Here is a 59414-nt window from a genome sequence, read left to right as displayed (position 1 = left end):
ATTTCGTGAGTGGATTCTGTTCTTTGAGGTGAAGCCACCGCATTGTTCGTGGAGCGACCATTTTCGGCTTTATCTAGTTTATTTCTAGTTATTTCTTTTATTTTGGGTTTACATGCCCGACACTCAAACTCATAACTCGTTAGGATGCTCCATGGTCTTAGCGTGGGATGTGGGCTAGATTCTTTTTATCTTAACGTTGATTGGTTTTCATAAATCGATTATGGATTTGGTTGGCGACTATTTCGCATTTTTATCATTAATAACGTTGTTGGACCTGAACTTATTTTCTTTTTGTGCTTTTATAAATGATTAAGAGTATGATATATGGTTCGGCTGGAGGGTAGTGTTCTTGGGTGCCAATCACGTCTAGCGGATATTTTGGGACGTGACATATATGCATGTATGTAATGATACCAAATTATGATAGAGCCGTGATATGATTATAAGGCAGTTGAAAATTCAAATCTATGATATGTATGTTAATGCTAGCCTACAATGTACCTATAAAATGTATGATGTTAAGTATATGGTATGTATATATGTATATATGCTTTGATGACGTTAAGTTAAGATAAGCCACGATATGTCTATGAAAAGTATGATAACGATAAACATATGTTATGTATGATGACGAATGCATGGTATGTATAATGATGAGTTTATGACATGAATGATGATGAATGTGTGATATGTGTGATGATATGATTCCACCGCACCGAGAAAAGGGCTAACATGACCACCACAGGTGGTGCGTGCGACTATACCGTGCCGAGAAAAGGGCGGACATGACCACCACGGTGGCGCATACGACGGGTACCCGGACGTGAACTAACGATGATGGTGTATGCATGATATGACAATGTGTGTATGGTATAATAATGCATGTATGAGATGATGATGTATGTATGATATGATAAGGTATGTATGATAAGACGAGGTACACGCCATGGTAACTTATATGAGATGTTATGTGTAATATATGTATAAAATGTATCCAAATAAGGTTATGTCCTCGTCTGCCACTATGATCTCCCTATTATATTCATTTCATTCATGCCTTACATACTCGGATACAATGTTCGTGACCGACGTCCCTCTTTCTTGGACGCCGTGTTCACCCACAGTAGACGAGAGGCGGTGCGATTCATAGGAGCTCTTAGCAGATTCCGTGAGCCCTTCCTTATTTCGGAGGTGCTATTTTGAGACATTATTTTGTGTATATATATTTTGGGCATGGGGGGTCTGTCCGTCCATATGTCTAGTATTTCAAGTATAGGCTCGTAGATACGTATGTGTGGGTAGTATGGTCATAAAGCTTATGTATATGTATGTATGTATGTGTAAGTATATGTATTGTTTTGATGACCTAAAGGTCTATGTTTATAAAAGTAAGCATGTTTCCGATGATGGTATATTTCCATGAATTTGAGCATATACTATGAATGAAAGGCTATGGGTAATGAAATGAGTGGTGTTCGGTGGTTAGCCCCGGATACCCGTCATGGCCCGTAGTTCGGGTCGTGACACCGACCTTAACGATCCTTCCACCCCTCGGTTCCTGATAATGCCGGAGTTCCTTTCATCACATGGTTTGACTTATTTCCCTTTCTACTAGTTGAAGCCTTGTATCAGATCAAAATGCTTATACATATCAAATCCAATGCGGTGCCCCCTTTATCGTCTTTTCACTTCTATCTTTCATGACTAATAATTCCCTGGCTAATGAATTAAGGGGGACAGCGGAACTCATTAAAACTCTTCATGGAATATCCGATTATACCTCGCTTCTTTAACCCTAGCCTCCCTTCTCTTCTTCTTCTTCACGACTATCTCTTTAACACCCTTAAAATTCTTCTTGCTCTGGGTTCCCCATTCTGATTTACGCTTATATTATACCGTTAAAAGTTAACATTCCACACCTTTCATTTCCACGACTCGTTGTTACACCCCTCGTGTTCGTAGTAGTAGAACCTATGGTTTCCTAGTCGGGTATGCCCTTGGAATAGAGACCCGAGCCCGAATTTGGAGGAAGAAAGTGTCTTACCCCGTGTACGAGGGTACCAGTAGATATTCCTGTCAATTACGGAGTTAGAAGTTGAACGAATTGAATCGACGCGATCTGAATTGAATTAGAAAATCTGCAGGACACCAGTCATCGTCGACGGGTCGTCGACATGTTCTACGGACCGTCGACATGCGGCGTTGACAGGGTCCCGCAGCCTTGCATCTGCAGGCGCAGGTCGACAGACCGTCGACACGTCGACGGGTCGTCGACCCGCTCGTCGAACCGGACAGCTGCAGCCTTTTTGGCTTCCAAGTATAAATAGGTGGTTCACGACCTTATTTCATATTTTACTCCTTTCCAAATCAGAAAAACCCTAAGATATTCTCTCCCAATAATTTTTATCATATTAGTGAAGATTGGACGAGACCCGGACCCCGTAAACCCGAGATGGTGAAGAAGAAGATTGCTTGTAGGGTTTCTTTAAGTTGTGGATTTTAGGGAGTTGAAGTTGAAGTGATTCTTGGGATTCTTGACCCCTCAAGGTACGTAAATGATTTCTACCCTTATATTTAAGTTGAGTATCAAGAGTTTTCGTGATTCTAAGTAAAGAGGGGATAGTTGTGGAGGTGATAAGTTGATGAAAGACAAGATAGTGAATTAGGGTTATTTTAAGAGATGATTGGAAATGGGTTTATGTATATTTTTATCTATATATATATATATATGTGTGTTGTCAATGTTGATGTGAGTATTGTAGTTGATGTGGGATCGAATGAGAAGTTGGAGAGTTGTAAGCTTACAAAGGAAATTATTGCCTATAGTTCGTTGAGCTTTATACGTATTTGAGGATGGTTATTAAGCAAAGTAAATAGCCTAATTAAGCCCTGTGTTATCTTAATTGTAGACTGCAAGTTCGAGAGGTAGAAGTTGGGCGATTGAGTATACTCCAAGGTAGGTTAAGGTCATTCCTTTCTTCTTTTGGCATGTTCCTATGATATGATCCAACAAGCAAGTAAGCGAGTTTCCATATTACTCTACTCTTAGAAGTATTAGGAGTACTTCAGTCTTCGATGTTCATTTACTCCATTTATGAGTAATCCTTCTGTTCATGGGTCCAGTCTTATGTAGCCAGTTCTGTTCATACAATTTATTCATGCATTTACATTCATTTTATATTATGTATATTGACCCATGCCTAGAAGGCGTTATATACGCACTCATATCAGGCGTTATGTACACGAATATTAGATATATGTAAAGTATGAGAAGAGATATAGGCGTTATATACGCATTACTACTATGATGATGATATTGATTATGGCCACAGAGGAGCCAATGTGATATGACGAGATGCCATAGAGGCTTACAGGCGTTATATACGCACATTCATCAAGCGTTATATACGCACTCATATAGATGCACGACCATCATTGATACTTATGAGCATGCATATTATGTGCCCACAGAGGCATTGTCAGTTACGCAAATTTATGCAGATTTAGGCAGATACTAGTTCATACAAGTACATACAGTCAGTCATTTCAGTTTATGAGTTCAGATCTTATGCATGATTCATATGTATATATATATGTGTGTTATTCTTAAGCCTTACATACTCGGTACAATATCCGTACTGACTCCCCATTGCTCGGGGGCTGCGTTCGTGCCCGCAGGTATAGGTAGACGACGAGTGGTCCGGCTCGGTAGGACCTCAGATCTAGCGCGGGTCAATACGCTCCATTTGATCCGAGCTCTGATCGGTTTTGGTATGCCCTTTTTGGATGTCTATACATATGAGTATGACGGGGCCCTGTCCGGTCCTTTCTATAGCTTTGTTCGAGAGGTACGTACTTGATTGTATGTAGTAGTCGAGATGATGTAGCCTTGTCGGCTTGTATTCTTTTGTGTACAGTATATGTAGCAGCCTAGCGGGCTTGCACTATTCTTCCGCATGTCGTGTATATATATGCAGATTGTACAGAGTTCTGGTCTCTCTCTTATGAGATCAGTTTATTCCATTTATGGGCTTTTGATGTTCAGTATGTTCTAGATACGTGTTTAGGGGTGTTTGGTCGCTAGAGGTCAGACTCCAGTCACGGCTCATCGGTTTGGGTTGTGACAGTAGTGAGTATAGAGGGGGTCAGCGGCAACAGTATTCTACATATTCGGGTCAGTTCGCGACGAGTGCACCTCCTCAGTTTGCGGGCAGGAGATTTGATCGCCCTATTCATTTTGGTCCGGGTCAGAGTTCAAGGGTCTCAGGTCCTCAGTTTGGAGGTGATCCTAGCCAGCGGAGACCACCGGTGCCGCGATGTAGCCAGTGCGGCAGATTACATTACGGTCAGTGTCGCCGAGGTTCAGATGCTTGTTATGCTTATGGTCAGGTTGGGCATATGATGCGAGATTGTCCATCGATGGGTGGTAGAATTGGGGCTCGGCCACGAATCCGCCAGCCCCGGTTCTTCGTCTGTGCACCGGTAGGCGGACCCGCATTTCGGCGAGCCGCGGTAGGGGCAGAGGGGGAGCATCCAGTTCAGGTGGTACCCAGCCCCGTATTTGTGCTTTAGCCAGACGTCAGGATTTTGAGTCCTCCCTGGATGTGGTTATAGGTGTACTATCTATATTCTCTCATGACGTTTATGCATTAATAGATTCGGGTTCTACATTGTTTTATATTACTCCTTATATTGTTGGTCGCATTGGGGTGAAACCCGAACCAATTAAACCTTTTGAGGTATTTACTCCGGTTGGTGATCCCGTAATAGCTAGACAAGTATACAAGGATTGCGTGGTGGTGGTATGTAATCGTCAGACTACTGCTGATTTAATTGAGCTGGAAAAGTTGGATTTTGATGTGATTATGGGCATGGATTGGTTAGCCTCTTGTTATGCCAATGTTGATTGCAGAATGAAAATAGTTCGATTCCAATTCCAGGGAGAACCCATGCTTGAATGGAAAGGTAATACAGCGTCTCCAAGAGGTAGGTTTATTTCCTACCTCAAGGCGAGGAAGATGATCTCCAAAGGCTATATTTATCATCTAGTCCGAGTTCATGACACCGGCGCAAGGCTGCCGACTTTTCAATCCGTCCCGGTAGTAAACGAATTTCCGAATGTATTTTCAGATGAACTTCGAGGCCTTCCTCCGGAAAGAGAGATTGATTTCGCTTTGATGTGTTACCGGTTACTAAACCAATCTCTATTCCTCCTTACCGAATGGCTCCCGCAGAGTTGAAAGAGCTAAAGGCACAACTGAAAAATTTGCTCAAGAAAGGATACATTAGGCCCAGTTCGTCACCGTGGGGAGCACCTGTCCTATTTGTGAGAAAGAAAGATGGTTCCCTACAGATGTGCATTGAATATAGGCAACTGAATAAGGTGACAATAAATAATAAATATCCGCTTCCAAGAATCGATGATTTGTTTGACCAATTACAGGGTGCCAAATGGTTTTCCAAAATTGATCTAAGATCGGGGTATCACCAAGTGAGAGATAGAGAAGAAGATATTCCCAAAACAGCTTTCAGAACGAGATATAGCCACTATGAATTTCGGGTGATGTCATTCGGGTTGACTAATGCTTCGGCGGTGTTTATGAATCTGATGAATAATGTATTCCGGCCCTTTCTAGACCTATTTGTGATCGTGTTCATCGATGACATCTTAGTATATTCTCCGTAAAAAACGGAGCATGCAGACCATTCGCGTATTGTCCTTGGAATTCTTCGGACTCGAGAATTATACGCAAAATTTTCAAAATGCGAGTTTTGGCTAAATTCTGTGACTTTTCTGGGCGATATTATCTCGAATAATGGCATTCGAGTAAATGTTCAAAAGATTGAGGCTGTGAAGACTTGGCCAAGGCCTACAACGCCTACAGAAGTCCATAGCTTTTTGGGATTGGCAGGTTACTATAGAAGATTTGTGGAAGGATTTTCAACCATTTCAGCACCATTATCGAAGCTAACACAGAAATCGGTAAAATTCCAGTTGACCGATGCTTGTGAACGCAATTTCTAGGAATTGAAGGATAAACTAACTTCAGCCCCAGTCCTGACACTTCCAGAAGGGCCAGATGGTTATGTTGTGTATTATGATGCCTCTGGTGTTGGGTTAGGCTGTGTGTTGATGCAACACGGTAAAGTCAGTCATTGCCTATGCTTCCCGGCAGTTGCGGAAACATGAGAAGAACTATCCGACCCATGATCTTAAATTGGCCGCGGTGATTCATGCGCTAAAAATGTGGAGACATTACTTGTACGGTGTACATGTTGATATTTATACAGACCACAAGAGTCTCCAATATATTTCCAAGCGGAAGGAATTACATCTACAATAGAGGCGATGGTTAGAATTATTAAAGGATTATGATGTGAGTATTTTATATCATCTTGGGAAGGCGAATGTAGTAGCTGATGCACTTAGCCGCAAATCAATGGGTAGTGTATGTGAGGTCCCTCCGGAGAAGAAGGAATTAATCCGTGAGCTTCACCAGCTAGCCAGTCTCGGAGTTCGTCTAATTGATTCAGGCAATGCAGGAATTGGTATTCACAACCCATCTATTGTCTTTAGATATAGAGGTGAGAGAGTGTCAATATGAAGATCCCCAGTTGAATCACTATAGGGATACATTTCCTGAGAAAGAGAAGTCGCCATTTGAAGTTTCTACAGATGGAGTTCTTAGGTACCGAGATAGGCTGTGTGTTCCAAATGTTACAGGGCTACGTCGTCGGATTCTAGAAGAAGCTCATTACTCTCGGTATTCCATTCACCTAGGAGCGACAAAAATGTATCACGATCTCAAGTTAATGTATTGGTGGGATGGAATGAAGAAAGACAAAGCAGAATTTGTATCTCAATGTCTAAATTGCCAACAAGTGAAAATTGAGCATCAAAAGCCAGGAGGATTGTTACAAGCCATGGAAATTCTAGCTTGGAAATGGGAAGTGATCAACATGGATTTCATTGTAGGTTTGCCTCGCTCCCGACGCAGGTATGACTCCATATGGGTGATCGTGGACAGACTCACAAAATCAGCTCATTTTCTTCCAGTCAGAACCACATATTCAGCAGAGGATTATGCAAGGTTATATCTTAGGGAAATAGTACGATTTCATGGTGTCCCGATATCTATTATCACAGATAGAAGAGCACAATTTACAGCTAAATTCTGGAGATCCTTTCAAGAAGGTTTGGGGACTCAAGTGAGACTCAGCACAGCATTCCATCCACAAACTGATGGACAAGCTGAACGCACTATTCAGACCTTGGAAGATATGTTACGGGCATGTGTGCTAGATTTCGGAGGTAGTTGGGATGATCACTTGCCTCTCATTGAGTTCGCATACAATAACAGCTATCATTCCAGTATTCAGATGGCCCCATATGAAGCTCTATATGGAAGAAAGTGTAGATCCCCAATTGGGTGGTTTGAAGTAGGAGAGATGAAGCTAATAGGCCCGGAGTTGATTCAACAAGCGGTGGAAAAGATCAAGGTTATCCGGGATAGATTGTTGACAGCCCAAAGTCGCCAGAAATCTTATGCGGACAACCGTCGGTAAGACTTAGAATTCCAAGTTGATGATTGGGTATTCCTGAAGGTATCACCGATGAAAGGCGTGATGAGATTTGGCAAAAAAGGAAAATTAAGTCCTCGATACATTGGACCATATAAGATTGTCCACAGGATAGGCCAAGTAGCTTATGAAGTGGACTTACCCCCAGAACTTGAATCAGTCCATCCAGTTTTCCATGTATCAATGCTCCACAAATGTGTTAGAGATCCAACTAAAATTGTGCCGATAGATGATGTCCAAGTTACGGAAAAGTTGGCTTATGAGGAGGTACCCATTGCCATACTAGATAGGAAAATACAGAAACTTAGAAATAAAGAGGTAGCCAACAGTTAAGGTCTTATGGCAAAACAATAATCGAGAGGAAATGACTTGGGAAGCGGAAGAAATCATGAAGTCCAAATATCCGCAATTGTTTCCACCCCCGGGAGAGATTCAAGATGAAACACCATTGTCATAAGGTATGTAATGCTTTCTTTTTAATGCTTTTGGTCGTGTGTGGCCATATTTTCTTGCCATTGTATTGTAACCCTGTGAGGCGTTGTTATTGTGACAAGATGGTAGCGCTATGTTACAGGGGAAATTCTGGCGAAATTTTTGTAAAATTCCCAAGAACTTAACATTCGAGGACGAATGTTTTTAAAGGGGGGAAGAGTGTTACACCTAAAAAAAATTTCATGTCATTGCACGGTAAATAGACTAATGCAGGGTAAGATGTATATGATGTCCCTACAAGTAAGAAGGGGCACTTAACGATTCTAATAAAGATTCCAAAGACATTTGAGACAAGAGAAGAAAGTTCGTTGAAGAATGTAAAGTATAAGTCGTGTTTTGAAAAGAGTTTGCAAAGTACCGAGCTAATGTTGATTTAATAATGTCTTGAGGAAAAGTTATAAAGCTCCTTAGGTTGTTAATAAGGTATTGAACAAGTGCTAAGAAGGTTCCATAAGGATTGGAGATCAAACGAAACGACGAGATTAACATCAGAAAAATGGAGTTATACGACCACTTACACGATCTGTATAACTTTATACGGTCCGTATAAGGGGTCCGTATAACCTTACAGAAAAGCAGATTTCCCTGATGGTGAAATACAGTCACTTATACGGACCGTATAAGGGTCCGTATAAGTCCCGTCGGGTTGAGTATTTTCCAAGTATAAAAACATGTTCCCACTTCTAATTTTTCATTCCTCCAACTTCTCCACTTCTCTCCAGATCTCTAGAAGGTTCCACACATCTCATTAACATAAATCCAAGGCAAATCAAAGATCAACATCATCAATCCAAGGAAATCAAGTGCAAGGAAGCTCTCTAGGGTTGCTAGAAGTCAAGAAATCTCTTTGGAATTGAAGTTAGGATTTTCTCCAAGTGAGGCAATTCCATCCAAAACCCATTCCTACACAATCAAAGGTGAGTTTTATGATTATTTCATGTTACTAAGAATATTGAATGGTTGAAAGACTTAGATTATGGAAGAAGGTAGAATATGGAGCTCAATTGTGAAATAATGGTATTCTTGAATAGTAGTTTGACATGAATCACAATTCTTGAGATGTTATGAGTATAATCTTGTTATAAATGATATTAAGAATATTGGAGAAGCATTATATGAGGATGAATGTGGTGTTGTATTATGGCCATGGTTATGGAGACCTTGAGAGGAAATTTTGAGAATTGAATAATGACTAATTTGACAAAGTTTATCGATTATGATATTGTGGGTGTTTTGTTGACGTTTGAGAGTTGTTATATGATATGGAGAAAGTTGTAGAAACAAAGGAAGTGTTGCCCAATTTCTATTTGCTTTTAGTCACTTTAGCTTAAGCTTAAGTATGTTACCGATTATCTAATCTTAGCACGAATTCCCTTGAATGTAGAATTACGAACTTGGAAAGAAATGTTTAGTCGGCAAGTTAGGAAGGCGAAAAGGTATGTAAGGCTAGTCCCTTCTTCTCTAAGGCATTATTCCTACAACGTGACTTGCTTTAATTTTCCATGATTTTTCTTATATTCCGGAAACTATGAGTCTATAATTATTAAGAGCTTCTCATGAAATAAGGATAAGAGATGCATTGTGAATATGACAATGATGATGATGAGTCTAAGTCTAGAGATTCCAAAGCTTATAATATGACATTCGTATGAAGCTAATGATTCCTTGAAGTTATTCATTATTGCTAGACTCACCTTAAAATGATAGTCCCTTCAAGGTGAGGCATGATGATCATGGCTACTCCATAATGGAATCGGGGGTTCTCGACCTTACGTCACCCCGATAGAGTTACAGCTTGTCCTTGAGTTCTTATGCAGTATTTGTGATAAGTATATGATAATGAGATTACACCGTGCCTATATGGCCGGGCACACACCACTAAGGCGGGCGACATATACACCATGTCTAGATGGCATGAGCAGACACCACTAGTGGGCGGCATGAGATGGTTACCTCGGACGCGGGAGGCCTGGACGCGGGCTAATGATGATCACACCGTACCTATATGGTCGGGCAGCTTATATATGTACATACTTGATATGATGTTATTTATGATGTAAGTTAGCATGCATTTTTCCGTCTTAAGTGACATTCAGTTACAGGTTGTTTCCTTACTTGATGTTCCCTTATCTCTTGGATATGTTATTATTGTTCATGCCTTACATACTCAGTACAATATTCGTACTGACGTCCTTTCTTTTTGGACGCTGTATTCATGCCCACAACATGGAGGTGGCCCAGATTCCTAGGAGCTACTCAGCAGATTTACAGGAGCACTCCACTATTCCGGAGGTGCCATTTTGGATACATTATTTTGTGTATATATTTGGGCACGACGGGGTCCTGTCCCGTCCTTATGTCTTAGTACTCTAGTAGAGGCTCGTAGATACGTACGCGTGGGTAGTAGTTGTCTCATGAATATATCAGTGTATATTTTTGTATATCATTTTTGCAGCCGTGAGAGCTTACATATATATGTATGTGTTGCCTTAGAGATTGTGTATGTTCAGGTTGGGTAAGATGATTAGCATAATGAGTGGTGCTCGGTAGTCAGCTCCGAGTACCCTTCATGGCCTCCTAGTCGGGTCGTGACATTGGTATTATGGATGTTGTTATGGTTGGTTGAGAAATTTAGAAAACATCGTGTGGGATGTTTTATGGAGCCTATTGGTATTGATAATATTGTGGTTGATGTTGGTATTGTTGTTATTGTTGTTGGTTGTTGGATTATGATTTCGGGCTAGGCATATAAATAGGGGAGATGCTGCCCGATTTTCGACAGGATATAGAATAGCCTAATTTGAAACCTTAGGGCAAGTATACTAGAATGAGTCTAACAATAGTGTGCATCCTCTTAAATGTAGACTTACGAGCTCAGACGAATAAGCACTGTAGTTGGAGGCCGGACAGGTATGTTAAGGCTAGTCCCTTTTCTTTCTAAAGGCATGATTCATTTGTTATGATTCCATAAATGTTTCCATAACCTCCTTTTTTTCAAAAGCTAGAAGTTTATGATTCTTAAAGCTTCTCATGATGTTAAAGATGAGAATGTTTCTATGATGATTACAATGATAATGATGATTTTATGTTTAAAGGTTCCAAGTTTATGATTTCAATGTTATTATGAGAATGTTGAGTTATTTCATGATTTTCTCGATTTTATTCATTATTGTTGATCTCACCTCTGAATAATTGTTCCTTCAAGGTGATATATAGCGATGATAATTATTCCATAATATAATCGGAGGTTATCGACCTTACGTCACTCCGATAAAGTAACAACCTTTAATTGGGCTCTCATGCATGCTATTTATATTATATATGCTTATATGTATCTATATGATTTTATGGGGAAAGGAAAAAGGGCGAGGCATTATATACGCATAGCCACCTGATCAGTTGGTATATTATGATATCGTCCCGGACGCGGGGTATATGGTTAAATGGATCGGGCCGTTCGTTCCTCGGCACTATTACATATTTATGGATCAGGCTGCACGTTCCGCAGTACTACTATGATGCATATCTATGAGAAAGATTTTATGAAAAGCTAAGTATGCATGGTATCTGCCCTAAGAGGCACTCAGATGTACAGGTTACCCTTTTATCTCATGATATGCACCATGTGTCTTATTATATTATTGTTCATGCCTTACATACTCAGTACTCTGTTCGTACTGACGTCCCTTATTGTGGACGTTGCGTTCATGCTCACAGGTAAACAGGTAGACGCGTCTGATTCTTATGAGCTCCGTCAGCGACACCTTGGAAGAGCTCCGGTTGTTTTCGGAATTTGTAATTATTGGTACTACTCTTTATATATATACACTTGGGTATGGCAGAGTCCTGCCCCATCTTATGGGTTTATGTAATCTACTTAGAGGCTCGTAGACAGACGTATGTAATTAGATATTCTCTAACTTTACCATCTCTCAGTGTTGTATAATATTTTGGTAAGTCTTGTTGGCATTTGGTTGTGGGCATTGTCAATGATGACCGTACTAAGCATGATATCTGCAAATTATCCATATGGCCCACTTAGTAATCAGAATGGAATGTCAGATTAGAGGTGCTCGGTAGGCTAGTACGGGGTACCTGTCATGGCTCTCTAGTTGGGTCGTGACAATTCTTTTGTATAAAATCTGTGCTATCCCCTTTAATATACTCATCTACAATTATCTCTTTTGCTTGAATATCAACTATCTGAGCATTTGTATCATTATTGTCCCTCTGAATCTCCCTCCCTCTGAATCTGCCTTGTATTATCCTCCTTACTTTGATCACTACCACTCGACTCAGCTATCTCATTATTATTATCACCAGTATCTGACTTAGCAATCCCAACAGATTTACCAAATCCCTCAACTGATCCTAGAGATAAAACATTATCCAAGCCAGCTTCATCAAGCATAATTCAGTATTGACCTTTGATGGATCAAGAATAGCAAATTTAGCTGTATTACAAAACTTCTGTTCCTTCTCAATATTCACATCCACTTCTTTGTCTTGAGAAATCTTGCCTGCAATATCCACACTGCTAATCCTCTCCACCCTTGCTTCCATAGTGCTACTTGTTGAAGGTTCAACAGTACCAACATTAGCTGCATTATGCCCTTCCAACATAATGATTTCTGATGGAACAATCAGATCAACAGCTGCATTACAACTTTTTTCTTCATATACATTGATCAAAGCTATTTCCTTGTCTTCCCTTTCCACATTGTTGACATTGTTTACCACCACCTCTGAATCATGCAATGTATTCTCAATAATTTCCACATTGTTGACCTTAGCAGAATCATCCATGGGAGCTGTTATAGACATCTGCTCCCTATTAACCACAGTAGTGTCCACATCTGATGTAAATCCAATCTTATCTTCCTCTTCTTTGGTCAAATCTGCTTCCTTAGCTTCTAAACCATTGCCAGTACCCTCCTCATTGTTGGAATTGTTCTCCATCCCCTTTGCTTCTTGCCCTGAATTGGACTTATGCACAACATTAAAATTGCTTTCCACCCAGTCCTTTGTAGTTTGCAGAGATTGATCAGGAACCTTATCATCTTGACAAATCTCTCCTTCTTCCATCAACGTTGATAATACATCAAACTTGTTTTGATTAGTAACTCCTTCATCTATCTTATTGTTGAGTTTCTCCATTGAATTAACCTTATTCTGCTCCTCAACATTTGAAACTCCCTTGTGTCTATCCATCCTACTTTGTCTCTTTGCATCCTTCTTGATAGCTTCCCCTGGATAGGTAACCACAGTTCCACTAGACAACACTCTTGGAATTTATTTTTATTATATATTATAATTCTTTTACCTTTACTTATAAAAAGAGATGTTTCACCGCGCATATAGTGATAATATAATGTCAAAACAGGCAGAACTCGGACAATAATTAATTATTATCCTACTATTCATCACTATTTCAAATTTCTAACCAATTTGATCTTCTCTGTTAACTTGCAACTTGCCAGGGAGTAATAAATTAATAAAATGGAAAAGAACTTGTACAGAGTGAGAGAAAACAAATTTGATAACTTGCCAGGGAGTAATTAATTAATGGAATGGAAAAGAAATTGTACAGAGTGAGAGAAAACAAAATTAACACTGTGTAAGATGAAGCCACTTCAAGCCTCACTACAAAATTATGGAATATCAGATAAGGGGTACAGTTAGGCCTGTGCACGAATCGGTTCGGTTCGTTCGGTTCGGTTTTGGCCATCATCGAGTTGAAATTTCGAATTTCGACTTTCTAAAATTCTCAACCAAACTCGATCCATTTTAGGTTCAATTCGATTCGTTTTTTATTATTTCGGTTCAGTTACACAAATTGGTTTGTTCGGTTTATTCAAAATTTAAACAAGTAACTATTTTCATTTTAGTTTTAGAGTAAACACCACAAAAAATAATGAGATCCTAAATTTGCAGCCTTATAACCAAGACATTAACCAAGAAAAAAATCATAAACTTGCAAGTATAATAACATATAAATAGCAAAACAAGAGCTTGAAAACTTGTGCAGGTATACAAATCCGCCAACACCACATTACATATACCAAATTAATAATCCAGCATCTTGTAACCTGCAAGCAGACAAGCATAATAACTCAGTTTGCATCCTCAAAAAAACCAAAAAAGAAAAAAACTCTAATTTGTACAGTCGAAGATCAAAGAACAAAAAAAAAAACATGGGTGAAGGTAATGGCTAAAAGGAAAAGATGGCTCGTGAGAAGAACGCTGAAAAGATGAAAGACCAAAAGGGAAGTCAGCTTGAGGCCAACGAAGAAGGCCATGAATATCCAGTGCAAGGTGTGCATGCAGACATTCATTTGCACCACTTCTGAAGTTAAATAAATATTACTTCACTATTAAGTATTAAGCGTATATATAGTTAGACTATTAGAGTATTAGTCATATTAGTCATTAGTGACATATAAATTCGGTTTGTTCGGGTCGATTCGGTTGATAATTAAAGCCAACTGTATTCGAACGGGTAAACCGTAATATTTTACAATTGCATTTGTAAATCGAAATCAAATTGTATTATCCGAATTGTTTCGAATCGGTTCGAAAATTCGGGTTGAACCGATTTGTGCGCAGGCCTAGGTACAATTAATAAAATTAGGGGATATAAAGAACTAAAAGCTAAAACAAATTGTCTATGGCTACCAAGCTTGTTAAAGAGGAGGACATACAATATCACCCTATAATTGGCTGCCAAAATTGTCTAACTACTGCTTGAACTTGATTTAAGATATAGTATTTAAATTTTAGAATATGTGATTAAAAAATATGTTGATTTCGAATCTATTCCTTTATTATTATTTTTTTCACTTTATGAAATCCCGTTAATCATATAGTCGAATCTATTCCTTTACTTATTCTTTTCATTTTATGAAATCCCGTTAATCATATAGTATAATATTTCATTCGTTAAAAAAAATTAAAGTTATGAGAATCAAACAATCTAATTTTGTCTCAATTCGAATATTGATATCTAATTTATTGAACTGCAAATGCAACCCCAGCCTAGAATTATCTTTTAAAATAGAACGAAGAAAATTCCAACATAAAATAACCAAAAAAGGAAAAAAAAAGAAAAAGATAAAGAATAGCAAAAAATCAACTAGTATAAACAAAAATATAATAATTCAAATTGGAAACCACAATCTCATTAAGGAAAGCCATGAGATATGGCAAAATACATCAAATGCACCCTCAACTTGTCTCGAAATGTCGAATTCACACCCCAACTTATCAGACGACCTATTACCTCCCTACACATGTAAAAAGTGAATTTATTTCCTCCCTAAAACGTGATATGGCAAAGAAAGTGTATTCACTTTCCTAAAGGTGCGTGAGAAGGATTCCTTTAATTTAAAATGACAGAATTATACACGTGTCACTATTTTATTGGCCATTATATAACTAAAGTATTCTTCAACTTCTTCTTAATACATTAACTGTTTCTCATACAATTAATTATTTTAGGTTCCTCTTTTTATTTATTTATTTATTTATTTATTTATTTATTTATTTATTTGTGGGTCCCACTTCTTCTTTCCTCCTTGTATCTTCTTCAGCACCACTTCGTCTTCTTCACCTTCGAGACATCTTCGACAAAGCGACAATCTCGCAAACTTTGAAAGAGAATTTTTAAGGAGGAAAGTTAAAGGTAATGGAGAAGACTACGACTTCCATCGAAAAATTAATGATTCCTCTCCATAAATCTCCATAAAATCTATGTTTTCTGCCCAAACTCATCGAAGAACCCACCGGAGAAAACCATTGGGAAGACGACGACTCTTTCTGGAAACCCCGTCCAATCTCTCCATAAAACTCATGATTTATTTTGCCTAAACCCATCGAAAACTCATAAGAGAAGACTCCCATTCTTACACTGAATTAGCCACCGCCTCGCCGGAAAACTCACATCCTTACGAAAGGACTTCAATGGAGGTAAAACGAACATAATCCAGCCAACAAGAAAAAAAAGAGACCCACTCCTTAGAAGAACAAAATGAGTGAAAACAAAAGAACCCAGAAAAATGAATCTTCTCGGAATTAGACTTTTCCGACCAAATCGCACTTGGGATTTCTTTCACATCATGCCTAATTAAAATAAAAAACCAAAAAAATACATAGCAAAATTATAAGCCACTCCATTGTAAATCTTACGATTAAAAGTCGCAGGCAGAGGGGAACGTGAGTGGGTTAGATTCTGGTGATGAAAAAGATCACAATTATTTAGGAATTTTAGTAGTTAATTAGTGTTAACTAATGTAAAAATTGTGAAAGCAAAGAAAGAGTAAAGAATTAAAAAATACAATAGACTTATAACATGGCACTGATGCGGTGTTGACGTGGCGACGCGTGCAAAACACTGCCTATCACAACATTTGGTTTTGATGTTTCAGGGAGGTAATAAATTCACTTTTTATATATGTAGGGGGTAATAGGTCGTTCGATTAGTTGGAGTGTGAATTCGACATTTCGAGACAAGTTGAGGGTGCATTTGATGTATTTTGCCCATGAGATATACACTAGTAAGAACATGATAAAATCATAATGTCAAAACAGGTACAACTCGGACACTACTATTCATCACAACAATTTCTAATTTCTAGCCAATTAGAGATCTTCTCCGTTAAAACTTGCAACGAGCAGTAATTAATTAATAAAATAAATGAGAAAAGAGACTTGTAAATAGAGTGAGAGAGAAAACAAAAGGCTGTTGTTGGGATCCCATCTTCCTGAACTTCCAACAATCCCAATTTCCCTTTTCTTCCTCCACACCACCACGACCGTTGACGATCCAAATACACCAATTAATTATGTCTATCAACATGAAAAGTCTAACACAAGCCTTTGCCAAAGCCTCAGCTAAAGCCTCAGCGGTGATCGAGAAAACGGTTCAAACAACCGTACAAGAAGTTACAGGTTTACCCAGAGCTTTACAAGACTACCATCTCTTAGATCAGATCGGTTCAGCCGGGCCGGGCTTAGCTTGGAAGTTGTACTCAGCCAAAGCCCGTGATGGCCACGCTGTGTACCCCAACGTCTGTGTTTGGCTTCTCGATAAGCGGGCCCTGTCCGAGGCCCGACAGCGGGCCGGGCTGTCGAAGACTGCTGAGGACTCGTTTTTCGATGTAATTCGGGCTGATGCGGGGAGGTTGGTGAGGTTGAGACATCCAGGGGTTGTACATGTAGTGCAAGCACTTGATGAGAGTAAGAATGCTATGGCTATGGTTACTGAACCTTTGTTTGCTTCTGCTGCTAATGCTTTGGGCAATTTGGAGAATATTGACAAAGTACCTAAGGAGCTTAAAGGAATGGTAATTATGTCTGTCTTTCCCATACTTGTGTAATTAACTGCTCCTCCCTCTGTCCATTTTTACCTGTCCAGTATACTAAAAATACATGTCCAGTTCGAAAAAATCAAGAGGTAATCTACCATTTCATACCTATTTTATACTTATTATTAATTATTGGGTTGGAAACTTCAAGGAGTTGTTAGTGGTTGCACAATTTTTAAAGTATGTTTGATTGGTTTCAATTATTTAGATGATTTATACTCAATAATTAGGGTGATATAGTAAAATTGTCATTTTATTTATTGTTTCTTAAGGGGTGTGCCAAGTCAATACAGGACAAGTAAAAATGGACGGAGGGAGGAATCTCTTTGATTTTTTGTGGGACGTTTGGATTTTAATAGTGTTTATGATGATTTTGAGGCGGTTCAAGTGTGTGATTTTAGTTTTGAGCTAGTTACATTGTGGTTTTATGATTATCATGGAAAGGAAGGAAAAAACCGAACAGAGAAATTAGGTAATTAGCATATTGTCGAGTTGTGACAAGGTGACCTGGTTAGTGTTTTGTGTCATTTCCTTAGTGGATAGTTCACTTTTACTTATTTGGACGGTCTACTTTGGGTTTATGGGTGCCATTTACTAACTTGTGTAGTAGAAGTAAGGTTGACTCCGACAGCTATTGCCTAGTAGGGATGGTTTGTATTAGACTAAAATGTTCAGATTTACTATCTTAGATAGTTAGATGTAAGATTTACTGCCAAAGCTATTGGGGCGCATTGTATTAGACCAAAAGGTTTTCCTTGCTCTTTTAAGGTCCATATATTTTGGTTTTGGCTATCGGATCTATCGTGGCAAGGTTGAAGTTTTTTAGAGTTTATTTGATCTTTAGGTGTTTTTTTGAGTGACATTGTGGATTTATCACGGAAAGAAAGAAAAAAGTGAAGAGAACAAGTGGGTTATTAGTATAGATTTTCGAGTTATGATAATGTGATGATAAGTTGATAACAACTATCTCTCAGCTAGTTTGAGGTTGATGTGTAGTTAATTGAGCGGCTGAACATGATGGCAACTCTGTGTCATTTCCTTAGTAACTGATTAGAAAAAAAGCTGGATTATTTGAGTGACTAGACTGATACTCTAAACGGGACCAATACTATCAAAAAGAAAGTAGCAAAAATCATAAGAGAAACAAAGTTCACAGAAGGTTGGGAAATAGTATGTCTGCTTCACCAGGTTCTACCACCACAGGGCCCAATCATGTTTAAAAGAAGAGTGTGATCTGGCTTAGAAGGAACTCTAGCTATACGTCTTATTTCTATAGTACACATTTTACATCCTTTTAGGTTTATATGTTCAATTTACCGACTTAAAGTTAGATGTAGATCGACTGCGGCGATACGGGATGGTTATCATAGGACAAAATGTTTAGATTTACTAATTCAAGTAGTTAGATGTCAGATTGACTCTGAAAGCTAGAGGTGGTTTGTATAAGACCAATAGGGATGCGTAAGTAGTCAGTTGTAAGATCTACTTTCAGAGCTGCGAGAAGAAAAAGCTACTACGAATGGGTGTGTCGGACAAAAGAATTTCCTTGGTTGTATGTCGTCATTAAATTTTTAATTTTGGCTTTTGGCACATATGTTCTGTCTAGCTGGGTAATAGCTTTTGCATCACAGCTTCTCTTTTGAAAGAATCTCACTGTATAAAGCTAGAAGCTGGTCGTAGGTTGTAATTGCCTGGAGAGATTTGGGGGAGAGAACTTTAGCGAATTCACTTCAAGGCATTTATCTTAGTGGTGCTAGAAACGGTGTCCTTCTTGGCAGTATCTAATTATTTATAAAGAACACGTATTGGCAAGAGCACTTAATATGCATCTTCATCCTGTTCATATGGTTATCACAGTAGTATGTGATAAATTCAGATTCTGGATTCAACGTCGATGTGGAGATTCCTCTTCAATATTCTTCTTCACCTATCACCACACGACAAAGAAGCACTCGTTGGTGGCAGAATGGGAAAGATACAGTTTTAGTAGTTTTTGAATTTTGTGGGAGACTTATATCTCACTGTAGTTATAAGCACGTGATTTTGACAACACCTAATTTTCCTTAAAAGACAAGTTACTAGTATTGGAATGGATTTGCCTGAATTGAGCATAAGAATATTGAGAGATTCATATAACTGGCCTCTATGAGTTTGGGCTGAGCGTAGTTGATGTGTAATCTGGAAGAGTGCGACAAGATCGGGAGAGGGATAGGATAAAGAATATGATGACTTTGTTATATACCTTGGATTTGGATTACATTGTAAAATACTCAACAAAGAAGAAAATATGCAATCATGATATAGTTGTTCTTTTTTAATGTAAAAGAGGTATCGTATTGACACGGGGAACCAAGTTGGTGCCAGCTCCGTAGAATAAAAAAAAATGTAATCTAATGTTACACCTGCTTGGCATCAGCTATGCCTGGAGTGTAGAACTGCTCGTGTGGAACTGGAAATGCAGAGCTGGACTGGCTGCGGAGCATAGAGCATGGGAATGTCCCCCAGTTGTCATGTGAACCTGATAGAAGGAAAGGAACTTCAGAGCTTTTGAAGGCCCAAAAATAAAAAAAGAAAAAGAAAACTCAATGTTCGACCCTGCTTTTTCCTTTTCCGTATATTTCTGAATTACACGTCACTCCTGCTTGTATTGAAGGTAGGATGGCTTTTCTAGAGAATTATAGATTGTAGAGCTTTCCTTGTCAATCTTTGATATACTGGCATCAACCTGTTGCTAATAAAATTTCATGTACTTATCAAAAGAAAAAAAGTATAGTTAAGGGGGTTTGTCAACTCTCTGTGATAGGGACAAAAATAATTGTTAGAAGTTTCAAATCTGAAGTTCTCTAACATTCTGGTATTATACAAAATATTAAACCATTTTTGAGGCTCTCAATAACTCCGCTATATATAAAGCCCAATATTTCTAAAGTATCTGGAAAGGGAGATAAAACAAGTAATTAGTGATTGAGTAGATGGTATCTTGCAGCAACTCCCTTATGTTTAGAAGCCTAAGCTTCTGATAGGTAGTCGTATTAATCATCTCATCTTTTTCCAAATTCATGCACTCTGTGAGGAATGTTTATCTATGATATTGCTGAGTGTACATACTGCAATTTTATTTGCAAATTTAGATTTTTAAGGAACACTAAATTTGGTACGTTGGTGCAACAATCCAAACTATTACCTTGTGTCTCTTTTGATTTAGCAGTAGATTACCACTTGGTCATACTGGGTACTTTCCTGATGACATCTTTCTTCATGCAGGAAATGGGATTGCTTGAGGTTAAACATGGTTTGCTCCAAATTGCAGAAACCCTGGATTTCCTCCACAGCAATGCTCGTCTAATTCATCGGTCTATATCACCTGAGGTATTTATTTTTTGTTTTTCCGTTTTTCTAACTATTCATGTCACGACCTCTGTGTGGGCTGTGCATTGCGATCATGCATATTATTAATATCAATATGATTCCTTCCATTTCTCAGCTGAAGTTTGCTCTTGCTTTGGCATATATAGATTTTCAGTGCAAATATAGAGATGACTGAGGTAGTGAGATAGAGACGAATCTAGGATTTCTAGAACATGGGTGCACCACTAAAAAAAGAAGGAAAAAATGTGTTAAGTAGGAATTGATCCTAGTCCTCTAGGTAAATAACTAAACCTTCAACCAAGTGCGCCATTTAGCCTTCTTGTAGCATGGGTGCCAACAAATAATATTAAATCAATTTAAAAAAATATATACATAAAATAACTAGTTTTACGGAGAGGCCATGGTTTCACGTGCCCCGAATTTGACATATAAATTCGCCCGAGCGAGATACTGTTGCCAAATCGATCCTATATCTCTTATTCTTTCTGAACCCCATAGCTGGAAAGATAAGCGAAAATTATTTTATGGAGAATCGTAGGTAAAGTGTTTTTTTTGGTGGAGGTGGCTTCTTGCACATGTAACTGCAAGTTTGTCAATCAGAGGAGTATAATAGTCTAATTCTCTTATTAAATCATTCCTGCTGGTGGAGAGTGGCTTCTTGCATATGTAACTGCAAGTTTGTTAACTGAAAGGATCTTTTTTTTTCTTTTCTTGGTTGTTGTGAGAAATCTTGCTTTGTTTAAAGGATGAGGATGTCTCCTGCATATGCTGGTCAAAATGTGCTAAGTTTGCCCAATCATGTGAGATATAGGCTATGGCTGTATTTGCTGGAGAGAAATTCCAACGGTTACTGTATAAATCCCAAAGAAAAGAGAAGTATGTAGGATAATTGAAGGTCCTTGATAGGTAGTGTCCTTAATATGCTTCGTCATCTTCCAATAGCAAGAGCTGGTAGCTTCTCGGCACAGATTTTTGGTTGGTATCATTTAGATGTCATGGTTATATCTGTCTACACCTGGAAAATGATAGGTCATTACTCCTTGTGTTATACAGATTTGTATCTCTTAAGGAACACGGGTTGGAGTATATACCTTGTGTGGGGATGTGAAATTGAAAATTGATTTTCCTTGGCTAATTACTTCTGCAGACTATTCTCATCACTTCAAATGGAGCTTGGAAACTTGGCGGTTTTGGTTTTACCATATCAGTGGATCAAGCAGCTGATTTATCCAACATGCAGGCTTTCCATTATGCTGTGAGTAAATACTTCTAGGAGCTTTTAATGTTGCCATTCTAAAAAATAATTCTAGGAGCTTGGAACTCATGTTTTATTTGACATGAATTTACCATGCTTCTGGAGAACGTGTTTTTCTTAGTTCACTTGTTAAAATCCTCTGTATTGCAAAACTTACCATCGATGCAGCTGACATGGAAATGACACTGTCTATACTGTTGACTGTTTGTAAGAGGTTGCTTATGGAATTCTCTATGAACTGACTATATGATGCTCTTGGGGTTCAGAAAAAAAATTGCCGGGGATTTTTGAAGTTAAATGTGAAGGGGGTGGGGTGGGGCTTAGAACGTTGTTCATTTTCTTGCCAGTTGTGTTTGTCATGTGCTGATGTGTTTTTCTCAATGTACATTTTTATCATGTCTCCCGTCATAGTACTTAGGGTCGTTGAGTTAGAGGATATGACTTATAAGCTTAATGCTGTGATAAAGGAAACAGATATGGTTTGGAATGTAGTAACTTAAAGCTTAATGCTGGTGCAGGTCTTTTTCAAAATAATATGTGCTTATGGTACAACTGTAATGGATGGTCCATGTTTTTTCTTTTTGATAATGGTAGAAGAATGGTGGTAATCAAATCCATCATATTCCGATGACATTTAAATCTCATATGGCTCTAATTTGGAGATGGTTATAGTCATGTGGAAACACCGTTTCTTCCAAAAATGAACAATGTGTTTGCTTCAACTAATCAGCGCAAGCCCTATTGCACGCGTGCTTTACAAAAAAGCTCCTTCTATGGATCAGCGTGCTGAAATTTATAGCAGAATCAACTTGTTCTATTGAAAAGGGATAAGGTTACTCGATTGCGTGCTGCCAGCCCTTTATGAAAAGCTCCTTATTGGCAGCAGGTGCTGGATTCTACAGCAGATTCAACTTTTTCTATTGAAAAGGGAATAGGTTATGACTAGATGTAGGGTCTAGGGAAGGGTCATGCCTAGATTGAGAGGGAGGCAGAGGTGCTGGTAGTTGGACAGGGGAAAAGGGGAAGTGTTTGACAACTGGGCTGTCTAGGAGGAATCAGTTGGTCGAACAAGGATAGTTAAGGTTGGGAAGGGGTAAGGGTTTACAATAATCTGGCTTGGGAAGAAGAGGTTTGTGATTTGGGTTTTTTTTTTTGGGGGGGGGGGGTGCGGGGTGGGGGGTGGGGTTTGGGTTCATTGCAAAGTTTAGGAAGTAAAAGGTTTTTGTACCGTGGCTATTGATGAAGAAGGTTACAAGGAGAAGGGGTTGGGAACGAGGAGGTTGTTTTGTGAGAGGCATGGGCCATAGACCTGGGAATAACAGATGCTCATGGGTGGTGGCTGTGGATGGAGTACTGCCCCCTTTTCTTTCAGAGCTTCTATTTTTACCTTCTCTTTACACTTTTTCTATCTTTTTTTTGGTAAATTACATGATACATCTCCTTCTAAGTCCTTTTTTATCTTATTGCCTTCTCTCTGACTTTTGCATTTCTATTTTGTTTACTCTTGCTGTTAATACCTTCTTTTTCCCATTCTGTAATAAATTTTCGGCCAAAACTTTCATCCATTTTTCCTTCTTGACACAACCTAAATACTTTACTGGCTTAGCCTGTTTTCTTGTATTAAGCTTCTGTATATCAGCAGTCTTTGTGATGCTTTATATTAATAAATTCATCTTATCCGAAAATGAAGGTTTGATTGGGCACAGAAATCTCAGAGAACCATTTAAATAAATTTCATGCGCTGAGGGCAAAAGTGGCTCAATCAGAAACAGTGGAATGGAAATTGCAGCTAGGCCAAATGTCGTGGGTCATAAAAGAAATTTACTTGCTATTATTTATGTAGTATGAGAATGCTTAAATGGACAGATAAGTTAAACTTTACAAGTCATTCCAATATGGCTTCACTTGTTAACTGTATATGAGCCAAAGGGATGCCTTTGACATGGCATTCTGTTATTTGGCTTTTCCCCTAAGTAGGACAAACATTTTTTGGACTCTGGAAATACATGAATGGAGTTAACCCAAAGTACAATATGAAAAGATTCTTTCCACATATTCTGAAGTTCTGAACTGAGGTCTCTATGTGTCTCTTTTCTCGTGTGACTTGTTTTCACTTCGCGTGTTGGTGTTCTTTGTTCCTTTTGGTTATTACTGTTAATAAAAAGAACATCTATGGTTTTGATAAATCAAGCATTTCATTGATATCACACCACAATGGTGTCAAAGCTATTTATGAAATGATTGAGTGGCTCAACCGCCATATTCTATCAAAATATCCCCATCATATGTGCACACTGGTATTCCTTATTCACACCAAAAGAATATATTACAAAATATAATTTTTTTTAGGGAAAAGGGTCAAAAATACCCCTCTACTTTGGAAAAATGGCTAAAAATATCCTCCGCACTTATTTTGGGTCAAAAATACCCCTCTTATCCTTAAAGTTTTCAAATATACCCCTGTCTTGACGGAAATTATCCCCTAAAATAATCCGAAATCATTATTTAAACCCGTTCCATCATTTAAACCCGACCCTACTAAATAATAACCCATAAGATCCCTTTATTCCCCCAATTTCCTCAAACTTCAAACCTACGTATTGGGAGAATAAGGGGATTTTATGAGTTATTATTTAGTTGGGTCGGGTTTAAATGATGGAGCGGGTTTCAAAAATGATTTCGGGTTATTTTGGGGGATAATTTCGTCAAGACAGGGGTATATTTGAAAACTTTAAGGATGGGAGGGTATTTTTGACCCAAAATAAGTTCGGAGGATATTTTTAGCCATTTTTCCAAAGTAGAGGGGTATTTTTGACCCTTTTCCCTTTTTTTTAATACATTATGTCCACGACATAATCTTCTCTTGTTCCAAATAATCCAAAGTATATATAATGGCATGGTGTTCCATGCTGCCTTGTTCTTCTTGTCCATCCATTTCATACTCCAACAGGTGATTGTCTTTGCCGCTGTCCACGTCTTAACCTAGGAGAATTCAAATCTTTACTTTGTATCTTTCAATCGGATACCAATTACTTGGATGTGTCTGAAAGCCTCGAGATAAATTGTAGAATAAATTATCTATTACAATTGGTAGAAACTCAAGATGTTCTGAAGACAAGCAAAGCTCCATACAGAGGATCAAAGTGAATTCTCTCTCTCTTTTTTTTTTTTACCTAAAAAAAAGAAGATCAAAATGAATTTTTGTTGTTATCATTTTAGTGTAGAAGAATATGTAAGTGATGATGAAAGGGACAGATTTCATAGATTCCCTACAGGAATAGTATTGGGACAAACACTGTGTTGCTCTTTGGGCTTCTGATAGACATACTTCCGTAGGAGTTAGTGCTAGTTTCATACAAATATTACCTTCTGAAAAAAGGCTATTACAACTGTGTTGTGAATCTGCAATGCAATAAGATATGATCAGTAACCTTCTGCCACCTCCCTTACACAAGCAACACTAACTCTTACCAACCTTCTCTTCTTTCTCAAATTTATCTTCTGTTAATAGTGTCTGGCACCACACACCATGTAAAGAAAGCAACCTTTTAAGGTGCTCTTATTATCCCAAAATTTCCTTTACACCTTCCTCCTTTCCCCACTTAGGTCTTACTATGACGTGATTAAAGAATATGCGTATCTAGCTGATTATGACTTGTATTATTCATTACATGTAAAACTTCTGTATTGAACAAGTTTATCTATCAGTTGTTTTTGTCTGGAGGTTAGAGTTACTAAAAATAGCTTTATTATCTGATGGATTGTCAGGAATATGATATTGAAGATTCTATTATACCACTTCAGCCATCACTCGATTACACTGCACCAGAGCTGGTCCGAAGTAAGACATCTTCTGTTGGGTGCTCCTCTGATATTTTCAGTTTTGGATGCCTTGCCTACCACTTGATTGCCCGGAAGCCCTTGTTGGACTGCCACAACAATGTGAAAATGGTACTTGCAAATGTAGTTGTTTTCTGTAATTTATTGACTGGTAACTCTGTGTAGCATCCTGATAGTATTGCTAGGTTGCTCGCAGTAGATTTCTACACACTATATCTGTCTTTTTTCTGATAAGGTAAATAACATTATTGATGTTGGGAGAAAACGCCCATATACAAGCAATATATCCCAAAAGGAAAAGAATAAATAGAGAACCTACCTCAAAATATGGTTCTCTACAAAAGCCACCAATCATCTATACAAGTAGGGACCTTGTGGATGCACCTACTCATTATATCTATCTCAAGAGAACTTTCTGCATGTGCAAGTTTTAAAGGTCTTGATTTGATCCATGCTATTTTTCTGCCCAAAGGCTATCCTCTCGGATACGGGTGTGGGCACCCCACATAGGTGCGGGTAGGGGTGGCAAATGGGCCATTTGGGCTTAAGTTGGGCGGGTCAAGATGGGCTGAGCCTATAGATGGGTCAAAGCCCAACCCTGCCCAAAGCTTGTTTGGGCTAAGATGGGCTGGGTTAAGATGCGCTAAATGAAGGGTCATAACCCAACTAGCCCAACTTAACCCACCTTTTCAAAATTTTGAGAAACTAAAATTATTAGTATTCTTTGGTTGCAAATATTTTCTAGCTCATGCTTTTCTAAATAAACGGTGTTTTGTAAATCAAATTTAAATACTTTTTTTATATAAAAAAACTCAAACCTATGCTTTTACTCAAAATAATAAAGATATTCACCATAAATATTTTCTCACAAGTTATTCGGTGCATAAATTATATTCGAAGTTATTCCGAAAAGTAAATCAAAAGAAAATTAAATGTTAATTGATGTAATGAATAGTGATTTTGTCAGATTCCTCTCTTTTACCCCTTTTTCTTATTTATATATTTTTATGGTTGTCTTGTACACAACTTTATTTATATATTTTTATGGTTGTCTTGTACACAACTAAGAGTGGCAAACATGTGTCGAACATGGGTGGGTCAAAATTAAGTTAAACAAAATAGATAAGTAGACCCTCAGGAAAAAGTAATTTAAAACTTAAAACACTATCAGTAAAAAAAATTAAAATAAGGAAAAAAAATTAAATGAAAAATAACATAAAAATATTTTTTTCTTAAAAAAGTTGAAAATAAACATTTTAAAAAATAAAAATAATTACAAAAATAAATTTAGATTATAATTAAAAAAGAAGTTAATCATGTTTGGAAGCTTTTATACTTATGAATGGATGACAATTGATGGGTCAGTTTGGGCTCATTTGATGGGCCAGTTTGGGCTGATGATTTGTGATGGGTCAACTTGGGCTAGCCCAAATCAGCCCATCTTCAAAATCACTCTAGCCCAAACCCATTAAAGCTTGGGCGGGTTGGGCGGGTCAAATGGGTTTGGGCTAGTTTTGCCACTCCTAGGTGCGGGTCTAGAATTCGAATTTGTCATTACCTAAATCTTAGGATTCGGGGTACTAATAGGAGTATGGATACAGGTGTTAAGGTACAACCAGTACTATGACATGTATAAGTGTATATTTTAACAGTTAGTTGAAATTGTTAAATTAAAGCTAGGATAAGTAAATTCTTTGTAAGCACTTAATATTTTATTCATAATTTATCTCGTATAATAGCAAAGTGTTCTAGTATGTGAATACACACACACACACACACACACATTCCCTCCGTTCCTATTTATGTGATGGTGTTTGACTGAGCATGGCGTTCAAGAAAGAAAGAGAGACTTTTGAAACTTGTGGTCTAAGGTAATCTCATTAGGGGTAGAATGTGCATTTAGATTGTTACGAAATATAGAAAGGTGTCACTCTTTTTGGGAGTGACAAAAAGGAAAGAGTGTGACAAATCAATTCAAATATCAAATCAACCTATAGTTCATGGCCATATGTGTAGTCAAAGCACCCAAGTTAGGATGACCAAATCTAGTGCGGATTCCACACCCACACCCAAATGGAAGCTACTTAAAAGTTCAGATATCACTCTTCTCGCATTCTAAAACTTTATATTTAGCCGCCAGGTATATGTTTGAAATTACCCTGCAATTTTCTTTCACAAAAAAATGTGTGATAGTTGAGGATAAATTGACTTAGTGATCTAGGCTGAAGGAAGTAGGGGTGTTCTTATGTATGTCTTAAGCTGCTGATAAACTTATATGTCCTTGTTGGGGAGAAAATGTGGTGTAGTCATTTGTGTTGGGTTACTAAACCTAAGTTTCTGTGATCAAATGGCCAAAACTAGCAAAACTTGTAACTCGACCGAAACAATTTTCCAGAGAGACATCTTTTCTACCAAAAATCGAAGATTTTGACAGTCATGAAAGTTAAATATAGTACCTCGTTGCATATCTAAAGTATTCTCTTTGAGATGTAATCTTACTTGATTTAGATGAATAGTTAATGAAATATGAATTTGGAATTGTTGTTAGTCTTATTTGATGGTTTCTTTTGATAATAGTGGTCCTTGTACAACTTTCTTGCAGTACATGAATAATTTGAATTACTTATCCAGCGAGGCTTTCTCTTCTATTCCACAAGAACTAGTTCCAGACTTGCAGAAAATGCTTTCTGCAAATGAGGCTTTGAGACCAATTGCCATGGGTTTTACAAGTAAGATTGTCATTGTTTTTATTTCTCGTGAGCTGTATGCATTTATATCAAGCCATTTCCTTATCTTTCTGGTGTTTCCGGAACTCCACATCACAGAACTGAAAGTAGTTTTATTTGTTGTGTTGGTGTTGTTTTTCTATTACGTTCCTTTTGACTTCGCACAATTTTGGAAGCATGTCATGAAGTGCAATATCTTCATGGTTAGTCTTCATCAATTTCACATCTACGTACTATTTATCATATTGGAATATTGTGAAAAAACTTGCATCCTGTAAAGGTTTATCTCTAAACTTTTAATGATCAATTTGAATTATGTGGCAATTCATTATTACTAGGGGTGGGCGTTCGGTACTTCGGTGTGGTTCTTTAGATCTTCGGTTTGGTACTTTGGTCTTCGGTTTTCAATGGCATATACCGAGTACCGAACCGAAATTAGTTCGGTTCGGTTGTTTGTTATGGGCCTTGTATATTGGGATATTTTCATCTTGTAAAATGGGCTATTTTCTGAAAATAACTTCATAGTAAAAACCAGATGCGATGCATTTGTTTCATATGATATAAAGATATCTAAAACTGGGGAGAAGCTTCTAATTGCAATGAGGTGATGGTCATGTTTTGCATGTTATTATATATTTGTTGGCAGCATAAGACACTGTATTTAGGAAAGACTTCACTGTCTGGTTATACTAATAATAAAGAATCAGAAGGATTAAAGATACCTACAATGGTGCATCTACTGAAAGCAACCTCTGTTATTATATTAGCGGTGAGACAAATACTGTTTTATAATAAAATAGGGTACATTACTATAAAATTCATTGCAGAGCTGTATGATATGGCGAACAAATTGTAAACATTAAGAATTCAAACCAGGAGCATTATCCCCTTGTCCTACCTTGATTCTCAAGAACAAAAATTGAATGTTAGTTCAAATGGGTAAGTACAACAACTATGTTTTCTTCTGCTGTCTGCAAGTTCTTTCACATAAAGACTGGCATCATTTCATTTCTCTCTTTTAAACAAATTAACTCCACATCCAGTAATCAAGGAAAACACATGATTCCACAAACAAAACTCGATAACTTGAAGATTTACAGTTATAAAGAAGGTAACTTACTGAAGTAAAAGGTCTGCACTTATAAAAATGACAGCTTAATAACAGACCAAAGAAATAGCTATACACTGTGCTCCAGATATTTCTCATTGTAGTGCTTTATATAGAAAATTCTGAGAGCTTCACTGACTGTCGAAGTGATCAAAGAAGCAGAGGGAAAATAGTTCGCTGAGAGTTTAAACCAGTATACTGAGGTTTTAAAAAATTAAACCGAAACCGGGCCAGAAAACCAAAGAACTGAATTAATTGGGTTTGCTTCGGTTTAACGGTTTTTATGCCCACCCCTAATTAATGCCGTGGAATTAGGGGGTTTTTAAGTCTTAAAATATATAGCGGCATATTCTTTTGGTTCAGCATAATAATCTATTCTTTTTACCAAGTTGCGTTGGTATAGATTGAAGATAAAGAATAATTAAGTGTTAGAATAATCAAAAAGATTAATTAAGGGTCAGGATAGGATCCTACAAGTGAGAATATGAATTTTACTTAATTGTTATTTTTGGGTTAAGTAATAAGCTTAATTTTTGGCCATTGTTTGGTTCTGTGTTCAGTTGAGGTAGATATTGTGGAATCACGTTCATTCTTGTTTAACTGAGACTGAGTTCTACTTTGTCCCCACATAATGACAAGAATAATATCATCCTTTTTTTTAAATGGATGACAAGAATAATTGATCTTATGAGGCAAATGTGATTGAAAACTGTAGTTTACACATTCCTGTTTTTATTATAGATATTCATGTACTTATTTGAAAACTTGAGCCTGTATCGGAAACAACCTCTCTACCTTCACAAGGTAGCCCAGACCCCACTTGTGGGATTACACTGGGAATGTTGTTGCATCTACTTGTTTGAAATCAAGCATATGTGTCAAGAATTTAAATTTCATCTAAATATTGCCTCTTTTCCTTACAGGTTCATCTTTTTTCCGCGATGACACTAGGCTGCGTGCTCTTCGCTTCCTGGATCATATGCTTGTATGGTTTCATCATATTTTAGCTTAACCAGCTTGCGGGGATATATGCTATGATTTTGGCAGCAGTACAATGTTGCAAAATGTTTAAAGCTTTAGAGTATTGAGCAAAACTTTTCATTTTGTAGGAGAGAGATAACATGCAGAAGTCTGAGTTTTTAAAGGCATTGTCTGACATGTGGAAAGACTTTGACTCCCGTGTACTGCGTTATAAGGTTGGAAGGTTATCCCAGTTTATAAGTCATTTTTGATTTGATAAATCAATAATGTGGTCTTCTGTTGCTCAAATACTCCTGTTAATTGCTTTTGAAATTTTAAATGAGTGGAGAACTTTTACATTTGTATGATGCAGGTTCTTCCTCCACTTTGTGCGGAGCTCCGGAATGTGGTGATGCAACCCATGATTCTTCCCATGGTTCTGACAATTGCAGAATCTCAGGTATTGTCTGGTCACCATGTTAATCTGATGTATTATAGCTGTTACTCTTTACTAGTTTTTTAATCCAAAGCCAAATTCCACCAATTATCGTTACGTTTTGAGTGTATGGTTAAATATGTTGCATAACCTCCATTCGTTCAATCTTGTATCTTGCAAGCTGTATGAGATTTAGAGTCATTTAATAAAGAGGTGCTGTAGTCTCACTCCTGACGTAAACATTGCTATGGATTCTCACCAGTTAATAACTGGACCTATTTAGTGACTTAGAATGGCTATTTAGGCCGTGAAGCAGAAAATTATAACAAGAAACTGTTTCGGAAAGAAGCATGTTATGTATGTTATCAATGACTAGAGTAATTTATCATGGATTGTTGATTGAGGAACATCGTGTATAATTTTTAACAATTGAAACACACCCAATAATCGAAATGTAGATGAATTCGAGGGGAAATCTTGAGAGAATTGAAACTATAACTTATTCTTGAGAAAGGCAACAATATTATATATCTTTAGCACAAAGAATTCAAATTAACTTTTCCTGCCTAAATTCTGGAAAATGAAGAACGTGTGAACTGAGCTAACTAACTAACTAACTGATTGAGCTATATATAAAAAATAACCTTATAAAAAAAGAAGCTATATACACAAAATAATCTTAACTCACCCACCCAGTGAGCTGATCTAATCTACGTGACTTCCATTCACATAGCATCACAGCTCCTAGATATTTTCTGTACACGTTAGTTTACTAATTAACTCAGTGACTAACTGGTATGATGCACTACATAACAACTTTGTTTCGTTCCCAGCTCATTGCACTGCACTATCCAGCTTGGCTTGACGTCTTCAAAATAATTTTAAGGAACCTTGTAATTATTCCTAGTGAAACATTGTAGCTATGTGAACATCTTTGCTTATATGTGTGCATTGTTCAATCGTGTGTTATACATCTGAATCTAATCTCCTAATGTTTGATTTAGCCTGCACTGTGTTTATTCCCTGTAATAATGTACCCCAGAAAATATTTCACATTATGCATGTTCCATTGCTTATTCATGTCTGCTAGCTCAATGTTTATACATCTGACTCGAATATCTAATGTTTGATTTAGCTTGCACTGTGTTTCCAACTTGTAATAATGTTGTACTCCAGAAAATGTTTCACATTATAAATGTACTAATGCATATTCATGTCATTTTGTGTGTCTCGTATTGTTGACCTTTCTGTTTGTTGAATCTGTAAAATTGACTTGTATATCAGCACAAGGATTATTCTAAATTTTTGAGTGAATTACAATGACTAATCTCTATAGGCTGTGGCCTTATGAATTATGATTAACTGATCCACTCCTTCTGTACATCTAGTATCAATTAATTTTGTGTAGTATGACTAATTGAGTGGTCCACTGCAGGATAAAAGTGATTTTGAGATGTCAACCCTGCCAGCTCTTTTTCCCGTCCTAAACAGCGCAGCAGGTGAAACATTATTGCTGCTTGTTAAGCATGCAGAGCTTATTATCAACAAGGTAAGACAAAGTTTGCTGCTGACATTTTGGTTGTTTGTCTAATTGTTTTTAACCTGGTCATTTTTAACGCTGCAGTACAAGATTCAACAATTAAACCTGGTCAATTTTAACGATTCAAATTTGTAATTGAAATGCCTCTTAAACACCTAACAAGAGGAAGGGAAAAAAAGTGACGACGGAGAAAGAAAAAGAAAACCAAGCTTTCCTATGAAGAAGCCAAATACTATAGATTTTCAGTTTTCACTGCTGACAGTGCCAAAAACTTCACTTAGGTCTTGTTTGAGGCGAGGCAGTAGAAGGCATTTCTAGTTTCTCATTCCTACTTGTGTCTTTTTTGAATCCTGAGCTACATGGTGCTTGTTTATTTATTTATTTATTTATTTTTGATTAAAGATAAAATTTTATTAAATCAAATAGTACCAAGACTGTACTGATCAGTACAAAGACGTCTGATCCTCTACTCCTTCTGAGCCTGTAAGGAATCCAGAAGAAACAAAATCTCTGCAAACTCAGTTGTTACATTTCTTTTACTCCAGCAGTACAAATTATGAATGCATCTAAACTTAATATGGGAAATACAATCCTTCATCCCCTCGAAGATCCTACTATTCCTTTCCACCCAGGTAATCCATAATAGACAGAATCGAATAGCATAGTATTCTGAACCTCTTATTAGCCTTCTGTCCCAGCCAACAGTTGGACTGCTGCTCCAATTTCTTTGCATCACCCAATGAACTCCACAGAGATTTAGAAACACGTGCCATATCTGCCAAACAAACTTGCAATGAATGAAAAGGTGATTGACTGATTCTGTCGGCTATTCGCGCATGCCACATCTACCGCAGAGATTATTTCCTCTTTTTTGCAAATTATCTTGAGTGAGGCAAGAAGCATTTGTAGCAATCCATCCAAAACAAGCAACTTTCTTCTTTCCGAATTAAGCTTCCAGGGCCAGTTTCGCTTCCCTGAATTGTCTTGTCAAGTAATCTATAGTACGAGTTAACTGAACATTCTCCATCGCTTCTGCCTTCCCAGAATAAGCTATCTCATTTGCCTTCAATTAGAAGTGCAGTATTTGATTTTGTAGCAAGCTGGTCATATTCCCAGTCCCAATCACTGAAATTTCTTAGCTTGCTACAGTACATTTTTATCAATGGCCAAATCATGCATATCCTTTAAATGAGTAATTTCCAAACATTTATCAACCCAATATCTCACATTTCTTGTTCAGACTTGTATGACCATTAAATTCATCCCAACAATTTGTTGTTTGCCTCCATATAGCTCCTCCAAGGCGTCTTCACCGGCTTAGTACACCAGGGAGATTCCAATCCATATTTAACAATTACTACCTTCTTCCACAATTCTTCTTTATCACAACTCTCGGTTGTGCAATTTCAGATTTCTAACTCCAACACCTCCAACCTTTTTATGCTGAATGACTGTTGACCATTTTACTAAATGGTATTTCCTGTTCTCCCTTCCCATAAGAATTCAAATTTGATTTTTTTTAGCTGTTTCACATATTTGTTAAGATTGAAAGCAAAGACATGAGATTTGTTCGCTCCAACACACTAGTGACGAAGCCAGGAATTCTGCTAAGGGTGTTCAAGATTTAATATCTATTTGTATGCAAAGTAAATTTGACCTACATACGCAATATAATTCTCTATACACGTACTATAGTTTTCTGATAAGGGCGTTCAACTGACCACCCTTCAGTCTCTGTGGCTCTGCCACTGCAACACACTGTTCACCTAAACCAACCGTCCCCCTAGAGATAAATACTGCATTTTCAAGGCGCCAATTTCGTCTTGCATCTCTCACCTAATTGTTGCCACATTAATATTGTCTTACCCCCAATGGTAGACCCTAGGAATTTCTCCACCTAGCTGACATATTCTTGGTGCTTGTTTTTATCATTGCTTTATCTCTCATCTCATCTTCTCATTTGTAGGCTAGTCAGGACCACTTAATCTCACATGTCCTACCCATGCTTGTCCGAGCTTATGATGATACTGATCCACGTTTGCAAGAGGAAGTCCTGAAAAAGACTGTAATACTTGTTAAGCAACTTGATCTTCAGGTAATTGATGCCCTTTATTATTTCTAATTGTCACATCAATTGGTGGCTGAATTGAGATTAATGTGTTGTTAATATCAAGTCACCAGTTCTACCCAGAAAAGGAAAAGGAGAAGCAAAAGGTAAAAGACGACGTATAATCTGTTCCTCCTAATGAAAGTTTCTTAATGAAGTTTCATCACTGATGAAGATCTTCAGGCACCTCTGACTTGATTAAGAACGAGATTGCCAAAATGAAGTGAAAATAGGGGATAGGGATGAAGGGTGGTCGTTGACATGTTTACTTAGTTTGTGATATAGGGGTGGAAATTTGTGATGGCAATGTACTTGCATAGGGTACCTGCCGTCTTCTATAGTTCGTGCATCGTATAATTGAGATCAATGACGGAAACATGCCATTTTTAAGGACTGGGAAGAAATAAAGAGATAATATTGGATCTTGGGCCATGGAATTGGAGCCAGCGAACCTACATTTTCCTTACATTACTAACGGAGTAGAATGTGACATGCAGATACAATTCATTCAGATTGAACCAGATTTTCCTTCGCGAATTCTCTTTAGGTTTATACTTATCTGTTAAGTGATTTTGTTAATAGAATAAAAAGGTATGAGTACAACTCCTAAAGCTAAAATGGAAAGGTTAAATCAAAATCTCAGAACATTTGCTAGGGGGTTTCATGGAAGAGTTACTGCATAGAAGATATCATGTGTCATTTTTTCTCCTTTTTTTAAGAAGGTTGTTGGTAAGACTTCGATTTTAGTATCGGCTTTGGAATCTAAATTGTTGTAGTTTGGAAAGTATATTTACTTGTAGATTTAGAATCTGTAATTGATATCATTGGGTCCTTGTTACTATCACAAGACTGGCCTTTTATTTTTTTGGGGTCTTGTAACTGTGTTTTTCACTTTCTCTTAGCAAAATCGTTGTGCTAAGGGCTACTTATTTATTTATGTAAAGTATGTTACCTTCTTCAAAAATAAATAGATAATTGCAACTATTCCTTTTGTAGCTTCTAAGGCGTCAAAAATTTGGTTATATTATCTACTTTAAGTTCTAAGCCGTCACTTAGATTACAGCTGCAATGGAGTAGCCTTTCTTGTGGCCTCTAAACATTTACTGTTGTAGAAAGTAGTATTAAGTATGACTGATTAGTGGATACTGTCCAATATTTGTTTGACAAGAGGGGGTTGCTCAGATGGTAAGCACCCTCCACCTCCAATCTGAAGGTTGTGGGGTCGAGTCACCAAGGGGGCAAAAAGGGGGGGAGCTCCCGGGGGAGGGGTAGAAAAAATAAAAAAGAAGATTAGTGGATGTCACATCTCAACCGTGTTATGTAATTGTGTTGCTGTTTCAGCTCGTAGCATGCTCTATCATACTTTTGTTAATTACATGGTTTGATTGTGTACATAATGTAAATAATTACATTGTTGGGCAGGAAAAGTATTCTTTTTTGAGTAAGGTAACACTGGAAATGTTAATATTCAGCAGATAAGCTTTATAAAAATGGTTTTATCTGATTGTTTCCTTCTTAAAAAAATGGTTTTATCTGATTGTAACTCCTTGAAGTGGAATCATCTCGTTAATTATTCAAGATTTAAGACAACTATATGACACTTTATTTGGTTAGTCTTTAGTCTTTTACTTATTAGATACTTCATGTGGAGTTAATGAACTTCACTTTGGATTATGAAAGATTGTTTACAGTTGGTTTGATGCATAATGTAATCTTTTAGTAGACCACGTCACACTAGTTTTTTGTAACACGATTACACAATGAGGTTCATCTCTCTTTTGTTAAACAATTGATGTTACCTGCTTATATGGTAAGGAGGAGATTAATTCGTTAATTATTCAAGAGTTAAGACAAATATTATGACACTTTATTTGGTTAGTCTTTTATTAGATACTTCATGTGGAGTTAATGAACTTCACTTTGGATTATGAAAGATTGTTTACAGTTGGTTTAATGCATATGGTAATCTTTTAGTAGACCACGTAGTTTTTTGTAACACGATTACACAATGAGGTTCATCTCTCTTTTGTTAAACAATTGATGTTACCTGCTTATATGGTAAGAAGGAATAGATTAATACTTGGATGTAAATGTCAGACCTTGATGTGTTACTACTGGTGGTGGCAAAATGAGCTCATTTTTTGTTAACCCGCCCATATTTCAATGGGTTGGATGAGTGGTATTTTAAAAGGAATTTGGACTTCAACCCATATTTAACCCGTAAAAATATGGGTAAATATGTGTGAAATACGGGCAAATATGGATTTGCCAGTTGCCACATACGTTTTCCGGAAGGTTCCCTTCTTCTAGAGTGCACACGTTATCTCACTGTTATGCACGTATAGAAAAATAATCTAATTAATATTCTAAAATTGAGTTACTTGATTGGGTCATGTGGTTTTAAATTTTTTACAAATCAGTAATTCAAGATGTTTGGTTAAATTTTTGGAAAAATTCCTTTTTTCTCTTTATCTGTTGCAAGCAGCAATATTGTGAACGAAGAAGTTGGAGTCAACTTATTAGTTTATGTGAGAACTGTTTATATCTGAAATGTTTAATTTGCTTACTTCACGACCTTTCAGATTTAGGAGATCCAACCCGTTTTATTCCCGTATTAATATGGGGCGGGTTCCAAACCAACCCGTTTTTATTTAACCCGTTTTCAACCCTCCCTAACCCGACCCAACCCGCCCGTTTGCCACAACTAGTTTTGGCATATGTGGTAGAAGATAGATTAATGCTGTGAGTAATATGAATCTAAAGTTCTGGAGAACTAGTATCACTGCTATTAACTTGGAAATAATTTCACATTTGTGTTTGTAAATGCTTAATTTATTTATTTATTTATTTTTTTGTTTTTTGTTTTTTGCAGTTAGTAAAACAGGCAATCATGCCTCGTGTTCATGGTTTGGCACTGAAAACGACTGTTGCTGCGGTATGTAGTCATTATTTTGTGCAGGAATGTTGTGGCATGAGTTACTCTAGAGCCTTGTGACTGTATATGATAACACCAGAAATACTGAATGTTGAGAAATTGATATTTCATAGCAATTTTCATCCTTCCGGAGCAAAATACTGCTTGCTTTGATAGGATGAGAATTGCTTTGGCACGTCAATATCCTAAACTTTTTTGGCCACGTTATATTATATTTACCATGTGATCATACCTAAATCACTCTTTCCTGATCCATAAGTTCCTTTTCAAGTGTCACTGATTGTTGGTAAGCTAGGCCCTGCTTTGGGTTTGTTGACCTAGTTGAAAATTGATAGGCACACAATAATTCTTTTTTTCTCTTGCAGGTGAGGGTCAATGCATTGTTATGTTTGGGAGACATGGTTCACACGCTGGACAAGCCTGCTGTTCTAGAGATCTTGCAGACAATCCAGCGTTGTACTGCGGTTGATCGTTCTGCACCAACTCTCATGTGTACCCTTGGGGTAGCCAACTCTATCTTGAAGAAGGTATATTTTATCTTAGTCAATTTGATTCCTGGTGCTTGCAACAATAGTATCTAATTTCTTGCTTAACTTTTACTTAAATATACTTTTCTTCAGAATGGGATAGAATTTGTGGCAGAACATGTCCTTCCACTTCTCATGCCTCTTCTCATTGTTCAACAATTAAATGTTCAGCAATTTGCAAAATATATGGCTTTTGTGAAGGAGATTCTCAGGTATTACCATTTACATCCATCCGCTAGTCCTCATTTCATCTCTCCCCATATGTGCATGTACACCCTTGAGAGAGAGGGGTGTTTCAGATGCTAAAATATTGGTAAGCTGACTGCTAGCCGGTCTTTTCTTTTTCTGATTGATTATTTCCATCATGAATAGTTGGATACCAACTGCCAGACTTCAAAAAAAAAGAAAAAAAAAGAGATTCAGAAATGGTATGCTGTAATGCATAGTCTTACATTACAAGATTCTGCCCTTCTGTATGCTTATACTTCCATTGGAGAGAACTTGCTAGTGTATTGGGTTTTCAATTTTATATCATTTTCATTTATTTCTTCTTTTTCAATTTCTGTCATGCACATTTTGTTGGGATACAGGAAGATCGAAGAGAAACGAGGAGTGACACTGAGTGACTCGGGAAGTCCAGCAGTAAATGTAAAATCATCTCTTACAGTTGATGGTCAGATGCCTGGACAAGTGAACAAAACAGGTGCGAGTTCTCAGTCTACTGCAAAACGCAGCCCCTCATGGGATGAGGACTGGATTCCACCAAGGGGGCCTACAACCACCGTTCAGTCTTCTGCTGCAGGACAGTCAACCCAAGTTACTTCTGGACCTTCACAGTCATCCACGACATCTGGTGTATCTAGCCAGCAACAATCACCTTCATGTCCTGCAGTTGATGTGGAGTGGCCTCCTAGACCTTCGTCACTTGGTACTACCATCATAGGCGATTCTGAGAAACAACCGGAAAACAAGGGGGCATTGGGTTCAAGTCTTGATGATATTGATCCTTTTGCTAACTGGCCTCCCCGACCTAGTGGCTCCTCAGCTGCTTCTCACTCTTTGAACAATGGAACAATGGCCCCGTTCGCAAACAGACCCCTGTCTAACAATAGTGCAACTCTTATGAATGGTTTGAACTCTCAAACAAATGGCCTTGATTCTTGGGCTTTCAGCACCCCGATTACTTCTCAGCCCTTGAAACAGAATCAAGGGATTACATCACACACTGATGGCCTCAGTAGTGGGAGTCTTAACCCACAGAGTTCACTTGGATTTATGAAACATAGTCAAGGGTCATCAGCTTTGAGTGCTACCAGTGGTCGAGCAACCGATATTGGATCAATCTTTTCTTCGAACAAGGGTGAGCAGACTGCACCAAGGCTTGCTCCACCTCCATCAACTGCTGTTGGTAGAGGAAGGGGCAGAGGAAGGGGAAATCAAGGGCAACATAGGTCCTCAACACTAGGGTCTGGTAATGCCAAGTCTCATCCAGAGCAGCCCCCTCTACTGGATTTGCTCTAATTGCCAACATGAAGATCCCTTGTGAAGCGAGTCCGGCAATCTGATTTAGATCAATCTGGGGAGTTGTTGATACCACGTGATTAAAGATTTTTGCCAGCAGTGCCATGGAGAAACCTGTTCATACTCTTACTGCATGGCAGTGTTTGCCTGGGTAGGCGAAGATTGTTGTAGAGTGACTTTTTTTGTAGAATAGTGTGGGTGAGTTTTTGTTTTCCTTGTTTAGCATTTTTATTCTTAAAAAAGTTCATATAATTTGTTGAGCAAGGGTTGCATCGTATTAATTGTATTTTTAAAAGCAATTGGCTCTCAACGATGTTTAAGAAGTAATGAAAGAGATGGCTGATGGCACAGTTCAATCTCCTCTCCAGAATTTGAGCTGTTGGTTTATGAATCAGATTTCCTCTTTTATTGAGCCTTCCTTGAAGTATTCTTCTCATCAATTCAACTAGCGTTTAAGACACTAATACAAGGTCTTTTCAGCATTGTCATGAAAAGATTTTCCCTAGAAGATATAGGTGGCATTGTAACTCTGTTTTTGTGATATTTGATTTCTAGCGTGTAACCATATGCTTTTGTTCAGTGCGAGCTGTTAACATCGGATTCAGTGGATAGAATTGTGGTAATTCTGTAGTTATATATCTACAAGGAGAATTGCGCCTGCATGCGACCCATTTCAGATGCGTTTACATGACATCACAGGCGTGCTATCTGATATTGTCACCTTTGCCTGATGCCTAAGAAGATGACTCTGATTTGTTGTATGACCAACTAAAACAAACTGAAAACAAGAGTTGCTGAGTAGCTAACTTTTCCATGTTGGTTGAAGTTTAGTTTCTTATTATAGGAAACATCAAAGTTTTTTTGTTTTTTTTTGTTTTTTTTTTTTTTTTTTTGTGAAAGAAGCAATGACAGTACAATTATAAATCATCACAAGCTTACCCACGGATAAAGACTAAATACGGAATGCATAAATGTTTTTTCAACGAGTTTAATTCAAAACGTTCAGTATCTTTATATCTCAACTCTACACATTGACAAATCTCCCATTAGCAACAAGTTGATTTTCAATTTTTTACGTTTAAAATCCTAAACTCTATACTTGCTAGCAGAAATTACGTTCTCATTTTTGAGCTTGCTCAGGAAGATATTTTTGCTGATTTTAACTTTACAAATAGTTAGCTTCGTAATTTCCAAAGAGTCTGGCACCTTTTATCGTTTGTTATATTATTATGTGGCTGTACTTTCTCATGATCTGTAAATATTTATTTGACCCAAGTAGTCAAATACCTTGTGTGTGAATTGGTCATCTTCTATAAGTAGAACCTATAATATCATGCAAAATATCATGCAGTTAACCATTTTATCAAGAAATATGCACACTAGCATTTGATCATCAAACTAAGATGAAATATGTATGACTAATTTTTCATTTCGTCAAGACAATGTAACAAAATACATTCAAGATGTTAATCGACCTCATTTCTGATAATGAGTATTTTCCAATTGTGACTAAAAATTAAATTGGAGTACAAAAACTTATCTAATTCTTCTTCTTTTGTTGCGTCATAAAAAAAGATCTAATATAAACCACTATGGAAATGCTTTTCTTCCATGTCGATAGTTTAGACTTGATGGTCATTATTAAGCAAATGAGCTAACGTGGTCATGGCATGTGATTGACCAGAGATAATTCCAGCAGTAGATGGATTTTGTGCTAAGATAATTGAGTAACCATCATCATAATTCTCCATCCCTTGTCCTGCAAGTTGCCACAATAAGCTACCTCCCATTGTTCCCCCATATTTTGCATAACTATAAACATTTCTGTATACACTGCTCATGAATGTGTCTCTTGCATTTAGTTTGTATCCTGGATCTTTGCTAGACTTTCCAAATTCAGCTAGCACCAACGGCTTCTTCAATACTCTACTTGAATCTTCCCAATGACTTGTTATCCACCTTTGCATGAATTCCATTTGAGCATCATCATTTTGTCCTGATAACCTAGACGCCAACAAAATATTTTAGATTATATACACAAGCTCTTTTATATCTAAGTGATTCAACATTTGTTGAAATTGGACGAGAATTACTTTTTTGTAGAAATTGGAGGTCTAGAGAGAAGTGCTTTAATTTGTTACCATTGGTCTGTATAAGCATGGATAGTGGCAAAATCAATCTCTTCGATGAGATGGCTACTAATGAAGTCTGTTCCAACTTGATAACCAGGATTAAATTGTTTTCTTTCAGGCATCGAATCGCCATAAAATCCCTCCATTCCTATCTCCAACAAGTGCTTCTTATCTATTGATTTCACAAAACTTGCCATTTCTTGAACCCAACCCTATAAAATTAATGCAGCATTAGTAGATAGAAGTTAAAAGATATGTAACATAGGAGAATACAAAAAAACTATAGTATATCCTCTCTTTACTTTTACTTACATTTACTGTTTTTCCAGAATAATCAGCCTGACAACGAGGCTCATTTATGAGTTCCCATGCCATGATGGTTGGATCATCCTTATAAGCCATTCCAGTGATGGTATTGAACCTTGTTACAACTTTCTGTAGCAAAACCACAGCATTATTAGTTACTTAGCTCCCAAAAAAAAAAAAAGAAGAAGAAGAAGAAGAAAGAAGAAGAAGAAGAAGAAAAAGGAACCTAAATCATCATACTCTCATACCCTAACATGATTCTTGTAATAATCTTTGAGAACTGGATGAGTGTAGAAGTCATCTTCACTTTTAATCTGGACTCCTGCATTTCTTGCCCATTGAGCATATTGAGGTCTTCCCCCAAAATCTTTGTAGTTGTTGACAAAGCTCAATATCAAGCGAATCCCATACTTTCTTCCTTCCGAGATCACAAAGTCCAATCCCTATATTTCATAAAGATTAATCTTATTAAAATGTAAGAATATTTTTGAGACATAAATGGTGAAACTTATCCTATTACTATTTCATAAAGATTAATCTTATTAAAATGTAAGAATATTTTTGAGACATAAATGGTGAAACTTATCCTAATAAATATATATGGTAAGTGGTAACCTAGAAAATATGGCGATAACTTGCTAGAACCAGTCAAATTATATTGATAGTAATATTTTTTCTTTACAGTATTGTCAGTGTATGTAACTTATTAAATCCAATTATATACTCCCTCTACTCTATTTTAAGTGATACTATTTCCTTTTTAGTCTGTTTAAAAGAGAATCACTATATTAATTTGGAGATAATTAACTTTAAACTTTGTGTGTTTCCCTTAGTGATATGGTCTTATAACCACATAAATGTAATGACATGTTTAAGACTACAAGTTCCAAAAGCTTTTCTTTCTTTCTTAAATTTTGTACTCAGTCAATTATTGTCGCATAGATGAAGTGAGTCGTAACCCGATAAAAATGATAACCGACCTGCTGCTATTATGGATAATTTAACATATTTTAAGATGGTTAAAAATATCTTTACATTTTTGTGCATAGGGTATAACTTGACTTTTAAAGTAATTACCTGAAAAACACGTTCATCATATACACCAGGTGATAGTTGTAATGCAGTGTCTCCTCCATCACTGAATGCCCAAGTTCGACAGACAGAAAGGCTAGCAGCAGAGGCTTCTTGAAATACCTCAGAGACTTTGTATCTTTCACTTGGATCAGCTGCTACGCGCATTAGCCAATAAGAGTTGAAACCATTGAAGAGGAAAGGTGATCCCTTTACTACAAAATGAGCACCATTTGTTCTAAGAAATCCTCTACTACTTCTTCCTGGAACTGGCCTAGCTTCACAAGCAAGAACTAGGAACAACAATAAGGCAAAGAAAGAGCTTATGATCCTAGTAAAATTAGTCATTTGTATGCACGTAGAGCTAGACAATGTATTTGATAGTAGTAGTTAATTGTATGATGGAAAAGAAGATTATTTATTAAGGTTATTTATAGTTTCATGGAGTTGAGGAAAGTTTCCAAAAATAGAAGACAAATATAACTTGCATGAATATTAGGAGGATTTTCGGGGTGAATTAGTTAGTCGGACGTTTTGCTAAATTTGGCAAAAATGATATCTTTATTTTAAAACCCTAATCAATAAAGAAGTTTTACCCTATATGTCACTTGGTGCAAGCTATTATAATCAAAATGAACTTATATTTTCAGGTAGGGATCTTAAGAAATTTCAGTTAGTTGGCCACTCCGAACTTTCACCTTCACGGCGTAATGTCAATCCTCACGTTGTAATCTCCTTCCCTATTTCCGTTCCCTTACCCACTCTGTAACAAAAAAAAAAAAAAAAACTCATATTTTCAGATCTTACCACATTTAGCCTGTTTTGGATATAATTTGAAATACTTAGGGAATATGATATAATTCTTTAATTTGTTGTTCTAATTTTTATTTTTTTAATGCTTCGAAACTGATTGAGAGTTATATTCATATTTATCGTAACAGATTTAAAGTTAGTCCAAGTACAGCCAGTTAAATTATGCTACAAATATGTAGGGGTTAGATGTTTTCATTTCCATGGATTAGCTCATTCTTTTTCAAGTAATTGCAATTATTGTTCAATGTCAGATTTCTACTTCCGCAATTTTTTCCCTTCTTGATGTATAGCTAGGTGAATGCATATAGACACATACGACATAAATTGAAACCCCCTCAAAATTTGCAACCGAAGGTACATTTGAATTGTTGCAGACTCTCAAACTCACTGGGTGAATTAAAAACTGCATTTATGAAATTTTAAAAGCTTGAAAACTCACAAGTGTGTTTGGTAATTCATAGAAGTTTTTGACGACTTGATGATTGAGATTCGTTGGAATGTCATTTTGAAATTTTGGTTAATATTTGAAGCCATCAATGAAGATTTGAGCTATTTGGTGATGTTTTTGACGTTGAAGTTCCTAGGAGACAACTTAATTTTTATATAAGTTTGTATAATAGTGTAAAAGTGTGTATAAACATCTCTTACACATTATTGTACATACAAGATTGATACAAATTTTCAGTAAATATATAATTTTATGTTATCGGGTGTGTAAATATTGTTGCGAAAAAAGTTGATTATGCCAATGTAAACTAAAATATAGCTACATGTGTACAATATATTGTATAATATTTTTGAAAAAATCCCAAAATAAAGCTGAATCTTCAGTTCAAACAATTGGAATGGGAAAAATAAAATAAAAAAGAAAAAGGTGCTAAAATGTGGTTGACGTCTTGCAAGTTGCAAGTGCTTATCCATGTGATTGTTTTAGATATGATAAGTTTATAGGAACTTGATGATCCCATAAAAAAAAAATATTTCCTGCCTCTCATTTTATGCAATACTCCTTCTGTCTCAAATTATTTGTCGTGGTTACTAAAAATAATTGTTTCAAATTATTTGTCGTTTTAGAAGTTCACGGCACAATTGATTATTTTTTGCCATTTTACTCTTAGTAGAATTTTTTCATTAATGGAAATGACACATAAATAGACTAAACATTTAATGGAGAGAGATCATAACTTAGGCATAAATAATGGTAAAGTTAGTCCGATATCCTTCCTAATTAATATTTCTTAAGGGGCATGTAAAACAATAAAGCCACAGATAATTTGTGATGGAGGAAGTACTTTTTATTTTTAATCTGTTTGAAAAGTAATAATAATTTTTTATAATTGATAGTAATTTCTTAATTATCACAAATTTCATACTAGTCATAGAAATGTCATAATTTGTTTAACATCACAAATTTCATTTTTTTTTCTTTAAACTCTGTATCATGCGAATACAGGGTTAGATCCTTGTGGTCCGGTCCTTTCTCAGACCCCGCACATAGCGGGAGTTTTAGTGCGCGGGGCTGCCTTTTTTAAACTCCGTATCGTCATATAGAAGCTTTGAAGCCCACAGTTTAGGACTTATTTTAAGAGGAAATGCATGTGAAAATAGTTGGAGAAAAGGGAAGGGAATGAGCGAATTAAGTTGATTGACAAAAAATAAGGTTAGTTGGAAAACAGAAATAAGGATTTCTTCCAACTGAAACTCCACGGAATATGCATCAAAGTTTAGACAAAAGGAAGGAAAAGAATATGGCTGCTAAAAGCTATGATAATGGCTGATGCTTGCAATCCATGTGGTTTAGCTTCATTTGATGACATTAACTTTATTATTTTTAATAACCAAAGTTTCTTAGGAATTTGAACTTCCAGTCATAAAGTAGGATCATGAAGAAAACTTTCAGTTAATTCAGATATGCTCAACATTATTGGATTCTTTACGTTCACGCCAACAATAAAGCATCATGAAGAGCAACTGGAACACAACGGAAAAATAGAACAAGTGAAGAGCTAATCCTAACTGGGTATTAACCTTTTCTCAAAAGACATTTGGTTTTTCATTACTCTCCCCGTTTCAATTTATGTAGCTGTTTTTGATTGGGTACTAATTTTTAAAAAAGATTAGAGCTTTTTGAAACCTGTGACTTTAAACGTATCATGACATTTATGTGACTATAATAAAATATTATTAAAAGTAAAATGAAAATTTTACATATAATTTTTTTTATTTACTTATCAAACAATAGAAAATAAATTAAAAATCACTTATTTTTCAAGAAAAATATTTTCCTTCCTACCAAACACACCCTAAAAATAAAATGAAAAGCTTAAAGTTAGAGTTGTTTCTATATATATATATATATATATATATATATATATATATATATATATATATATATATATATATATATATAAATTTATCATTTTTCTTAAAATATATTAATAAAGAAATAGTGTTACATCAAATGTAAGAATTTATTTTTCATCTCGGATAACTGATGAAAGCAATTTTATTTTTTCAGTATTATACATGCCCTTTTGACCCAGGCCACATTCATCTCGGCAAGCCGCTGATAGTAATGGGTGACACTCCACATCGCATTAATAACTTTGAATGAGGATTCTATAAAGCTAAAAAGAAGGAAAATCGCCTTTTTTCTAGCTAACTGAAACTTGCATATTCCCAATGGCAATAAGAAGCATCATGAATGGGCATATGAATGCAACTTCAACCACCAATGCCTTGGGAAATGCTTAAGGGAGAAATATAAGCAGAGCACAGGTAGGATTTTCATCAAGGGTTTAAAAATAAGCGAAAATTACATGATGAAAAACGGGAGCAGCTCTGCTCTAGTAAATGTGGCTCTAATGGATATCAATACTAACTTAAGCTAATGACACGTGTCCTTATCATTTTTAAACGTTAGGATTGTTTTGGTTTAGTGTTCATCACTATAGTAACCGGTAAGAACTCAAAAACGAATTCTGGAAGTACTATTCTTTTCCTCTTATTTAATTTCATTAATTATTAATTTAATTAAGCACGATCATTGTTTTTATCTATTTAGCCAATACATAAAAATTTATTGTTTGTTATTTGAAATCTGGTTTATTTATTTATGTAATATTATTATTTCTTGTTTTGAGTTTGATTTTGTCTCTATATCTTGAAATTTTAATGTTAATGGATTCTAATAAAAGGAATTCTTTATTTCAAATTAAACAGAAACTTGATGTTTAATTAAATTAAACAATTGATAAAATATTAAAGAGGCTAAAATAATAATGCAGTTTGAAACGAAAAACGTATACTCAATCATGAGAGACTAAACCAAAACAATCCTAACCTTTAAAAATGATAAGGACACATGTCATTAGTTAAAGTTAGTATTGATATCTCCAGGAGCCATTTTTAATGGGCCGGAGCTGCTCCCATGAAAAAACGGAGTGAGGCAGCGAAAGACAAGGCTAACCGTAACCTGTTAAATTTTAACTCATCTTGTCATGTCCTGTTTAATATTCTTCCTACTTTTTTCCTACTGCATCGAGCCCTCATTAAAATTTCTTGTGCTTTTTTTCTCTTTCACTATGCGGTGTTCCACTTTATCTCAAGAAAAATTCTTTCGAATTGGTGCCCCTTCAATTATATATTACTTTGAAAATCACCAAGATTCTTTTGAAAAAAAAAAAAAAGTGCAAGGACTTTTGGATTACTAATATTTTTCTACTATATAGAAAGATGAAGAGGAGGACGACCAATGGCAAAACAGTAATATTGCTAATTTTTATGGGTATTTTCCTATTTCTCAGTTATAGCACTTTCCTCTTCTCTCCGGTCTCTGTATCAACAAAATCGATCGCGGTTTCTCTAGAAAATTCCATTCTCTAGAAAATAGCATACCCTTAATGTGTACGGCCATCAAAGCGTTTTGCCCCAAGTTCACCCATCAGAGCCATAACTCAAAAATTAGCCAGAATATGTGCAAAAATCTTTATGCAAAAATCTGTCTTTACTCCTGTTCAATCAAAATTCACGATTCTAAGGTAAATCCAATTCTTTATGCTTTTACCAAATTAAGAAGGTGGCGTATATTCTCACATTTTGGTTGATGAAATTTTGTCATATCATACAGATTTTTCTGCTTTAAACAATCTTTTTACTTGCTTTCCTGTATTTCTGTTTGATAATTAAAATAACCGTTTATTCTTTTTTCCTTCCTTTTCTTTTAGTATTGATTTTCTCTTCATGCGTTCGAGCAGCACACGGGGGAAACAGTTTATGTACTTCTGACATTAAACATTTGTTCAGTTGATTGGTCGTGTTAGCAGGGTTGAAACTGTTGGAAAGTTCACGGAGGTTGATGAATAGTGGTTGGATAAGTAAAATCTCTACCTAAAGTAGCAGTTGTTTTAAGTTAATCTCTGGCTGAATGCTTACTCTCGAATTTACTTGCCCGTATTTATTTTTCTCTGTTTAGACCTATTGTCTTTTTAAACCTTTCTTGGCGAATTAATTTTTTATTTATTTGAAATTAGTGAGTGCAGTTGGCATCACAAATCAGAAGGGCTTCGACGCCATGCTCTTGCACTATCCTAACCTGCAAATATCTGGCCAAATTAAATATTAGTCGAATCCCTATCTTACGCATGCTATAAAGGTGTAGACATAATTTGTGTTGTTTCACTACTTCTGATAGATAAGCCCTACTGATCATATCTTTCTTTTATTACTTGCCATGCTGAATTCTAAGTTGGCATTTTAATTTGGTAATCATTGTACTGTGCCATTTGATCTCTCGATCTAACATTTATGTTTTACTGGATAATAGATGATAAGTTTCTTAGGGAGTGATTTGATCAACTGAATTTGACTGGTTGAGAAACAGACATGTATATGTGAACCATGCAATTTAAACTGTAAATAATTTGCTGCCTGTTTTCAATGATTTTTGTATTATGGTATATATTTTCGTTTGAGCAATTATTGATGAAAGATTTTCTGACATCTTCAACAACAAAACAACAACACGTTAGAAAAATAGGAAAACATAATAGAAGAAGAAATGACTTTGAGGCATGGATAAATCGATTCTTAAAGAGATATTACCCGTATACAAATTGGGGAAAATACAAGCAATTTCCTTCAGGATACAACAAAGCCCGTGTTATACCTGCAGATTTTTCTATATGCTACTTCAAGAGTGTCCTTATATTTATAGAATTTGAGAGATGACTTTTCAGAATAGTCATACCCTTTCACAAACAAATGTGTTTGTTCATTTAAGACCTCTAAATATTACAAAATATATAGTAATCCCCCACTAGTTTGTAATATTGAAATATAATATTATGCATACCGGAGAGTATCCTATAATAGATTTGAACTTTCCATTAGTGTAAATACTTTAAAGTTCTGACGCAGTTATTGGTATCTTTAAAGATTTGAGCCACAACTCCATATGTCAAAATCGAAAATATCACACATAATATTATTTAGTAGCTTAGAAAATCCAATATTTGCTTCAACACGTTTATGGCCAAGTGCTCATCTTGATTCCATGAATACTTACAAGATCAACCTTTTAAATCTTGCTTTGAAGCGGCACTGCTTCAATATTCATATAGGTGAACTTTAGCTATTATATCCTTGTTACTGCAGAAATTTACTAATTTCACTAAGAATTAGTTCAAACTCTTCTCGTAACAGTTTGCACTATGGAGTTTGTCACTATGCCCCTGTTATTTCAGGAATTTAACGCCTTCTTAACTCCTCACATAACAGTATGCAGTACATTGGAATCAAGGCTCTAAACGAGGAGACTCGTGCTTTAGCAACACAAACTAACTTGTTATTACCTGTTGAACTTGTAATTTTAGAGTGTATACAAACTTAAAGTTGGGTTCCCATTACTTGTGTTTAGTTTAAGGATTTTAGCTTTATTCCCTCGACATTAATTTGTACTGCATTTCTTCTAAATCTTGCAAGATCAACATAAATCATTTCATGACAGATTGAAAAGAAATCTTTTACATAGGCATACCGCAGACACGTATGCCTAAACTTTTCATTGCATATCCGATTATTGGCTACTCTTTTCGTAGCTTCATTACATATATAAATAGCTTAGAATAATTGCATTAGTTATGACCACAATATTTTAATATCATATTTCTCAACTATTCCGCTTCTTTTCAAGCATCTTCATGCTAAATATTCTTCTTCCATTAAGGAATACAAATTTATTTTGATGGCCAAATTATAGCACTTTCATTCATATTCATATTACAAATCCAACTTATATGGATTTTGTCATTATCATCTGTTGGTTCAGTGCTACTTATAGACCAATATACTAGCACACCCGCTTATGAACGGTCATGTCTATATGTCATGACCCAAATTACGGATCGTGCAGGCACCTACTCCATCCCACCTGGTAGGCTAACCCTTCCCTTTGTCTAACCATTTTTAGTTATCACATGCGGATACGAAGTAATAAACGCAATCTCAATATCATAGATAATTACTAAGTGCGGAAATACAAGTGACACCCCAAGGATCTGGTCTATATCAGTACAAAAGCAACTACTCAATACACAATTCTAAATCAATAAGTACAAATGTCTGAATATTGCCATACAAGACTCATAATATGATAAGAAATACTGTTTGAAAAATAAAAGACAGATACAATGAGGAATGGAAACTCAGGCTGCAGATCTGGCAGTGATTCACCCTAAGTCTCCAATGGAACTGCCTCGGGGACCATTCACGAGGGCTTGGCATGGATCCTGTCTCAAACCCTACACCCTGAAAAGGAGTGTAGCAAGGTAGCATCGGTACAAACAGCACGTACTGAGTAAGCATCATATGCCTTCTAAGATTAGTTCACGCATATAAGCATAAAATCAACAAGATAAGCCGATAAGCACATAACAATCACTCAAGTTACAGAATAGCACTAACCGAATCATAGCCTAAGGTGAAGCTTCTAAACCACTAGTCTTTCAAGTCTTAATAACTCTCGAACTAACACAATACCATCACAGCAAAATCAATAGATAATAATATATGCAATGCACTGAATGTATGTGATGGAATGAGATGTAGTGTCCAATGCACATAACCTGTACACATGCTAAAGGCATTGTTCGCACAATAGTCATGACCTGTGGGGAACCCATGGCGTTCATGTACCACTCGCTCTGAAACATACCTCGGATCACGAGCCCGTATACCTTCGCTTCGAAACAGACCTCGGATCACGGATACACATACCTTTCACTCCGAAAGAGACCTCGGATCACGGATTCATATCATACTTTCCTCAAAAGTGCCATATTTTCTTTCATAGTTGTCATAAGTCTTTCATCAATCATTTCTGAACCTCTTTCCATCATGCATGAGATGTATATGTCATGGATGAGTAATCATATGATGCAATGCAATGTAAACGTAATATAAGAATCACCATATCATAAGACAAATCACTTTCACAAGATATCAAGAATTCAGGGAAATGTATCAACTACCATTTCCATATCTGACACGACCCGACTAGGGGCCATGACGGGTACTCGGAGCTAACCACCGAGCACTGCTTATACCATTACCCATCGTACACATCAAGCGTTTATTCATTAATCTTATACTCAAATCATAGGAAAACTATTTTTCACTTTTGAAGCATAATTACCTTTTATATACATAAGCCATTTGGCTATCAAAATAATATACATACAATAAGGACATTGTGAGACCATACTACCCACACATGCGTATCTACGAGCCTCTACTAGAGTACTAGACGTATGGATGGGACAGGATCCCGTCATGCCCAAAACATATATATACACAAAAGAATAAATCAATGGCACCTCCTGAATAATGGAGTGCTCTCAAGTCGCCTAATAGCTCCTACGAGTCCGGATCACCTCCTTGTCTACCACGTGGGCACGAACACGGCTGGTCCAAAGAAAACGGATGTCGCACGAACATTGTACCGAGTATGTAAGGCATGAATGAAATGAACATAATAGAACAATCATAAGACATAAGATTTAAGATATAACTCGCGTAACTTTTAAGGGTGGATACATTTCATACATATATCATATATAATCATAGTACATGTATCATCATAGCGCATACATCATCGTATCATATATATCATCGATCGTTAACCGCGTCCGAGTAACCATCATATGCCGCCCACTTAGCGTGGTGTCATGCCTATAGCCTAGGTTCGGTGTAAACATAGCATCGCCTTAGCGGTGACATGCCCGGCCATTTAGTTACGGTAGTAGAATCATATGCGACCAGCTTTAGTGACATGCCCGGCCAACTAGGCACGGTGGAATCGTATCGTCATATAGTCAACATAAACTTATCATTATCACATATCTCATAGGCATATAATAACCTTATCATAACTTAATATCATTATACATTCATCATTAATCATACATTAAAGCTTGAAGGTAACCATAGCTATGTTGGGGTGACATGAGGTCGTGAACCCCCGACTACGTTATGGAGTAATCATAATCGTTATATCTCACCTTAGAGGGACTAACGTTTTAAGGTGAGTGCACACAAAGAAAAGCATCAATGGAACTATACTTAGGGTCATTAGATTGTAGAAACATCATATCGTATCCATAGCAAGAACTTTATGGAATTAGCATGTCATGAACTTTGGAACTTTTAGGCTCGACTCATAGTCATCATCATCATACTCACATCGTATCTCTTTTCTTTATCTTATGAAAAGCTCTTTATAACCATAGACTCATAGCTTCCGATGTGTAGGAAAGCCATGGAAATATAGGAGAATTCATGCCATAGGAGTCGTTCCTTAAAAAGAAGGGACTAGCCTTACATACCTCTTTCGTTTAGCTATTCTATCGTTTGATCGTTCTCCTTCGATGCTCGCGTTTCTACCTTCAAGAGAATTCGCATCAATATTAGCTAATCGATTATATGAACGTGCTTACTAATGCTAGAGAAAATTGGGCAGCATTTCCTTTGTTTATACAATTTTCCTCATATTACATATCAACTCCCAAACATCCATAATAATTTTCACAATATTATAAGCAACAATTATCATTCATCTACATTATTCACATTTCACAATTTCACTTCAATTCCTCCATAATCATGGTCATAGTACACTATTACGTTTTCTCACATATAATGCTTACCCCATGTCCTAAATGTCATTTATAACATAATTATAATCACAACATATCAATATTCATGACTCATTCCAAACTACTATTGAAAATCTCACTATCCTCACATTCATAACCCATTTTCTATATTCTTCTACAATCCAAGTATTTCAACCTCTCATTACCTTAAACAACATGGAATGATCATAAAACTTCCCTTAGATAGTGTAAGAATAAGCCTTGAGCGGAGATACTCCTCTTGCACCAAAACCTTAGCTTCACTTCTACTTAGATTCCTTGTCTTGGATGAACTCTAGTGAGCTTCTTACACTTAACTCTCTTGGTTTGACGAAGTTGATCTTGAATATCTCTTGAGTTCTTATGGAAGAAGTGTGTGGAACCCTCTAGAAGCCTTGAGAGAGATGAAGAAGTGTGGGAAATGAAATTAGTGAAGCGGGGATCATGTTATACCCCATTTAAACGGGTTAAACTAGGTACAACATATTGGAGATTCCTATTTTTACTTATTTTAAGGAGTCGCCACCTAATTAATTTTAAGGTGAATTAGGGCACCTAATTAACTAAGGTAAAGCTAACTAAACCTCCGTTAATGGTCTGCTTAATCTTAATTCTAGGTAAGGGTTCTAGTTATCCTAGAGGGAAGGGATTAGGCATCCTTTAGAATCCGTTAACTACGATTATCCGGTCAAACTTAGGTTAACTATTTAGATTAAATATATATTTAAATTTTAAGACAAATGACTTGTAAATGTTGCTGAGGTTTTAAAGGAAAATATAATAATGCTATTTAAAATAATACTTGTAGAAAATATAGTAATCTGCGCGAAGGAAAAACTTTAAATGCTTTTAAAATAATGCTTATAAATGTTAAAATTTTAAATGAAAGTATAACAATGCTGTTTAAAATAATACTTGTACAAAATATAATAATTTGCGTAAAAGAAAAATTTAAAGGCTAAATAGAACATAAAGATATTGCTAAGGCCTTAAATGAAAAATATAATAATGCTATTCAGAAATAAAATTTTGTGAAAAATAGAATAATTTGCCTATGAATAATAGTTTTAAGAAGAGATTTAGCAATTTTGCACTTTGGCCAAATTATGAATATATCAGTGTGGAAAAACTCTAAGTCTATTATAAGTAAGATTCAAAGGAAGTTATTTTTATTAACTTGGCTAAAAAATATGCGTGATTGATTCAAAACTTGGAGAGTGATCTATAAAATATACCCGAGTTCACATTTGCGTATTAATGATGTTTTGCAATTAAGATAGTAAGAATAAAATACGTTCCCTTAACTCAAAATATGTAGGCGCGCTAGTTTGAAAATCAATTATTCTAAAAAATATATTATAGACGATATAAATAATTTTGACATAAAAAGGAAACTTGTGGTACTAATTGTGAGTTTGTCTCTTAAATTAACTGCCCATTATACTAAAACTAAACCCCACTAATTTCTCTAAGGTTTATCTAAATTAACAAAACAAAGTGTTAGTAATGCAATATAAATTAAATGCATAAAAAGAATAAAATAGAGGGATAAATAAGTTGAATGGGCTCAGCCCACTTCAAGGTTGCTATGACCAGGTTGCTGTTGGGCTTAGCCCAGAATTTTCATATATAGACTGCTGCGGATAGGCTGGACAGAAGAAGAAGTCATGTTGGGCTTCGGCCCAACACCGAATGCGGAGGAAGACGAATCCCTCGGACTCGTACGCGATAGTCATGCATAAAAACGAAAGGAAAAGGATTAGTATCTAATCAAAGAACAAGGTTAAACATGTAGACTATTTCATAACAATGATAGAGATATGACACTCATACAGAGTACCAAATATAAGAAAAGTCAAACAAGAGAGGCCATGTGCAGGGGTCTACCACGTCATACCAAACAGGATGTAAAGGTGTACCGCTTGTAATTTAAACAGACAAATACGACACCAACAGGGAGGGATGCAAGTGAACTTAAGTATTCAGTGATAATACATAACTAATCCTTAACCTCAACCAAGTTTTGTAACATAAGAGCAGTATCCAAGAGACATGCAAGTCATATTTGTATTAGAACTCAAATGAATGAAGGAAACAATTACGACATGTTGTTTCAGCAACAATTTGAGGAAGGGGATAATACAAGGTCTTTAAACAAAAACTAGTGATTTAGATTTGGCATTTTCCTGAGATGAACTCGCTATCGAGACTTCAACCTAATCCCTTGTTCCTTCCTATCTTTTTATAAAGTCAATCAATTAGGCATTAACAAGCTCACCATTTGGGTTTAGCCGAAGGGAATTTTAAACAAGGAGAAACAGTGACACTTAAGCATTCATGCTAGACACGTTGAATTAAAATAACAGAGAGAAAGAAAAAAGAAAAAAAAGACTTGAACATAAGAAGCGACCACGAAGGAATCGAACAGGGGACAACGGGGGAAAGAGGCTACTATCACAACTAAATATAATGATTCCAATCTCAACTTAACAGACACGTAGAGAGGGCAGTAGCAGGTAGTGTTACAACTAATAGCCACAGCATCGCGAATATGAGGATAGCAAGCAGACCTTAGACATAGCATTTAATCAGGTGAACATGTTTATTTGTCATTCTCGTTCTAACATACTAATCAGATACAGCAGCTCCATCAGACGAACAAAACAATTCTTAGTCATGAATCGTTTTAATCGAACACTCTACCATATATAAACTACTCCAAGTCAAACCGAATAGGTGTAGCAAATTCAACACTATTCTTTAATCACTTATTTAAGCATAGCCATAGATTCGACCAAAAAATTAACTGATTTGCAGGCTGAAATATGCATAACAGATCGACTTAAAGAAAGAAGCAAAAACAACCAAAATAGATCATGCATTAGACAGAGCAGTCCTTAAGGTTTATCTATCTCAACGATTTGTTTAACATGCTTAAACAAGTTTAATTTTCATCATAGGACACACTATCTTTTAAGTAAGATCTAGACTAATAAATCAATCATATGCATATATGGGAGTCCAATGGATTTTCTTATATTAGGAACTAGACATGTTAAAACTAAACTCAGCTAAACTACTGTAGAAAACAAGATAAATCTTGCCAAAACTGACATATAAGTAGGCTTGACCATTAAACAAAAACTAACACCAGAAAAAAAACATGATTTAGCTAATTAACTCATCACATGAACGTTCTTAATCACAAAAATGACAAAATTAAGCTAATACATAGCAACTAGAGAAACGGAAAAATGCAAAAATAAAATGGACAAGGGGAATTACCTTCTTCGGGTGCAGCGAAGGGGGTGCGGGCTTTCGATCTATGCTCGAACACTCTCAAATCCGAGCTTGCGATGCTTAGATTCGCAACAATACCAAGGCAAAGGGAAAAAACAAAAAAATTGACGTAGTACTCCTGACCCGATATTCAGAACTATTGCGACGGAAAAAAAACTAATATATATATTTTAAGGAATTTTGGGTGGCTAAAAAAAGAACTTGTATTTTTAGGGAGGGAATTATAGACGGCTCCAAACTTTTCTTAGGGCGAATTTTGGCTACTCGAAAACTCCCCCCTATATGACTGCAATATGTTGGTATTTATAGATACAACTAGGGTACTTAGAGTTGTGCTTTGGGCGGGATTTCGAAATAGAGTTCAAAATAGCCGTTTGAATATTGGCGAAGACAATGACAGAAAAGATGAAGAAAATTCGGACGATCTCTCGCGGAGATTAGCTTTTTTGAAATATGGTCGTTGTAAGATAGAAAAGAGCTTATCAATGTTGAAATAAGTCAAATGTTGCACGAAAATGGGGGAACCAACCTCTGTTCGTGGCCGAGAAAGGTGAAATTTTTGTATCAAAGAGGAAAGGGTGAGCGGGGACCTTTGCTTAAACATGAGAATGGAGGAACAAAATTATGGGTATGGAAAAGAAGAATTTGAATTATGCTGAAAATGGAAATGGGGTAAAGAGTCTTACTTGTTACGCCTATGGAAAAAAGATGAAGGAAAACCTAAAGACTAAAGAGAAAGGAGTGGGCCGGGTCGGGTCACCGAATTTGGGCTGGTTGTTTTAAATGTTGGGCTGGTCGTGTGGATGAAGAGGTAGCGAAATTTGAATAAGGGTGGTCCTAAAATATATTTTCTTACACTGCTTTGGCTTTCAAACAAGAGACCTTTAATTAACTCTATACTATCATGTGCTAAGATATTACCTAACATAAAATATGTAATTGTTAGTGCTCAGATAACAATAAAATTATGACGTCCTAGTAGCCGTGCGATAATACTTTGAAAGGTTTAACAGTAAGTAAACGCTATTATTAAATTGTGCGAAAATAGATGCGACGCGCGTGCCTAAGCTGGTAAAATGCCGAAATGATAAAAAATGCGAATTATAATAATAATAATAATAATAATAATAATAATAATAATAATAATAATAATAACAATAATAATGATAGTGATAATAGTGGTAACGGTAATAAAATAGCAGATAATAACAATGCTGACTTCAATCGGACAATAAAATGCCAGTATTAGTAAAAGTTAATAATTATAATGAAAGTATAAATAATCATTTCTTAAATTGCCAAAAATTACTATAAATTTAAATAAATGTTTAGGGAAGGCGGGACAAAATTGGGTGTCAACAGATCACATTAATATAATTGAACTTAACTTAGCCCGTCGGGACTTCCACGGACACTTATACGGTCCGTATAACATTGCACGACCCGTATAAGTGGTCGTGGTTCACCACCAGGCAAACATCATCTCTGTTGGGTGTTATACGGACCCTTATACGGACCGTATAATGTTATACGGACCGTATAAGTCGGTCGTATAACTCCATTTTCCTGAAATGATCTCCGTCGTTCGTTTGATCCCCAATACTTATGGAACCTTCTCGATACTTGTTTAACACCTCGTCAACAATATAAGGGACATTATAACTCTTCTCCCAGACATCATTAAATCATTGCTAACTTATCACTTGTAAATCCTTTCCGATTCGTAACGTATATCTTGCCTTTCTTAACAAACTTTCTTCTCTTACTTCGAATGCCTTTGAAATCTCAATTAGGATCATCAAGTGCTATTTCTTACTTATCGAAACATCGTATACTTCGAGCCCTTCGCTAGTCTATTCACTGTACATGAACGGAAAATTTTCGGGGTGTAACATTCTTCCCTCCTTTTGGAACATTCGTCCTCGAATGTTAAGCACTCGGGAATTCTACGAAAATTTCGCCAGAGTTTCCCCTATAATATGGCACTACCATCCTATCACAACAGCTCACAATAACATTGCCTCACAGGGCCACGACACAATAGCAATGTAAGTTGGCCACACACGACCCACATGCATAAAAAGAAAACATACATACCTCATAATCCCGATGTTTCATTTTGAATCTCTTCCGGGGGCTGAAATAAGTGCGGGTACTTGGACTTCATATTCTCTTCTGCTTCCTAAGTCATTTCTTCTCGGTTGTTATTTCGCCATAAGAATTTAACTGAGGCTACTTCCTTATTTCGAAGTCTCTGTACTTGCCTGTCTAATATGGCAATGGGCACTTCTTCATAGACTAGCTTTTCTGTCACTTGAACATCATCTACTGGAACAATCCTCGTAGGATCTCCAACACACTTGCGGAGCATTGAGACATGGAAAAAACTGGATGGACTAATTCAAGTTCTAGAGGCAAGTCCAATTCATAAGCTACTTGACCCACCTTGCGGGTAATCTTATAGGGTCCAATGTATCGAGGACTTTAACTTTCCTTTCTTACCAAATCTCATCACTCCTTTCATTGGTGACACCTTTAAGAATACCCAATCATCAACTTGACATTCTAAGTCTCGCCGGCGGTTGTCCGCATAAGATGTTTGGCGACTTTGGGCTTTCAATAATCGATCTCGGATCACCTTGACTTTTTCTACTGCTTGTTGAATCAACTCACGGCTTATTAGCTGCACTTTTCCTATTTCAAACCATCCAATTGGAGATCTGCATTTCCTTCCATATAGAGCTTCATACGGAGCCATTTGGATAGTGGAATGGTAGCTATTATTGTATGCAAAACTCAATTAGAGGTAAATTAGTCATTGACTATCACCAAAATCTAGAAC

General features: G+C 36.5%; 2 protein-coding genes across 2 annotated transcripts; one reads left to right on the top strand and one right to left on the bottom strand.

The window, feature by feature from the left end:
- Window positions 1-16722: 16722 nt before the first annotated feature.
- On the top strand, window positions 16723-40171 carry LOC132050220 (SCY1-like protein 2 B). The gene is made up of 14 exons (XM_059441360.1): window positions 16723-17414; window positions 20700-20804; window positions 21952-22059; window positions 25828-26010; window positions 28502-28628; window positions 30657-30718; window positions 30843-30929; window positions 31067-31153; window positions 32565-32678; window positions 34636-34764; window positions 37649-37711; window positions 38077-38238; window positions 38332-38450; window positions 38829-40171. Exons 1-14 carry the CDS (start codon window positions 16914-16916, stop codon window positions 39757-39759), a joined length of 2778 nt encoding a protein of 925 aa, XP_059297343.1. The 5' UTR covers window positions 16723-16913; the 3' UTR covers window positions 39760-40171.
- Window positions 40172-41381: 1210 nt separating this feature from the next.
- Window positions 41382-43642, bottom strand: LOC132048873 (mannan endo-1,4-beta-mannosidase 5-like). Its single transcript, XM_059439558.1, has 5 exons — window positions 43275-43642; window positions 42446-42640; window positions 42204-42326; window positions 41901-42103; window positions 41382-41763 (listed from the first exon to the last, which is right to left on the bottom strand). Exons 1-5 carry the CDS (start codon window positions 43614-43616, stop codon window positions 41382-41384), a joined length of 1245 nt encoding a protein of 414 aa, XP_059295541.1. The 5' UTR covers window positions 43617-43642.
- Window positions 43643-59414: the final 15772 nt, after the last annotated feature.

This window comes from Lycium ferocissimum, chromosome 3 (assembly GCF_029784015.1).
Source record: "Lycium ferocissimum isolate CSIRO_LF1 chromosome 3, AGI_CSIRO_Lferr_CH_V1, whole genome shotgun sequence".
Taxonomy (NCBI): domain Eukaryota; kingdom Viridiplantae; phylum Streptophyta; class Magnoliopsida; order Solanales; family Solanaceae; genus Lycium; species Lycium ferocissimum.
This window is presented reverse-complemented; position numbering and strand designations above follow the sequence as displayed.

Bases quoted from the DNA above. Each gene is read 5' to 3' on its own strand.
- LOC132050220 (XM_059441360.1), top strand. From the start codon at position 16,914: ATGTCTATCAACATGAAAAGTCTAACACAAGCCTTTGCCAAAGCCTCA. The intron at 26,011-28,501 runs GTACTTGCAAAT...ACTTTCTTGCAG, and splicing joins GCCACAACAATGTGAAAATG to TACATGAATAATTTGAATTA. The intron at 30,719-30,842 runs GTATGGTTTCAT...TTCATTTTGTAG, and splicing joins GCTTCCTGGATCATATGCTT to GAGAGAGATAACATGCAGAA.
- LOC132048873 (XM_059439558.1), bottom strand. From the start codon at position 43,616: ATGACTAATTTTACTAGGATCATAAGCTCTTTCTTTGCCTTATTGTTG. The intron at 42,327-42,445 runs GTATGAGAGTAT...GTTTTGCTACAG, and splicing joins ATTACAAGAATCATGTTAGG to AAAGTTGTAACAAGGTTCAA. The intron at 41,764-41,900 runs GTAACAAATTAA...GTTGGCGTCTAG, and splicing joins CATGCTTATACAGACCAATG to GTTATCAGGACAAAATGATG.